Below are 60,948 nucleotides of genomic sequence, written 5' to 3'. Positions count from 1 at the left end.
AGTAAGATTTATCCAAAATCTAAAAATATATTAAAATATAAATATAATTCCTATATGTATGTTGTGTTGTTATCTGAATTTGTTTTAAAAATATAAAGTTGAAAACATAAATTATATAACTAAATATTAATCAAATAATTTTTTTTAATTTTATATAATTGAAAAGAGAATATTAAGCTAAAAATAAAAATTTATTTAATTATATAATTGATTAAAACCCTTAATGAATAAAATATATAACTAATCTAACAATAAAACGAAAATTAATTTATTTAATTAGATAATTGATTAAAATTAATAATAGTAAGATTTATCCAAAATATAAAAATATATTAAAATATAAATATAATTCCTATATGTATGTTGTGTTGTTATCTGAATTTGTTTTAAAAATATAAAGTTGAAAACATAAATTATATAACTAAATATTAATCAAATATTTTTTTTTAATTTTATATAATTGAAAAGAGAATATTAAGCTAAAATAAAAATTTATTTAATTATATAATTGATTAAAACCCTTAATGAATAAAATATAAACTAATCTAACAATAAAAACGAAAATTAATTTATTTAATTAGATAATTGATTAAAATTAATAATAGTAAGATTTATCCAAAATCTAAAAATATATTAAAATATAAATATAATTCATATATGTATGTTGTGTTGTTATCTGAATTTGTTTTAAAAATATAAAGTTGAAAACATAAATTATATAACTAAATATTAATCAAATAATTTTTTTTAATTTTATATAATTGAAAAGAGAATATTAAGCTAAAAATAAAAATTTATTTAATTATATAATTGATTAAACCTTAATGAATAAAATATATAACTAATCTAACAATAAAAACGAAAATTAATTTATTTAATTAGATAATTGATTAAAATTAATAATAGTAAGATTTATCCAAAATCTAAAAATATTTTAAAATATAAATATAATTCCTATATGTATGTTGTGTTGTTATCTGAATTTTTTTTATAAAATATAAAGTTGAAAACAAAAAGTATATAACTAAATATTAAACGAATAAATTTTTTAATTTTATATATTTGAAAAGAGAATATTAAGTGACTTTCAAAATTTATTTCTATATAATAAATATGTGTACAAAGAAATTTCAAAAAAATATAATTAAAGTGTAAGAATTTTCAAATGAAATAAAATAATAATTTATTATCATATTCTTTTAGTTAGTAACGCATATATTAATGAGTAACTATAAAATATTTAGTAATTATGATTTAATATAATAAAACCCAAACATAAAAATGAATTTAATCTTTATGAAATCAGATAACTCACTAAAATTGATATAATAAAAATATTATTAAAATAAAAAAGATAATTCATATACATATTTTGTTATTATCCAAGAATATTTTTAGTAAATATTAAAAAATGATTTCTATATTTTATATATATATATATATATTATCATCTAAAAAGAATATCTTTCAATCATAAATAAAATTAGTTGCAAAAATATATAGTGAAAATATTTCTACTATATATATGAAAGCTTTCAAGAAATTAACGAAATAATGAATATATATATTTTGATACATAAATTTCATATATAAATATTTTGATATTCTATTAAAAATTTAAAGATCATAACCAATAACTTATCATGATATATACTATTATTTGCGAAAGTGATTTTTTGCAATGGAGCTCCCACGTTAAAAGTTAGAGTGGCTAAATACGATGCTACCCTTAATGATTTTATATATAATTTATTATTTCGCAATGGAGCTCCAATGTTAAAAGCTAGAGTGGCTAAATACGATGCTACCCTTAATGATTTTATATATAATTTATTATATAATTAAAAACGAAATTTTGTCAATAATATTATATTTATATGTTATATTAGATTATAAATTAATATTGTCAAAATTATAAAGATAATTCTTATATATATTGTGTTGTTATCTGAAAGTAATATTTTTAAAAAATTTAAATTCAAAAAACGAATTTTAAGTTAATTTGAGGTTAATAATATTATATTTATATGTTATATTAGATTATAAATTAATATTGTCAAAAATAACTATAACTATATATTAAATAAAATATTATCTTTAAATAACTATAAATAATACGTAAAATATTTTCTTTAGATAACAACTTAATATATGTAAGAATTATCTTTTATTAGGCCAAAATAATTTGTATTATTTCAAATTTAAATTTATTATCTTTTATTTTTTAAAATGATGTTTAATTAAATTTTTGATAACATAAATAATAATTTATTATTATAATTGTGAATTAATAAAAGTTTAAAATAAAATTATGCCCGCATGTGCGGGCAAACCACCTAGTTTATACTATATAACTAATAATATATGTATGATTTAATATTTTAACTTTATTTCTGGTTTGAGTACTTTCTCGTTTTCGACTTTAATCAATAGGATTAAAAATGAATATTTTCTATATATTAATTTTAAATAAATAAAGTTTGTGATGTTCTACTATGATTAAATAGTTTTCGCTTTCATGTTAATATTATATCTCGTTTATTTTATTAATATTTGTATTGGTTGAATCATCCAAATTTGGATTGACTAATCTGATCGCTAAATGTTTGGTCACTATATGTTTAGCATCTACCATTTATAGTTGAACTTATTATAAAATAAATATACTACTTTGGTTTAAAAATCGTCTGCATCCTCCAATAAAATACAAAATTGACACTACATTTCAATTTAAAAACTTGGAAGTTTATCTTTTAAATGAAAAATAAGTTTGTTTTCCTCCTGGTTACAAAAAAATTAAAATTTCTCTTTTTCTTTCATTTTCTCTCTAAGATCTTTCACGAATAAGAAATGAGAATGAACATTTTATCTTCTGTCACTGGTTTCTCTCGGTGACTATGCTTTCGATATATTTTGATCAGTTCAATGAGTATAACCGGCTTCTGACTCCAGTGGCTCGCAGTCTCTTTGATGAAGCTGTCCGGCTTTCTGATTCTACGTTGCGTTCTTTTTGATGGTTTCAGCAGCTTCACACCGGAGTTCTTCCATTGATCGATATTTCCCGTTTTTCTTAATCTAATCAACTCTTTTTCTCTAACTTTGATTTCTTCGGTTTTTTTCTTCGTCGGGAGCTGTTTCATCTTCGAACATGAAGATGAAACGGCTCTTATTTTATCCTATTTGTTGGGTTTTTGTATATTTTTCGGTTGCATTTACTTTTGTTGTGCCATAATCCATGAATAAAATATCAGATGTCCAATGAAAAAAAAAGATTTTTGTTCATATGGAAAACTCAGTTACAGTGAAATTAATAGACTGCGCACAGAAAATTAGATTAATAGACATCAGACAGGGATTTGAAAGAAAAACCAGAACTTCAAATCGGAAACTTTTATATTACAAATATGAAGACGAAATGATACTCGTGTATGATGATCAAGTTCTAGCCTGACAACAACCCAACATAAGCAAAATAATAACTCAGTTTAATTTACATAATTGTCAGGATCATTAAAACAATATAAATTAGTCACCGAACGATTATTATTAATCATCGCTTTGCCACCTATTCGAAATTTATATAATTGATTATACATTGGATGTTTTAATTAATCAATGTCATAGCCAATCATTTAATATTTTAATGCTCACTGATTTTTACGGTCGTCGAAAATGCTCACTGATTAGCATCAGAAAATATTTATTAGTACCCCCTCGTAGTATAATGTAATTTAATACACTCCTAGATTGAGATTAGTGGTTATAAACTTATAGACATGACCAAAAGAGCATTTAGACTGTATTCGATTGAGATTAGTGGTTATAGACAGGACAAAAAGGGTATTAAGGTAGTCTTTCACGATGTATAAGTTCATTTCTAAACGTATTAATATAATGAATACATCACACTAAGATTCGAGTTTTAGTAGGTGCAATCTAATCTATTAATTTAGGGATTATCTACTATTTGAAGTTCTCATTTAAATTTTGGACTCTTTTATAGTTGTTGCTAGAATATATCATGCCTCCTATACAATGCAACCTACCAACTTAAATTAAACCAAATCTTAACCAACATATATTAGTTAAACTTAACCAGTAACACTTTTATAATATATTTGGTTAATCTCTTAATATAATTAGATCATATAAAACTGAACCACTCTTAAATCAACGAGTTCCACATCATTCCAGACATAAGAGAAAAAAATATCCGACTCATTTACAACGTAAGCATACAAAGACTGTGTATGCTTATGCTCATTGATCTTCCAAAAACCAAATAATTGTGGCATAGACCAACATAGGCTCATGTTCGTATCACTAACTTTACTTCCATATATTTACTCTTCGCCTACATCATATCACAACATACACAGTTATACAAGAACATGATTTTTTTTTGTTCAAACAACCAAATAATGGTGGCATATGGTCAGTAGATTTTTTAAATATGTTTTTTTATATATTACATTTTACGAGACTATGTGTATAAGTTTTTTTTTTGAAAAATGGCATAACTATGTGTATAAGTTAAAAGGTAAAAGGTGTGACAATGCAAATTATTATACTAAAAATGAAAGAAGATTAAATACAAACTAATAACAAGTACAACACAAATTATAACACTATTAAATTCTATATATATTTAATAAAATATTATATATATGTCTAATATGTATATATATAAATGTTACACAAAATATATATAATATTATACACACATATTATATATACCATATATTATTAATTGAAATTTGACAAATCAATTTCCGCCCTTTAGGGCGGATCCTAATCTAGTTTTAATTATTTTTGGACGATCCATCAGTTTGACAAATATTTACACTTGTCTCGTCACCCGTGATAGATGCATATGTAATAATGATCAACAAAATAAAATAATATCGAGGCGTTATTATCCCTGTACAGATAAGTTAGAAAATGAGGTCTGATGTAAGACAAGTCTTTGCTTTTGCCGATCCTTCTCTTCTTATAATAAAACAGAAGAAAACATATTTTGTAAAGTTACGTAATGAATTTAGATTATCGTTTTGTACATTAGACTAATCATATGTAATTATACATATGACACGTACGGTGAAGACGACAATACTTCACACCGAATCAAAGTTTGCTCTTTAATTTTCTGGTTTTGAAGTGAAATGACATGTGCTAATGTACCAGTCCAGCTGTGGTTACATAAACTTATGATTCCATCCGGTTTACATTTTTTTTTATTTCCCTCGCTGGTTTAAACTTATGAGGATTAGACGTGGCAAAATGGTATAAACTGGAAGAAATGTATATAATATAGTACAAAAAATGTTTTTATATGGTTGATATTAACGAACACTGATATAAATGGAGAACCAAAAGGTTGGGTAAGAAATTAAGAGTTTGTGTCGTCCTTCCCAGACATAAAAGCTCAAATTCACACTTAGAAAAGACCCAAAGAAGCGTTAATTGCCTTTGCTCTTTCGCATTTCTATTTCTTCTTCTTCTTCTTCTTCTTCTTCTTCTTCTTCAAGTCGCGCGTCACCTCCTCACAGTCACAGGTACTTTGATCTGATATATCCTTTTATATTTTAGACTTTTCTTTTGTTTACTTAATTGTCAAACTGCGTTATCGTTTGGATAGGTTAAATCTGACAGAAATTTATTTAACTAGAATGATCTTATGAGAAGAATTGTTTCAATTGAGATCCATTTTCTTCTGAACATTGTCTTCTCTCTATCCAATAAACATTACCAATCTGGTTATTTTGTTACTTGGGGGCCATTATCGTCCAAATAATGATATACCTAGAGCTCCTTCGTACAAAAAGTTTCTGAACTTGATATTTTACTTTAATAATATCAACTAGATTTTAACCCGCACGTTCGTGCGGATATATTTATATTTTTAAATATATTTTATATATTTAAAAATGTTTTAAATATATAATTTCTATTTTAGTTTTATATATTATATTATTATATCATATTATTGTTTATATTTCTTATTCAGTATTATTAATATATAATGGTTTTTAAAAAAATTTACTTTGTTATTGATTTTTATTACTTACTAATATATTTTCGAGTTAGGTAAAATAAAATAAAAATATGAAATACTCAAATATAGAACCCCATTCAAATTATGTTGTTTTCTTTAATTTAAACATTTTGCATATAATACATTTTTAAATTTTATTTATTTATATTATAGAAAATAAATATGACAAAATAATTATATTTACATGTTGTGTTTAAGAAAATATACTTTAACATATCTCATTTTAGTATTTTACGGGATTTATTTATTTTAAATAATATAATCCTATTGTTTTAGTAAACTTTTATACATAGTAGTATCTATCATACTATTTTATTAAATTTATTATATAGGATATTTGTTTTGGATGTTATGATATTAATTTCTGTTTTTTTTTTAAATTAAGACGTCAAAACATTAGGTTACTTTAAATTTTTACTACATATATAGTTAGTTTTTTCAGGTACATTTCAAAAAGTTAATCTTTATTATCCATGATTTTGTCTTTTGTAAAATTTGAATATTATCATTTTGAGTTTGAATATTTATTTTCAAAATAATATATTTTTCGAGACAACTTTGGAAAATTACACAACTATTTGAGTTTGGAATAATACATGAATTTTGAATTTGTTTTGGTACTACATTACTGTATTATTTTATAAAATATTTGAATTTTTGGTGATATTTTTAATTCTTTTATCAACAAATTTTGTTACAATTAAAATAAAATAAAATTTATAATTAAAATTTGATTTTTGTCACTAATATTTTAAATGAATTACTGAAATTTCATATTTTACTAATAACATATTTTTAAATAGTATATGAACTAAAGGTTATTATATACTATTATATTTTTGTATATAAACATTTTTAAGCAATATATTGCTAATAGTTTCAAAATAAATAAAAAGATAATATATGGCTGTAAATATAAAATTTTAACTTATGTTAATACATTTATTTTAATATAAAAGTATTATATAGTTTTCGAAGTTTAATCCATTATAATGATGATCAATAATTTATTTAAGTTAAAAATAAAATAATTTTTTTTGTTAATTACCTATTTAATATATTTTTAATATTTAATTCATATAGCACTTCTATTTATATAATACGGAATATATCATAGAATCTATAAAAAAATAGTATAAAGAGTTTTTTATTTTCTTTTTTATAATAAGTTTTAGTTAAATTTACTTATAATAATATTATATTACTAATTTCGAAATATATTAATGTGTTATTTATAAAAAAAATATTTAAATTTTAAACTAAGATTTTGTTAGATTCTTTCTCAACAGATTTTATTATAATTAAAAAAATCAAATTTATAGTTGGTTTATTGTTAATATATTTATAGTTGGTTTATTGTTAATAATCAAATATGTCATATTGACTAATTCTTTAAGTGGTCCTACTATGACTTGTTAATAGTAGATAAAAATAGAACCCTAAATTAATAGATTAGATATTTAATAAATTTACTTTTAGTTGATTATATGTATATAATCCCTCCGTTTCAATTTAATTTAATTGTTGTGTAGGAAAAAAATTTTATTTCATTTTAGAGTTTCAATGCAAAATTTATTACAAAAACTCTATTTTATTTTTATATTGGTTAAAATATGGATATATGTATAGGTAATTGTATTTTTATTTTGAAAATACACAAAATCATATGTTTTCTTGATCTGTGTGCATAAACCTAGAACAATAAATAAAATAAAATGAAGAGAGTATATGTCAACGGAATTGTTCCTGATCATTTTTGACTGTTTAGCTGTCTAAACAATCTCTAAAACTAGAATATAACTTGGTAGATAAGATTTCTGTTTCACTACGATTCGCTAGCTTTATGTGATTCAACTCCTTAAGGTGCTTTTTTTTTTCTTTGTCCAATATAATATATAACAAAGGGAAATTCTATTAGGTACCTCTTTTTAGTTTATTTTTACAATAATAATCTTTAAATGACAAAAAAGTTTTTATCAAAGACAAAATACACATTTATACCATTTAAGTTAACTAATCTAAACTTAGAATTTAGAGTTAAGAGGTGTGTTTTGGAGATAGAGTTTCAAATTTCAAAAAATAAAAAATATATTTAAATTTTTAAAATAAAAAAGGTTATTTTGATATTTTATTTTTTAGGATTATTTTGTGATAAAAACTTAAAAAATGATATTTGAGAGAATTGCTATAACAAATCTGAAGCCTTTCAATTGTTCATGCCATTACAAGGAGTTTATATATTTCAAGCATTTTTCCTAAGCAGATATGGAGCTAAAACGCCTTTAAAATATATACATCCATTTAAGACCTGATTGGAGAAGGATCTTTAATCTTTCATGTCATTTTCAACATGGATGGGTTCAAATTTACCGAAAACAGAGTTTGAAGTGGTACACACCCACTAGGATTGAAAAGACAAATATGTCGTGGTATTACACAAAATAAGTAAAAATATTCGATTTCATTTTGTTTTATTTTATTTTATTTCTGGCGGTATTCAGTTTATTCAACTAGCTAATAAAGCTTCAGTTCTTTTGAAATTAGTATGGTGCAAATAATATATGTAGGAAATATATAATGAGGAAAAATCCATCTAATAAAAAGTCATTTTAGTTTTGTTTTCTTTTTTGGTCAACTAGTTTTGGTTTATTTCGTTGACTTCAGTTTAGTTTGCGGGTTTGAGAAAATAAAGAACCAATTGATTAACATAAATTGGTTAGAGTACGGTTGTGATTGTTTGGCTAATATAGAATAAAATATTATTTGAAATTTTAACTATTTTAGCATCGGCGAAAATTAGTCAGTAAGATAAAATATTACTTTCTTATATATTGTAGACTATAGTTACTCCTCAATAAATATAACGCTCATTTTTTCACTCTAGCTTTTTATCAGAAATTGAGAATGTAGTATTATTTTCATTACTTTCCTATCCTCTTTCTATTTTTTGGGTATAACTAGTAAACACAAGAGCAATCCAGAACAGATTAAGAACAGAACAGAACAGATTCAAAAAGTAAAATGGTAGAAATAATTAAGGTAGAAAAGAGAAGAAATATATTAAAGTAAATTGGAGTAAAACTTTTCACATATTTAGAATAGAGGAAACAATTATTCTACTTTTATCAGCTTTTCTCCATTTTTAGAGTAAATGGACTGACAACTTTGTTTTCACCTTATTGGCAAGAAAAGGTTAAATTTAGGATAATAAAAAATTAAAATTAGAGTCAAGGTTTACTCTAGCAAGTACATCCAATCGCACTCTACATATAGTAATTGAAAGTAAAATAATAGAACAAACAACATAACAAAATCTCAAAAATTTCAAAAAGTAGCGTAACATGTTTTCCTCCTCAAATACATGTTTTAGATATGCTCTTCCATTTTCTCTCTTTTAACTCTGTTTATATTTGACCGCAAGCACCTATCAGATAAGAAAATCACTATAACAGTCCTAATAATGTCACCGGAGATTAATATATATATGTATGTATCACTAGCAACTTTGTTTGTTCTAGAAAGCATTGCACCGATGATGAGCTGAATGAAGTATGGAGTTTCATGTTACTTGCTTTTGAGAATCTAGACAAGTCGCATGAAGCTCCATACTTCATTCAGTTCATCATCGGCGATGATTTCTAAACCATACTGAAGTTTCATGTGGCTTGCACCCTTATATCTCCAAAATTCCAACATTTAAGCATGTGATGTTTTTGGACGTGTGTTCTAGTCTGGTTTCAACAAATTATAGCTATACTTGTCATCCGAACCACTTTATGGTGGTATATAGAGGCATAGAAGAGTACATCCACGCAACTTTATGCTTCCAGTTATAGCTATACTTTATCATCCCAATCGCTAAATTTTCTCTTTTAACTTCTTTTCATCTCAGCTGACGGTGGTACAATCAGGATACTATGCTAAAAGGTGACGACTTACCCTCCTTGGTTTATTTTTTCACTCAGTTAAATACATATTGACTATCCATATAAATATAACAGTATCTTTTTAAACATTGAGTAACGATTTTAGTACTGTTGACAAAAATATCATAACATATCACGGAAAAGACTTAGGTTCACCCCCTATGGTGAACCTTTAAATTCACCACTCCCCTTAAATCCAATCAAAATGCCATGTAGATAATTAAATAAAAAATATTAAATTATTAAAAAAATAGTTAAAAAGAAAAATAAAGTCAATTTTAATGATGCAAACTAAACCCTAAACCCTAAATCATAAATTCTAAACCCAAATATATACCCTAAACCCAAAATTTATATCCTAAACCCAAACCATATACCCTAAACTCAAATTCTAAACTTTAAACCCAAACCATAAACCTTAAATACAAACCCTATACTCTAAATCGATCATATATCATATACCCTAAACCCAAATCCTATACCCTAAACTCAAAACGTATATCTTAAACCTAAATTCTACACTTTAAACCCTAACCCTAAACTTAAGAATTTGGCTTTAGGATTTACGATTTGGGTTTAGGGAATAAGATTTGGGTTTAGGGTATATGGTTTGGGTTTAGGGTATATAGTTTGGGTTTAGGGTATAGGATTTGGGTTTAGAGTATAGGATATAGAATGGGTTTAGGGTATAGCGTTTGGATTTAGGATTTAGAATTTAAGTTTTGGATATATGGTTTGGGTTTAGGGTATAAGATTTGGGTTTAGGGTATAGGTTTTGCTTTAGAATTTAAATTTAGGGTTTAGTATTTAGTTAACGTTATTAAAATTAACGTTATTTCCTTTTTAAACTATTTTTTTATAATTTAATATTTTTTATTTAATTATTTACATGGTATTTTGATTGGATTTAAAGGGAGTGGTGAATTTAAAGGTTCACCATAGGGGGTGAACCTAAGTCTTGTCCACATATCACTTATGATCTAATTTAAGTATTCCTACAAAATGTATATGTTTTTTGGTCTGCAATATATTTTGGTGTCATGCAGCTTAGATATGTTGGATATAATTTTTGAAAGTACACTGTAATTAATTTCATAACACATAAATAATTTTTAAAAATACTTCAATATTCGATTGCACCAACTTTTAATTATTTTCATTAAAAATATTGATCAAGCAATACCAAACTGTACATTTTAAGAACTTGTCATACAGCTATCAAATACGTCACCCATGAGTTGAATAACAAGTTCATTTTAAAAAAAATAAAAGATAACAACATATATGTGGATTCAAATATCACTAAAATTGGTTATCAAAAAAAATATCACAATTTTCAAAAAAAAAAGATATCACTAAAGTTATGAGTGAATACCAAAATTTAGAAATTTGATATATTATTTAAAAATAAATATATAAAAAGGAAATGGTTTAGATGTATCGAATTTGGATGGACCGACCTACTATCTCTAAAAATTATTAGGAAAACAAATTTATGGCTTCAAAATTTATTCAGAATATGTCGAGTATTAAAAACCGTTCATATCCTATTTATCTACTGCAAAAGTTGATGCAACACACAGGTTGGATCGTAGACTAACTCTAGTTAAAGGTAGGTGGACCCAACAGACCAGAAATCTGTGTAGGCTGCTTTTGTGGTCCGTGTCTTTCGTGGGTCCCGAACACCTTGTCCGTAACCGGACTCTAACCGGAAATCTAGACCCGATCTCCTATAAATTGTTTTTCTTTTCGCCCCATCTAATTTGGCGGCGCCATGTATTTTGCGTTTCACTTTTTTATTTTTCTGCTATTCCAAAAATAAAACTAGGGCTGTGCAAAAAATCCGAACCCGAAAAATCAAATCGAACCCGATCCGAAAAAGTAGCACCGAACCCGAGCCAAAATTGATTAAACATCTGAACGGGTTCAAAATTTTGGTATTTAGAGAACCGAAATCGAACCCGATCCGAACCGAAATATTTTGGGTACCCGAATGTATACGAAATAAATTTATATACTTAAATATATACATTATTTTTATATATAATGTATATTAAAAATATATAAGATACCTTTAAGTTTTCCAAAATACTCGGACAATATTGCAAATAGTCAAAATTAAATGTTTAAATAGCATAAATATCTGAAAACACCAAAATAGTTAAATATCTATTGATTCTTTATCCAAATATTCAAAAAAAACCAATTTATATTTTAAATTAAGTTATTTTGACATATATGTTATGAAAATTTATATGTAATATATTATCTTTCTTATAGATTTTGAAAATTTAAAGTATATAATGAATTTTGAAAATTTAAAAACATTTTAAATGGGTTATCCGAATCCGAACCAAACCCGTAAAGATCCGAACCGAACCCGAACCAAAATTTAGAAATATCCGAATGGGGCTGAAATCTTTGACCCCAAAAACCTAAAACCCGAATGGACTGAACCGAAATCCGAATGGATACCCGAACGCCCAATCTTAAATAAAACTATGCTTTTTGGTGATTTACCACGTCAATATTGTGATTTGTGAGCATATAGCGGTATAGATTATTAAATCCACTTTATTAGAAACAGTTGAGTTACGGTCCTAAAGTTAAAGTTTTTTTTTTTTTTTTTGAAAAAAGGCATCCTAAAGTTAAATTTCAAATGGGATTCAGATTAAAAAGTAGCTCCAATGTGAATCACCAAGTCCAATATGTATCGCGTGTATTTATACAGTACTTAATTCATTTTATATTTTTAAACTTACTTTTAATTGGTTAATGAAAAGTACATTTTTATTTTGAAAAAGGGCTTGACGAAAAAGTACATTCATCACAAAATTCATCAATGGCCATAATAAAGTAATAATATAATTAGCTAGAGACAATAATTCAAGTTACTATATCGTAATCTTAATCTAATATACTGTGGGCCTTTTTCTGTAGGTGACTCGTAACACTAGTAGTGATTTTAGTGATAAATTACCTCTTTTTTTATATCGTGTGATAAACTTTTTTTTTTTGACGAAATGTGATAAACTTTACTTAGGAAAAAACAATTATGATTATGTCATTATCAATTTTTTTCACCTTACATAAATGTAAAAGAAAATTGCATAAAACGATATGAAAAACGAGGACGGACTCACGCGTCTCCTATCCAGAACTCTCTTATGGATTTAATGGTCTGACACGAAAAAGGAAAAAAATAAAGATTTACAAAAGTTTCAGCACTTTCCTTTTTTTTTCTTATTAAACAATATAAACTTTTGTGAAAATACAATTTTGATGTCTTCAGTTGCTGAACCTGCCGGGATGATGAGGAAGAGCTTCCGTCGTCAGAAATCTCAGGTAATATTTATTGTTGTGGTTGTTGTTGTGTTAAGCCAAGTTACAAAATTTTTTTTTATTGTTGTGTCCTTACGGATTACGATGTCTTACAAAATGGTTGGTTATGAACAAAATTGTTGGATGATTTACACAGAGATTATGGGCAAAAGTGGTTATGAGGAAGTGGTTGAACATAAGTGCTAGAGATCTTGAGTATGGTGCTGATACTGAAGACGAATCCGAAAACGAGGACGTTATAGAGGAGAACCAAGACTCTAGCTCTGACGAAGGTTCTTGTTTTTTCTCTCTGTCTCCGGAATAATCATTCATCAGTTCTTCATTTCCGGTTAGCTGAGCCTTTTAAACCGGTTTAACAGATGGTGAAGAATCGAGCACAAGAAGAAGAGGATCGACTCAATCGTGGGTTAGTGAGATCTCGGAGGATCCTATCACCACAGCAGAAGCAGCCGCCGAGTTTACTAGCAATGGTAATGCCCAATTGCGTAGGTTGTTTATGAGATTCATAGTGCTGTGGTTTCTGAGTTTTCAGTTCAATCCCTTTACTGGAATAAAAATAATCTTATTAAGATTTTTTTTTTTAAAATCTTGTTAAAAAATAAAACCGGACTAATTAGTATTGGTGGTCTAGGGACAGTTTTCTGGTCCTTATTCAAATAATCTTTAATACAAAAGATTATTCTTAAATTTCAAAAACTGACTTAACATTGATTCTCTATTTTATTTTTTTCTATTGGTTAAACATGGTTAGATATATAGATAACTGTGTTTTTATTTTAGAAATATACAAAATCATTGTTTTACAAGGAAAAAAAAACTGACTTAACACTAGATAATAGGCTTAAGATCCTAGAATTCCACTGTTATAAAAACTAAACTGAAAAAAATAAGAACCTGTGAATGTTGAAGCTATCTTTTTTTTGCTGAAATCAGATGCTCCGTTGAAGTTAAGGAGAAGGAATTCAGAAACATTGAGAGCACAGTATATTAACAACAAAGAAATAAGGTAAAACATTTGACGTTTCTTTCGATTTTTTATATATTAATTTTTATTATATGTTAGTACTATATAGATTCGGATGCTATTATTGTCTATTCTTTTTTTTTCAAGTTTGTTGGGTGATAAGGAGACCTACCATGTCGGAATTGTAATAACAAAACCTTGTTTGTATGCAGAGTATGTGTTGGTACGTGGAATGTAGGAGGAGTATCACCACCTTCTGATCTTGACATCGATGACTGGATCGACATTAATCATTCTGCTGATATCTACGTTCTTGGGTAAACACAAAACAAAATAGTAGTATAATATTTGACTTTTTCCTCAACGACATAGACAAAACTAACTCTGGCCATGTTTTTATGTTTTGTCTGAAGTTTACAAGAGGTTGTACCTTTGAATGCTGGAAACATACTTGGAGCCGAAGATAACCGACCGGTTGCGAAATGGGAAGAAGTGATCAGAGAAGCACTGAACAGAGTCAGACCAAAAAACGCTACGGTTAAGAGTTACAGTGATCCACCGACTCCAGGGATATTCAAACCTTTTGACGAAACACACGATGTTATAGAGGAAGAAGTAGAATACGAGAGTGACAGCGACGCTGGCGTTGAGATTCACCCTATCAACGAGGAAGAAGAAGAAAGCCTCGGGGAGCTAAAGCATGACGGTGGAGTTGTAGGTGAAGTCAACACTCTCGTTGATCCTAACTCCGGTGTGCCGGTTGTTGAGATTAAAAGACAGTTCTCTTCTCCTAAGAAGCTTGACAGACAAGTCTGTCTACGTGTTGATAGCTTTGACAAGAGGAAGAACGAGGAGGATTCTGCTAAAACCGGTATGAAGACGCTAAACCGGATGTTAAGTGGGAAAGAAAGGATCGGTTTAAGCTGGCCTGAGCCTCCTTTGAGCATGTTAGGACCTTCTTGCGTTCTCGATAGACAGCCGTCCATGAAGACAACAGCGTCCTTACAAACAACAAAGTCTTTCAAGGCTTACAATTCGTTTAAGTATGTTTCCGGAAGCAACGTTGGTGGTGTTCCCCCCGAGGTATTGGCTCTAGCGTCCATGGACCTGACGTCGCTGATGGAGAGGAAACGAAGACCGGCTTATGTGAGGCTAGTGAGTAAACAAATGGTTGGGATTCTTTTAACCATTTGGGTTAAACGAAGCATGCGGAAACACATTCAAAACGTACGAGTCTCTACCGTTGGAGTTGGCATCATGGGTTATATTGGTAACAAGGTATACAAAAGATTATATATTTAATGTTACATTGTTTATATTTGTTTTTATAAGTGATATGTGGTATGCAGGGAGCTGTGTCTGTGAGTATGTCGATATACCAGACGTTCTTCTGTTTCATATGCACTCATTTGACGGCAGGAGAGAGAGAAGTTGATCAGATCAAGAGGAACGCCGATGTTCACGAGATACATAAAAGAACAGTGTTTCACTCTGTCTCAGCTCTTGGACTTCCCAAGCTTATCTATGATCACGAGTCTGTCTTTTTTTTTACTCTCTTCTACAAATTGTTTTTATTTATATTCTTCTAACTTTATTTTGTTTTCACATCTTTGCAGACGAATAATCTGGTTAGGAGATCTTAACTATCGGCTTAATCTATCATATGAAAAAACCAAAGACCTTATATCCAAGAAAGAATGGTCAAAGTTACTTGAATATGATCAGGTAAACGTAACCGTTGATCTTTTATAAAGGTTAAGCTCAACGTTATTTATTTTCTTTTCTTTCATCTGAATGAATATTTATATTGCAGCTGGTAAAAGAATACAAGAAAGGTCGAGCGTTTGACGGATGGTCAGAAGGAACTCTACAATTTGCACCGACCTATAAGTACCAAGCGCATTCGGATGAGTACACCGGGAGCGATGGAAAGGCGACGAGGAGAACACCAGCTTGGTGTGACAGAATACTATCTTACGGCAAAGGAATGAGGCTGGTTCAATACCGGCGTACCGAAAATAAATTCTCAGATCATCGCCCGGTTGTAGCAATACACATGGCTGAAGTCGAGGTGTTTTCCGCGAGAAAACTTCAGCGAGCTTTGACATTTACGGATGCAGAGATTGAAGACGAGGGACTTGTGGCCGTAGTCGTTTAAGAGAATATAAGAAGAAAAGAAGAGATTATGATTTGATGCTTGTTTGATCTTGGATATGAAGTATAGGCGAAATTAAGAGACATTCTCTTTCTACGGGTAGTTTTAATCTTATGTCGTTACCGATGCATCACACTGGAAGACGTTCCTATTCTTATACTTCTATCTTCTCTTGAAATTAGTCATTGACATCCGTGTCTGTTTCGAATAAGAATCGATAGGGGTACCTAAACTGTCGAGTAGAGAGAAGTTGGACCCGTTTAATATACGTAAGTGTTTTCGTTTGGTTCAGGAAACTTATAAAATCATGATACTTTTTTTTTTATCAACAAATCATCTATCTTATTAAAACAGAAGTACACATATAGATTACCCCTTACTTTTCAGTGTTATTTACAATTGTATGCCACTGAGAATTAAATTGAATTTCCTATTTTAATGTTTGTCTTTTTCAGTTATATTAATGTATTTCTTTTTCTTTCCTATTTTAATGCTTGTTTTTTCAATTAGATTAATGTGTTTTTCTTTCCTATTTTAATGTTTGTCCTTTTAGTTAGATTAATGTATTTTATTTTTTATTCTTCAACAATTAATGATATTTTAAAGTTGTCTTTTTTTGTTAATTTAAAATTGTCTAAACTATTTGAAAATATAAAAAATAGTCAAAAGTAAACATATAAAGTAGATAAACAATAATCAAACACTAAAAATATTTAAAATATATATTTATTCTCCATCCAAATATTGAAGTTCAACCTGTTTTTTAATTTTTAATTTAGGTATTTTGGCTTACATTACTCAAATTTATATGTTTTGAGAAATTTAAAGTATATATAAATTTTGAAAATTTTAAAATAATTCAAACGATTTATCAGTATCCAAACCGAACCCGCAAATACCCGAATCAAACTAAAACTAAAATTTATAAATATTTGAATGTTGCTGAAATCTTTAAACTCGCGAATCTCAAACCCAAATAGATTTTCATCAAATCAGTGGGTATCCAAATACACATCCCTAACATAGTCAATGTAAAACGATCAAGTATTACAAATACATCATTTAGTATAAATAAATAAAAAATAAAGCAGAAAATTAATACCCGTGCGGTCGCACAGGTGAAGATCTAGTGATACTTAAAATTCTAACTTGTAACCATTAATGAATTATTATAGTGAATAAGAAGAAAAATAATTTAAAGGAATAAAACAAAAAGAAATATGTTACTTATGTTCCTTTCCAAATTTAACAATAAATAATTGTAATCTATTATTTTTTAAATATAAAAAATTGTTAAGCAATTATAGTTAACAAATATACCTTTGAAATGATGTAAATTATAAGGAATGATAAGGAATTCACTATTTCCACTCATTTTCTAGGTCACCATTAAGTTTATTGACATATTAATAATTTTTTTGTTTAAATGGCTGCTTACTGGTAAGAAGATTTTCTTTTGGCTCTCCCCAGCCGAGTTTTCACATCAAATGGTTTTTACCTATCTCCATGACTTTCTCTTTTTGAACAAACTTCTCTCTATGACTTTTTTTTTTGATCAAATATTTTTTTTTGATCAAATTTTTTTTTTATCAAAAAACTTCTCTCTATGACTAAAACCTTAGTTTTGCAGTCCTTTTGAATTTTTGCAAATAAATTCATCACCATTGATTTTTTTTTTGTTATTTAAAACAAAATTTACAGATTCATCATATAATAACTGATTAGTCTCTTGAGAACCCAAAATTTTTTATCTAATACTCACATTTTAAAACAGAGGTTTCAGTATAATTGGATACTGAATCAATACCCATGATTCTTTACATTAATAACTGCTAGGTAAATATGCTGATCCAAAACCAATTTGACATGGTCCATTTTGGATTAGTTTTGATTGGGTAATTGGTTCCAGTTTTAAATCTTATACCTAAATGAAATAACCATAAGTTGATGACTTATGAAATTTGAATTACCATCTTATGTTATTTTTGTATTCAGCCCAAGAAAACAATGATTGAATTTGATTATTTCACATCATTTTGTTATGTGGTGACTTCACATTGGTTACATTGGTTAAGTTAGATTGATCAATTGAAAAATAAGGTAATACCGACATATATGAATTGGACTATATATGCTGTTCAAAAAAAAATGGATTGGACTATATATATGCATATATTTATTACATGTCATATTCCATGAGTTGAATAGTAAATTACTGATTTCACCTAATGATTAAATTAAGACGACAAATTTTTAATTTTATATACCAAATTTTAGTTATTTTCTGAAAATAAGAATGATAAATAGACTATATATGATTATGTTTATTTAATGTGATTAAAAAGTTGATTTTGGTCGTGATTATTAACATGAAGAGAATAAAGAGCTAGAGTAAAGACATGAAGATGGACAGTAAATCATGGACATGAGATCATGGATAGAAAATCATGGATATAAAGATCATGGACAATAAGATTATGAACATGAATTCAAATGAGAGTCACATGTGTGGTTAAGGAAAAGAGCTGTTGGGAGATGTCACTATCTATTCCCTATCTATTCCTTGCTGCAGAAACTTTCTTGTCCTCTTCTTCCTTGACAACTTCATCATGAATTTTATATTAGTTTCCTAGATATAATTTGTTTATTCATTCTCATTGTCTTATTCTTCTTGCTAGATCTATTTATGTAACTATCATATACACTAAATCAATCTAAGGAAAAATGTTCCTCAAATATTCTTATCTCTCTCTCTTGGATTCTCTCACATATCTCTCTTAGTTCTTCACCAAAATCTCTCAAATAATTCTCATAAACTCTCATTAATTTTCATAATTCAACAATGATGCTGATGGAAAAGAAATAGAGGCCATTCAGTTTTTTATACTGATCTAATGTATAATATGGATTGTAGATGTCGTGATCTTGTTTGAGTTAAGAAAAAAAATATCTTTTGCATGTGGATGATGTTGATCAATACATAGAAATGTAAATGATGTAACTATGATATCTATGGGTTTGGAGTTTGAACTGAGAGGTAATTTCTTTTATATTTGAAATGATGGAATTTGAACAAGAATTGATCGACGATTTAAATGTATGATCTGAAAGGTAGAAGTTTTGATCTTTTTTAGTTTAACATAGATCTAGTATGTATGTGGATGATCTTGATCAATACATAAAATGATGTAGTTATTATATCTTTGAGTTTGAAGTTTGAATATAAATGTACTGGATTATACTTGGGATGCGACTTTAACAAGAATTAATCTTGGGTGATCAAGATATATGCTGTAGAGAAGAAAAGTCTACATGAAAGAGAAGTTACATGAAAGGGAAGTGAAAGAGGAGAAAGAGCCTCCCCGGTTGTGAGGAAACCGAACTGCCGAAAAGGCTGAGCGAAAGTTAACGCGGCGGAGAGACTCTTGCGATCAATACTTGGAACTGTACGTCAACCATTTCAGCGACTCGTGGACTGAAGTGATGATCACTGACTCATAGATTGAAATGATGATCTTGGATTGAGTAACTACAAGAAGTCAACAAAAGCGTGGTTGTCAAAGGTTAACTGTTCACTGTTGCCTTTGTATATTCAGGATTTTTTTTAATTATTAACTTTTGTGTGTTTATTTGGCATATGCAGAATCTATCAGCACAAGCTAACGTGGGTTATGACGCACTCACCATTACTCTTGAGACTTTCGAGAGTCTGACAAGTGCCACTCACCGCTTGTTTCCAGTGGCTTAAGGTATCACATGTTGTTTAAGTAAATGAGATAGATTTAAAGAGAGAGAGATTAACTCTTCCCTTGCCTATGATTGCAGGTGCTTCTTGGGGATTGAGGAAAGAGCACGAGACATATTCTTCTTCATAGTAAATATAGGACATGCTTTAAAGATTTGTGAATACAGTGAGTACAGTGTCCTTTGCGACAGGATTTTTTTTTTGCTTTAACTGGTCTTGTACAGCATTGGTTTAAGACATTCTAAATGACTATTACAGATTTACAGTGTTACAGTTTTTATTGTTATACATTACATGAGGAGTTCTTGTGTAATGATTTTAAGAAGATGTTTAGGTTTAGTGGCTGTTTTCAGCTAATGGGTTCATTAGACTTGAGGTTTAGGGTTGATGCTGGATCTGGAACATTTTGTTGTCGCTTCAAATGGAGACGACTGAAAGGGCGTTGTAGGCTTATATTGTTCCGTGAACCTGTATACCGAGAGACAGGGCAAACGATCTGACAAATTTAGAGATATTAAAGGTGTGTAAAGCTTGATTCTTTGTAATGTTCTTGCATTCTTGTGTCGTTACTCATACTTGGCATATTTTTCTTTCGGTGTGTTTCCTGGCCTAGTATGAAGGACATTTGTAACCAAGCAATGCCATGCATGATATTCAAGCACTTGTCAAGCTAGTGCGAGTTAGTTTATAGGGAACACCGTTATTTGACATAAGAAGTTGTTCACATTTGTAGTCGTGCCTTAACACAATGCGTTCATCTGAGAAACTGAGAAAAAGACGCTTAACCAAGAGCATCGAGCTGTGAAAGGGAGAAGATGGGTAGACAGTTTCTGATAATCATCAGGCAAGACAATATTACTACTCATGTCTGACTCTTGACCTGTTTTGCTTTTTCTTCCTTCTTATGCACATTTTTCTTTGTTTCTTTGAATCTTGGTACTGTCTTAGCTCATGTCATCTTTGGATTTCTTGGCTGTGATATTATCTTAAGAACAAGAATCAGGTGCGTTGTATGAATGGTGACTGTGATGCTCTATTGTATGAGAGATAGGAACTTGAACCATCTCATGATTTTCATTGCAGCATTCATGATCTATGCGAGCCTAATAACTGGGGATCCTCTATTTCTAATTTTCCGTTTTGTGCCCCCAATTTTGGTATTTGTTTGCTTGTGAGATCATTATGCATTGGCGTGTAGCCCTTTAGATCCCACCCTTATAGCTACTGGAGATGGAGATGATAAAGCCTTTCTATCGAAACGGACTGGGCTGCTGAGCTTCTAGGTCACGAAGACTCTGTTTCTTCTCTAGCTTTTAGCTACGACGGACAGTTAGTTGCCTCTGGAGGGTTGGATGGTGGTGTTGTTCAGATCCTCGATGCATCATCAGGGACTTCGAAATGTGTTTTGGACGGTCCTGGTGCTGGCATTGAGGTATACAAACCCTTGCAACAACAAGAACAGCGTCATAAGAGTGTAAGTTTCCTACTTACTAACTCCCTCTCTTTTCACTTTGAATCTTCTCAATTTGTGTTATGACTTTGTTATTTATTCTTACAGTGATTTGGGAATGCAGAGTTGTCTGGCCATTTAGTTCCAGAGCTTGGTGTGCTCAAGAATTGCAGTACCTGTCTTCCTGAGTTGGTTTGTATGAGCTAATGCTTATAACTTTGATGTTCTTTTTTGCCAAAAATTATAACTTTGATGTTACAATGCAGAGATCTATCTAATAACCAACTCTCTGGTTCAGTTCCTGACAATGGCTCTTTCTCACTTTTCACACCCATCAGGTTATATGTTTTCTCTGTGACCAAAAAAAAAGGTTATCTGTTTATATCTGTTACTGGTTATCAGTTATCGTGTTGAACGCATTGGCAATTGAAATTCAGTTTTGCTAATAACTTAGAACTCCGTGGACCTGTTACATTTTGGTAGGAACGTAGCCTAAAAATCATCTGTACTTAATTTTTTTAAACAATTTATCTAAGTAATATTAATGAATTAAAACATCAACAATAAGCATAACAGATGCACAGTAAGAACAACTCCATTGATAGAGTTTTACTATATAGCTCTTAATTAATACTCACATTGTTCCTAACTAGATGATGTTCTAGGAAAGAAATTTTGTTTCAAATTAGATGAAATTTTGAGATTTTCAAAGTTAAAACAAATAAAATACTACTGATTAATTATGACTCTTTGTGTTCACTCTTTGAGTAGCTTTACTTTTTTTTCTTTCTAATCAAGTGTTTTGAATATAAATAATATTTCTCTTAAGCTGTGTGTTTTTATACTAATTAAAACATCATCTAATTAGAAACAGATAGAGTATATCAAAATTGGATATTATTAATTAGATTTACAAGAATTTTAGTATACTCTTAACTAAATATATTTAATATATATACATACACAAATATATAATTTTAAAATTTCATGGTAAAATATTACCATTGAAGTTGTCTAATAATATACTTCCATTATAACAAAATTATTTTGGAGGTAGTTATTCGCATTGTTCTTTAAAGCTAATTGTATAATGTATATGTCACGAATCACGATTTTTTTTGTGAGAAAAGAAAGTACTTTTTTCTTGAATTATAGTTTTTCCTAAATATGGCAATGTTCCAAAATAATAGTGTAGAATCATAAAACATTGTTAAATAAAATAGAGTGGAACAAAAAAATCAATTGCGTGCATATATCTCTAACTAAATCAACTTTAAGGTTGTTAAATATCAACTTGGTGTACGGGTTATTCTATTAGCTGTGAAACCATAGTGTGGATGGCTGGATGCTCCCCATCCCATTTCGCTTCATTAACAAATATAAGTCATAACATTAGTGAGAATATTACATGTTTTAGATTGTTTATGTTCCAAATAGTTAGATGCTTTTAATTCTAGATGCAATTATCGCCATCTTCTTAATTTATCCATCTAATCTATTAAAATTGAAGTACAATTGAAAATTAACTCTTACTTCTCTATTTTAATTACATCTTTTGCCATCGACATTAAGGGCCTAATTATTTACTTATAATTAGGCTTTCACGGTTTCAGCAATGGGGCTTTACCAGCGCAACTTGAAAAGCACTATAAATAATTAATGGAGTTTTATTTTACTGATGGTCTGCACGTAATATATTTGTAAATTTACAAAATATTCCTAAAAAGTACTAGAACCATCACCTACTTACTAACTTAACTTAACAAGACCCTAACTTTTAGCTACCACATTAACAACAAATATATCATCTACATTAGTAAAACTGAAATATATTTGAGTCTGGAAACATAGATAATCATTTTTAAAATGAGTTTTGTTTGAAAACATGAATATCAAATTTAAAAAAAAAACATTAAGAAACAATTGATAGCAGTCTATTAAGAAAACAATTAATGGGCTTATATGTTATTAAAAAAAATTGAAAGTTCATTATATTATGAAAACTACCCATTTGGCCGAGCTTTTAAATATAAGAAAATGAACTAATATAACTACCTAAAATTTTCTTTTGTCTAAAATAATCATAAAACAAAATTTAAAATTTATATATATATATATATATATATATATATATATATATATCAAATCAAAATAATAATTTAAAATTGATTTTATATCAAAATAAAATTAAAATATACATATATATAAGAAAAATAAAAATAGCCGAGTTTCATATACCAATTTAAATTTTGGTTTTTGTATTTCACATTAAATTTTTTAAATATAATATATATGAAATTATATGATTATTTATATGATAGTACATATAAAATACGATTAATTATATGATGACATATATGATATATAATAATGACCAGAGGTGAGCGTTCAGATACCCATTCGGGTTCCGTTTGGATCTTTTTGAGTTTCGAGTTTTGGGTTTCTAGGTTCAAAGATTTCAGTCACATTCAGATATCTCTAAATTTTGGTTCGGGTTCGATTCAGATCTTTACGGGTTCAGTTTTGGTTCGAATAACCCATTTAAATTATTTTAAATTTATTAAGATTCATTATATACTTTAATTTTCTCAAAATTTACAAATAAAATAATATATTACATATAAATTTAAATAACATATGTTAGAATACCTAAACTTAACATATAAATTGGTTTGATTTAAATATTTGGATAGAAAATCAATAATTATTTTAAATATTTTTGATGTTTTGAGTATACTTTAACTATTTTAGATATTTACTTTTAACTATTTGTATATATTTTCAAGTATTTAAACCAACTTAAAAGTATCATATATATTATGGATGTTTTTATATACATTAAATCTAAAAATAATTAATATATATATAAGTATACAAATCTATTTTGAATACATTCAAGGTACCCAAAACTCTTTGGTTTGGATCAGATTCGGTTATCTAAATACCAAAATTTTAAATAATTCAGATATTTAATCAATTTCAGTTTAAGTTTAATACTATTTTTTGCGTCGGGTTCGGTTCGATTCTTTGGATTCGGATTTTTTGTTCCTCTCTAATATTGACGTGAAAAAAATAGCAATATTTTGAAAAAATACACCCGCACGGACGTGCGGGTCAAAGTCTAGTATAATATTATTACTCAAAGAGTAAAACTAACTAACATACATAAAAAAAAACTAACTAACATAAATAAAAGCAAGATTAGAACACACACTTTAAAGAAAATAACACAAATTTGTAAATGTTAAATATGTGTGCAAATGTTAATATAATTTTTTAAACACTTGTAAATGTTAATATACATATCAGTTAAAACTGAAGAAGTACAAGATATATGTATTTATTTATTTTTAAGTTTGAATAGAGTAATTATTTATTTTTAATATTTTAATTAAATTTTAAATGATAGAATTGTGTTGAATGAAATAGTTATAAGTTTTTTTAAAATTATCTCACTTCAACCATTAAATATTATAAATAACAAAAGAAATATTAAAAAGGTATATAAAATTACTGGAAGATTGATTGGGTTTAGAGATAGATATTCATATATATCCCGGCCCTTGGCATACATCTACCACACTTGTTGTTGACTTCTTTAAATTAATACTCGATAAATTAATATACACTAAAATTTCTATAAATTAATATAATTTTATAATTCTAAATTGATTTTTTGGTTCAATTAATATATTTATAAATTAATAATCTCTATAAATTAATAAAAATTATAGTTTTAATGTAATCTCAACATTATTAATTTATAGAGGTTTCACTGTATATCGTTCCTAATACATATTGAACTCTTTCTATCAGCTAAAAATTATTTATGTTAGTTAATGGTTTTTACTACTCTTTTTGGTAAAAGTTATTAATGTTTACTTTAGCTTAGTCGTTTTTACTACTCCATTTTCATCAAAAACTAATCGTCCCCAGTTATCTATCCTTTTAATTAATCTCAATTAACATTGTAACCACAAAAAAAAAAGCGAACCAAGACTCAACATCCTAACAAATCTTCATTTAAAAAGAACTAGATTTCGATCAGCACAACCGTGCGGGTGTTGTTTTTCATTTTATTTACATAAATATTTATATTGATGGTAAAAAAATTAAATGTTCAAAATTAAAACAATAGGATTACATTTAATAAATAATCAAATATAGATTTGTTAACCAATCCGGTTTTTGTAAGAGCGGATGGTTATATTAAGAGTGATATATTATTAAACCATATTATTAGTAATAAATAGATGATAAATAATTTCTAATGAATGTCCATTTTTAAAAAAATCACACGTTGAAGTTGTAACTTCTGTTTTAATATATAATATTAATAAATCATTGTTAATTGTGATGTTGATTACAATCTTTGGTTTTTACACCTAACAGTTTATCAACGTTATATCTTTGGTATAACTTTTAAATTGCAACAATAGCATTATATATCAACATTACAATGATTCCACCAAAATAAATTTATTTTAACAACTAGTGCATAATTAATTAAGGATATAAGAGTATAAAGGGAAACCTTAATTATCATAAGGCATCTAGTCTTTTCTTTCAAGATTCAATGTCGATGGGAAGGAACATAAGTTTAGTGCTTCTTGTATATTTGGATATTTATAATATCTGAGTTGTTTTTTCTGCGTTCTTTGGCTTCTTTTGTAGTTTTTTTTCTGAACAACTGAAAAAATTCAACTAATAAAGAAATATTTTTAAGGGTCCAATCCAAAAAGGATCATATAAAGGCAGTTTTTGGCCGGAGAGTCTGCAGGCTCGTTAAAGTTACGTGAAACAAAAATAAAATCAAAAAAACATCAGAAGAGATAATTGAATCGACAAACGATACACCATAGAACTCTATCAATCGGAAATTAGAGTTGATGGCTGTGATCAGCCCATGGGAGTCTGAGCAGAACCAGATACATTTGTAGTGATGAGCAGAGGCATGCAAGAGGCTTCTCTTACCGCTAACGCCTCTACCATGAGATGAGACGAGAAAGCAGTTTGGATAGAGGAGCCTCTGGAGATTTCTGTTGAATCGGAGGTAGAGAAGATCCAGGCAAGACCGGCAATCTTATGATCTTTGTTCCAGGCCGCATCGGTGTGGCAGATTATGGCGTCAGTCGTTGGCGACAGAGGCATGCAAGGCATCTTTTTGGTGCAATTTGGTTTGGGTATGATCGATTGAGCACTCTCCCACTCCTTGCAAGAAGTTATCGCTCTGTTAACTATTTGTTGTTGTGTCAGGGTCTTGGAATCGAAGATCAGTTGATTTCAGCTCAGTCAAAAACTCCAGCAGATCCATGAGAAGATGTTGGAAATAATATCCACTAGCGGTAGATTGATTCGACGGGTGGAGCTCTGGAGCTCGTCATAGAAGGAAATATTCTGACTTGAATCGAAGCTGGCTGTCATCCAAGGAGAGAGGTCCCAATTTTTTTTTGCAAATGGGCAGAGAAACAAGACATGGAGAAAAGATTCTGGAATCCTACAGTGCAAAAGATCCCGCTCACACATGACACACCCATCAAATATGCATAACATATGTATTAACTTTCAGATTTAATTACGATATCATTGTGTCAAGTGTATAATAATTTATTCTGGCGTCTAACAAGCACTCTTATCGATTCTAGCATAAAAGGTTCTGATATGTTTTAGGGTCACTAATTTGCGGATCTAAAACGAGATTTGTTTCTACTAGGTTTTCTATGATTTGAAATTACTTTGGATCGTGTTCAAAGAAATAATTGTTTGAACGTGTAATAATATTTGACCAAAAAAAAGTCTAATAATTAGTTGGAAAGTATTCAAAATTCGGGTCATGCAGTGTGATAGCCACTCCATTAGCACTAAGTGTGTTTTTTCCAGGACCGACCGTATCAGCTGATAGGGTTTAACAGAAAAGAAAAAAAAACTACTTAATCTTATCCCATATTGTGTTAATGCATATATTAAAGTTAGCTGAAGAAATCCACTATCGCAGATCGCATTGTACATATAAGCTCATAGTTAAACTGAAAAACTGAAAGAATGCATTGGGATAAGTTATATACAAATAAATTCATAAATTCAGGAACGGAGAATCAAAAGAAGCTTTTTGCTTCTACAAGACAAGAAATACAATCCATGTGTCAATCACAGATACGATCTTGAGAGCCAATGAGCGCAAAGATGCGAGGCAAAAGAGCATCAGATCGAACAATACTTTCTTGGTTTTGCATGTTGATGCATTTTTATTTGACAAAGATTCTTTATGTTGATGCATTTTTTTATGTTGATGCATTTTTATTTGACAAAGATTCTTTATTTTGCTTCCTTCTTGCTTACTTAACCTGCTCTGTCAATCCATCACCTCCTTAAAGAGAGACATGTCCCGTCTTTATCATTCTTTTAAGAATAATTCTAACCATAATGGCAAATTTAATTTTGAAATCAGAATTTTTTTACGTTCTATTTATTTTTATTTTTAATTTTGAACACCTTTTAAACTTAGAATAATATTTGTATTAATATATTATATAATTTATTAATATATATTTGAAATTAATTAATTATCATTTACAAATAAAAAGAATACTGAAAACTTTAGAAGGGAAATGATTACTTAAATTTATGTTATATCCTAAATTTTAGCATATTTAATTTAGTTAAAACTTAATATTAATATAATACTTATATTACATTATTAAAACAAAATTGATCTATTTTTACATACAAATAATAAATATTTAACCTATATTATAAAGATCTATAATACTTGAATATTAACTATCGTGAAAATAAAATATAAATAGTGTGATATATTTATTATTATAAGATTTACCCTAATTAATAGCACTAATTTACCTATATGTTTTGCACAAGCTTCTAACTATATTATTATTACTAAATTTAAATGTATTATCTAAATGTTTGGTGTGATAAATAATGTTACAAATTTGGAGTAATACTATTTTCAAAACACCAAATTTAATGAAATAAATTACTTTTGGAGTTTCATTAGAATTAAGTTACAATAAATTTGGTATTTTTGGGTCTATTGAAGTTGGCCGTAGAAATAAATTGTTTCAGTTCCTAAAAATCCGAGATTGGATATTCTATTTTGAGAGAATTGAAATAATTATATAGTGTTGTAAACATTATTTTGACCAGGAGATACTTTAACAAGATCACGGCTTTTTTTGAAAGACTATTATATTACTCAAAATTGAAGTGGTTTAAGTAACCAGATTAGAATAAAATAACCAATAAAATAAAATTTATTATTGAAAGATCTTGCCATCTTAATTAAGGAGTTTGAAATCTGATTTTGCGCTCGTGGAATATGAGTAATCTTGAAGTTTAGAAGCATATATACTGTCTCTATCTTCTCAAATTCTGTTGTAAAGCTTGGCCAAGCATTGAGTTTCCTTAATCACGGAGATCAAATCCATGCAGTGTGTTTTGAAGCTCTGACATGGAAAGTGCTGAAGTATACTTTCCATCGTCCATTTCACGGCTTCCACTTCTGAATATAGAACATGCTCTCGTTAAATATAATTCTGTGTCCCCAAATTTGAATCATTCCTAAGTTGTCCATCCAAACCCATCCACACTACTGAACTATGTTGTAAATGTCTACAACCCAACATCCAGATATAGATCACGGCAAATTTAGAACTTTGCTTTGCACACCATTTTATGTGGTAATGGCAAAATTTATATCATTTTGTAGCCTCATTTTTGTGTTAATGGCAAATTTATATTTTAATACTAAAATTGACTGAAAAATATGTTAATTTGGTACATCACCCCCAAAGTAACTATTATATACTCAATTATGTGATCTTTGGATACATCACCACCACCAAAGATCACATAGATTGACTAAAGAGGATATAATCTTATATTAGTTAAATAAAACAAAAGATTTAGTGGAATGTATTGAATCTGAAATTTGAAGTGATTTGATTTTTAATAGTTTGTAGATGATTGCAAGAGAATTAGAGAATTTGATGTGATTTTTATTTAAACGCTCCAGAATCTCATCTAAAACAGTGAAATTTTGATTTTGATTTTTATAATTAAGGAAATTTCCTCTAATACTCAAGAAACACTTAAATACTCTAAAATCTTTAACTTAAATTTTGTTCAATAACAATAAATTTCAGGGTATTTTATAAAATGACAAATTCAATTTTTTTTGTAACACAAATTTCATTAGATAAAGTCTAAGGCGTTATTACAACCGGAGGCATGCTCAACGATAAAATGAACAACAATAAAAGTAGAACCATAAAACATGGGATAGAAGTGTTACAATGAGAGACTTGCTCAAAGTAAAGAGATCCGCAGATAATCTTCACTTGAATCCTTGAAACCACAGGTCAAAAGAGCTTCAAATAGTCTGAAACGACGTTGAAATACCCCAGTAAAAGGGTTTTAGAAGAGGAGTGAGAAGCCGATTGAGGCTAAAGGACCCATCAAACGAATGAGATCAGCTATAATAAAATCGATTATATTGACCCAGAAGACTAGGTGAATCTCAAGTGATCCAAAGAACAACATGATCAGTAAGCAAGATGATGAGGCAATTGAAATTATTTTCTTCTCCGAAACCATTGTTGAATTTATCACTAAACAGAACAGAATGGTTGGCATAATTGGAGGGAATTGCGAGCCATGGTATCGAGACCATAGACTCCTGCACTGGGACCATAATTCCAGTATAGATGTGATGGATGAAAAATGGATGGACCTACGTTAAGTACAACATCACATTTTTTGGCTAGGTTAACCATGTATACTGAATCGAGACGACGGAAAGGTGAGATAATAATCTTGACTATTATCCATGACGGGACGCGAACTGAGATCCAACTGAGAAGAAGACCTCCAATATTACCGTATTGGGATCCATAATTCTCGTCGAGATCTGAGCTAGACCGCAAGTCCATTACAAGCTCACATCAAGATATCTGTCGGGATTCAGCTCAGAGACGACAGTGGTACTGCATAGTCTGGTTGATGAGGGTGCGATGGTGCAACAGTGGGGCCTTGGTTCTGGCATTTCCTCTGAAGAAGACACAAAGTGTTGCAGTGAAGAAGGGTCTCCTTGTTCAGGTTTGACATGAACTGAAAGAGAAATGAAGAACCGAGGATGCTGAGGGTTAATGGCGGTGGATAGTCGAGTAGATTCGGTGAGCTTGAATTCAGACTGAGCAGATCCGACGGTGAAAAAGGGAGCAGCGGCTTTGACAGAACAGACCGTCTCCGTCGTGAACGGTGAATACATGTTTATCTTTCCTGAGAAGCTTGCAGCAGTATTTGAGACTAGAAAACAAAGAACGGTGGTGACTGAAGAAATCAGCGAGTACAGCCACAGAATGAAGAGCCACACAGAGGGAGTCTCTATCAGACTGCAGCTTCGTCGAGATACCAGGGAGCCACGCCGCCAAGACAAACGAAACAGAGACAGCAGAAAAAAAAGAAGATAAAACACAAGATTAAGGAAGATTAAACGGAGATGTGAAGAGAAATCCTGACGCCGGCGAGCACGAGCTCTTCCGGCACCGAAGAAGAGTAGAGAACAAGTAGCCTCGATAATCATGTTTGGAAGAAAGCGGCTAGAGCGAACTCTATTCTCTTTTTAATGAAATGACAAATTTAATACCACTAAATTTTAGAGTGTTTATTTAAATTTATGTTTGAATAACATACAAATCACTCAAATTCTTTGTTGAATACATCTTCCTTAAGTTGCTAAAGCCATTTAGTCTATAGAAGACGATTCCACATTCAATGGAATAAAGATAAAATAGAGGATCCAACCTCCTTTTCAACATAATATGCATAAAAAGCATAAGGGCATACAACATTGGTCGAAAAATAATTGAGCTTAACAAAAGCTCCATCATTCAAATGATTCTGGTATACTTTGTAAAGATAAACTAAACATCTAATGCATATGGGTATTATCTTTCGAACGTTAATTGCAGACTTTTGAGAAATTTCTTCCTGGAAAAGACTTTTCTCATATTCCAAGAAGAAAAAGTGAGTTGAAAACCGCGTACTGCTGAAGAAGAAAAAGATTCAGGAGTTTGTCACGTAGACGAAGGGAAAAGCAAGATGGCCAAAAAATATTTTGATAATGGGAAAATAGTTAACATAATCAATAAATAAATACAATTAACAAAAAGCTACTATTGGAACCTAACGTGGCCCGGTCATTGGTTCTCCACCACGGTAAGATGCACATGATACCTTCTTTTAATATTGACTAATTGTGCTCAATCGTTAATTAACATTTGGTCGTGCTATTATCAAACAGCCAGTTCCCGATCTACAAATATGTACGGGCTCTGTGTTCATTTTTGGTATTCCAATAAAATTAAAGTTGATATTCCAGCTTAGAATTAATATATATACGAAACAAAATAGAAGATGCAATTTTACTATTATTAGGTAACTGATTTGTGAATCGCAAAAGAGTTTCTCAAAAGAAAATAACATAAGTGTATTTCATTAGAAAGATCCAATTTCTAGTAGTCAGCCAATAAATTTATATTGACGACTAAAGTCTGCATGCATATAATTAAAATTTAAAATTCATCCAAATTAATTAGTTTTTTATACGCATTGATCTTAATATATGGTCTTAATATACACATTAATTGATGAAAAATATACGCATTAACTAGTCTGTATGATTTATATGCATTTGGCACTGGGCCGGATCCATCCGAACGTGTTATGCCTAGCGTAATTCCAAACATGGCAAATAACTGAGAGTGTATGTGAATAGAGTCATCTAGAACACTCAAGTTATTTTTTGGTGAAAAGTGTGGCTAAGGTAAGAAATTTATTCGTTATTTATTTTTATTTGATCTAAAAAATTCGAATATCTTTAAAGTTTTGAAACAAAACAAATACTAAAAATAATATCCGTTAAACTGAAACAAATCATATATACTAAAATTTTGAGAAACATATATCTACTCCACTCTATAAAAAATATAAATATATGTGTATCTTGATTAAATTTAAAATATTAACTGTATATTTTTTTATAATTATTATTCTAACATATAACTTAGTAATTTCTATTCACATTATTACTTATAAATTATTAAGTCAGAATTTTTAATGACTATTATATTTTTTTCTTAAGTTTTCTCTTATTATTATTGTTAACTAAGTTTAAAATTAACAAAAGATGTACTTGCACTATTTTAATTTATATTTTATATATCATGTAAAAGAAATAATTTAAAGAACAAATTTCTATCAAAATTTCTAGATTATTTGTATTAAGTAAAACATATTTAATATATGTAAGTATTTGCAAATATCTATATATTTTTGGATACCTGAATTTTTGGATATCTGTATTTTTACGAAAAAAAATCGAATATATCTATAAACATATGAAATAAATCACAAATACTGAATATTCTGGTAGTATTTGTTGACTGCCCACCCTTAGCTATAACGCCATTTGGGAACTTAAATTTTGTTACTTAAATTGCATATTTATTTTTCTTTCCATCTAACAAGCTTTGGATTTCTCTTTTCTGTCTTCTCAGTTTACTTTATTCAACATACTTAAAAGTTACCTATTGAAATAGCAATACATTTGGATATAGTATAATACCTAATATAAATTGTAAAATAGAGTTGGATTTTGTTACAACTAGTGCATGTCAGGTCATAAGTCACATCATACGTAGGATTAATAAATCAAACATAATCAAGGATTTAATTTTATACAAGAAATGTCTAGTACATTAACACAAACCTAAAAAATAACAAACAATGCTTTAGTGGCTTTCGTATGTAAAGCTATATACTTTGTATGAAAGCTGAATGAATACTTAACATATAACGTATAAAAGCACATACATATATTAAGTATATAAGAGAAAAGGAGGCTTTAGAAGCAGAGAAGGGAGTGGGAGAATCTAATAATGAAGATTATATATAAAAAGAAGAAGGTGGCATGAGTTTGGGCATAACTTCACAGTTTTCTCCCAAGAAAAAGAGAAACCAAACAGTAAGTGGGGAACCTCGAAGCTAGTTCAAACTAGTGGGAGGTTGATCCACGTTCAAACTTCAAATCCAAATTTAAACACAAATCCAAACGTTAGATCATTAGATAATGGCTCGTGGAAAGATTCAGCTGAAGAGGATCGAGAACCCTGTTCACAGACAAGTGACGTTTTGCAAGAGGAGAACCGGTCTTCTCAAGAAGGCAAAGGAGCTCTCTGTTCTCTGCGACGCTGAGATCGGCGTTATGATTTTCTCTTCCCAGGGCAAGCTATTCGAGCTCGCTACAAAAGGGTACTGTCATATATATTTCTCATAGCATGCATACTTATACTTGAACTTATAAGTGATGAAAGAGTGCCTAATATGTATGGGAATGTGATTAAAAATTAGAACAATGGAAGGAATGATTGATAAGTACATGAAGTGTACTAATGGTGGTCGTGGTTCTTCTTCTGCTACTTTTACTGCTCAAGAACAACTTCAACCTCCAAATCTTGTACGTCTATTTTCTCAATCTTTTTTCATTTCAGTATCCAATTATTTTCTTTGGCTTCTTAGATTGACTGTTGAATGTGTCATTTAATGATACTTTGGTTAATTAAAACTAGTTGATGATATTTGGACATATTATGTAAATTGCTTTTTGCTTTTTCCGTAAAATATTTATTATGTAAATGGTTACACGTGTTGATATGCAAATTGAATACTCGTAAGTTAGGTAAGGCACCTGATTCCGATTCTACATGAAATTACAACAGTTTACATTCAATGCACCTAGACCTCCCTTTTAAGTTAGTGGAACGTTGCACATAAGTGTAAATAGTAAAAAAAACACAGGTCAAGTTAGTTACTTAGACTTACTGTTAAAGTAAAAGATGCTTGAGACAACAACACCCATATTACGATTTTAAATATTGTACCTTTAGTCATTTCATCACTTTTGTATATCGAACAAAGTTAGGATTATTAGTTTATAAATCAGCAACTTTTTAATAAAGTTGTCCTAGGCACTTTAAAAAGGTTACCCTAGTACTATAAACTATATTGTCACCGGTCTGAACTAGTATTAATTATTTAGCTGATGCTTATATGTATTTTATGTACGGGCATTTTAGTGTCACCAAATGGAACTCAACAGCTACATAAAAGTCCCATTCGGTTTACAATATTATTTACAAATATTATGCACGTTTGAAACGGAAGTTGATTTTCTAGGATCCAAAAGGTCAGGTCAATGAGCTTAAGCAAGAGATTGATATGCTTCAGAAAGGAATAAGGTACACACACACTAGCTATTTCCTTACTAAGTTGTTTATAAGGGGCTATGAATACATACACAAGCAAATATAATAAAATGGATTTTCAGGTATATGTTTGGAGGAGGAGACGGGACGATGAATCTTCCAGAACTTCTTTTGCTTGAGAAGCATCTTGAGTATTGGATTTCCCATATTCGCTCTGCTAAGGTATACATGCATTCATATATATATATATATTCATGCATAGGTTTGGAAAGTCAAAGTAAAATACTGATGACTATAAAAGTTTATGTGATTTTATCTCTAAATATCAAAACTTATATGTAAAATTTGTAGATGGAGATTATGCTTCAAGAAATTCAGTCCTTAAGGAACTCGGTAAGCACATAAATATCTTTGATCGCTGATCAAAAAAAAAATCATTGTATATTTAGCTTTATTGTACAACGGTTTTACTTATTGGTATTTTTTTTTGGTAAAATGTTAAATATACTTATTGGTACTTATTAACATTATTGTATAACGGTTTTGTTTTTGGTATTATGAAGGAAGGGGTCCTCAAAAATGCTAATAAGTACCTCCTCGAAAAGGTAAAACCAAATGACTATAACATTCTTAACAGACAATATCTCATGAAATCTTATCTTTTGGTAAACTTTGGCGCAAACATTTTATGAAATTGATATATAGCGGAAGTATATCTAAATGTACTTAGTAACACTGTTCCGACGACATTTATACTGTTTTACCCTAATGATTTGTTTTGTTGTTGTGTTGGTGAATTGATCCAGATAGAGGAGAACAACAATAGCGTATTAGATGCTAACTTCACAACTGTGGAGACTAACTATTCTTATCCGCTAACAATGGCAAGTGAAATATTTCAGTTCTAGATCATATATACGGTATTTGAAGACTAGTCCTATGATATCAAATGATCTTGGTAAGTATAATCAGTGTTGTTAAATCACACATAATTATAATAAAGCATGTGGAACATGCTACGCTCTTGAAAATTTCTGTGTGTTTTGTTTTCTCCTATTTCTACTTTTGTTGGTGTGAGCACTACAATGACTACAAAAAGAAATACAATGACTACAAGTATGGTGTGTACTTAATGACTTTCTAATTTCTGTGTATGATTGAATTTGTGGACTATCGTTGTGTTGAAGATACCTAGCTTCTTTTGTTTCACTGTTTCGGTGCCTTTTTGTTTCACTGTTTCGGTGCCTTTTTGTTTCAATGTATTCTCTCCGTTTTAAAAAGTGCATGTAGAAAAAAAAATTGTTTTAAAAAGATGTATTTTTTATATTTTCAATATATTTTTTGTCTATTAATAATGAAAAATTATGGTTTTCCAAAACATTAATTGCATTTTATAAATCTTATTGGTTTTAAAATATATGAAATATAAAATTACAAAAAACTATGCATTAATAACTAAGTTTTAATGTATTTTCTTAATAAGTATAAAAATTCTAAAATATGTATTATTTTGAAACAGAAGAAGTATTATTTACATTGTTATCCATGAAGAAAAATGTAACCTCGGAAAATGATAAAGGAAAAAAGAAATTAGAAAATTATTTACTCCCTCTGTTTTTTAAGATGCATGTTTTAGAATTTTCACACTTATTAAGAAAACATATTAAAACTTAGTTATTAATGCATAGTTTTTTGTAATTTTATATTTTCTATATTTTTAAACCAATAGAATTTCAAGAAATGCAATTAATATTTTTGAAACACACAATTTTTTATTATTAGTTGACAAAATATGCTTTAAAAATAGAAAATATATCTTTTTGAAACAATTTTTTTTCTAGAACATACTCCCTCCGTTCCTAAAGATAGATGTTCTAGAGAAAAAATTGTTTCAAAAAAATAGATGTTTTATACTCCCTCTGTTTTTTAAAGATACATATTCTAGACTTTTCACATATATTAAGAAATCACATTAAAAATGCATTGATTTTGTGAATAACAATTTCCATAATCTTTAACCAATAAAATCCAATAAACACAATTAATTTTCTTGAAGTTAACAGATTTTCATTAAATAATACATTGAAAAAGTAAAAAATATATCTTTTTAAAACAAATTTTTTTCCTAGAACATGGATCTTTAAAAACAGAGGGAGTATTTTCAATACAATTTTTGTCAACTAATAATGAAAATTTGTGAAGTTCAAAAATATTGATTGTAATTTGTTAAATCTTATTGGTTTAAAAGTATAGGAAATATAAAATTACAGAAAACGATGCATTTATACCTAAATTTTACTCCCTCTGTTTCATAATAAGTGTCACTCTGAGCTCATTTTCTTGTTACAAAAAGAGTGTCACTTTACAATTCCAATGTAAATTATACTAACTTTCAGCTGAAATTAATTGCAAACTGTATTGATTTTATAAATAATTTTATTTATCTAAAATACTATTGGTCAAAGAGGTATAATTAATTACAACTTACATATATTTCAACAACTTTCTTAATCTGTGTGAAAAATGTCACAACGACACTCTTTAAGAAACGGAGAGAGTAATATGTTTTATTAAAAGCGTAAAAATTCTAAATATTTATCTTTTTGAAACCGATGGAGTATATCTTTCTGAAAGGGAGAGAATAACATTTTTGAAAGGTTATACTGTCATGAAATCTGAAACAAATCAAGTCTAGCATACGATTGGACTAGCATTTATAGCAAAGAAGAGGGACTATACACAATCAAGAAGCCAAAACACAAAGTCAACCCGAAAGTAAATAAACGCTAAAACCTACAACCACCATTAATTACACCATTTGAAATAGAAGAGACTTATTTGATGTTTTTTCTGCTCTTCTTCGACATAAGTGGTCTTCACGATTGTCTGACCTTGAAAGCGTAAACGTCGTTTAGAATATCGACGATAGTAAATGTAACCTTCCACTTTTTGTTTTCCCCTTTTATTTATTTATTTATTTTTGTTTTCAATTAATTAAAATGCTTCTTCATAAGTACTTATTTCTTTTCATTTTAATTATCGTTTTAAATTTGGACATATAAATTAAAAAACTCTTAATTTTTTTATATTTACTTGATAAAATATCATTACCAATACACTTAATAACATTCCAACCAATAAAAAATAAATTATAATATAAAATCAATAAATTTTGCATTGAAATTACAAAAAACACTTATTTTAAACGGAAATTTTTCTCTAGAACGACAACTAAATCGAAACGAATGAAGTATATACTCTATATATATTCATTTATTTTTAATTTTTACACATATTAACAAAACATAATCTTTCAATTTCAAAATGTTACATGTTTTATAATATTTGACATACATTAATTTTTTAAAAAATTTCATTATAAATATATTATTTTGTGATTAACTATTTCTAATAATTGTTAACCAATCACAATACAATAATCACAATCAGTTTCTTCAAAGTTTACCATCTACAATTATTACTTAATAAAATTGCATTCAAACTATAAAAACAATTTTCTTCAAACCAGACTTTTTTTTGAAACATAGGGAGTAATATTAAATGCATATCTTTTATGATTATCTATTTTCTACAACTTGAAATCAATAATAATTTAGTAAATAAATTAATATTTTAAAAGTTTACAATTAATCATTATAAGCTGATAAATATATATTGAAAATAAAAATATATCTCTTAAAATATTATTCGTCTAAAATATTTATCTTTATGAAACAGAAGAGACTACTATATATATATATACTTGTATTAAGACGAAACAATACATTTTACTATTTTAGATTATTACATGTATTGTTTCTTCTTACATGCATTGCTTAAGAGTGGATATTTGGATACCCGCTTGGGGTCAGATCGGATATTTTAGATTTTTGGATATTTCGGTATATGATATAGAACCCACAAGGGTATTTTTAGTTCGCATTCGTTTATTTCAAGTCGGGTTCAAATATTTAGATTTTGAAAAAAATCATTTTTAGTTTTTTTTATTTAAAAATTTTAGTTTTTGATTAACTGGTTTTTAAATTTTTAATAGATTGAATGATTAATAGATTTGGAAATAAATTTCAAAAATAAATAGACATTAATTTGGTTATTCTTTTTAGAATTTAGATGTAAGTTTTTTTAATACATGAAGCAGAAAGCCTGGCATGTATATTTAGCGAGTATCAAATCATTTTATCTATAGTTATATGTATATTATATGATCTTAAAATATGTGTAATATTAATATAAATATTTTAAATAAAATGAGAGATATAAACTAAAAATATAAGGATAAATATACATATGTTTAGTTATCTTCGATTATCCATTCAGATTCGGATATATCTGTTCGGATTTGGATATCCAATCTCCTTTAAATTAATATCCGTTCGGATAGCTATTTCAAATTTTGGTTCGGGTTATTTGAATCGGGTTCAGATATGGGTTCGTGTATCAATAAAATGCCCACTCCTAGCATTGACGGAGTAAATGAAGAGGCATATGGGTCAACTGACCCTTATCAATTTCAAATTTTTATTCAATATAAGCATGTAACTAGAATACACTTTGATTAATTAGCTCAGTTTGAATGGTTTGATCCACTTGATAATTATGAATCTTCCAATATTTTTATATGTTTTGGCCCCAAGTAGATTTTGTTTCTACCGCCGCCACTGCATACATGTATCACTTTTGATCGATTCAAATGCGTCTTATTGTGTTAGTTAAATATATATACAGATAATAAAATGATTCTATAGAGATGCATGAAGAAACAGATACATATATACCATAACTCACATATTGTGATTATAGTTCGTGAGTGGCTGTTATCACTGTGTGGTAGATGACAGATAGATACACTCATTTACTGCTCTTCACCAAACCCCTTCCCCCACCCCCCTATAAACCTCTCAAATTCTATTCCCCTCACCCCAGAATCAACCCGAAAATTTTAACTTTCAAGCTCAAACAACTTCACAATATGGCTTTCCACTTCCGGCGACTTTGCTTGTCCTCAGCTCTTCTGGCGTTGGTTCTCCAACTCCTGCATGGCGTATCCAGCCAACTTGTTGTGGTCGAGGACCCTGTTTCTGCTCCACCGCCACCATTAGTTGTGGTTAAGGACCCGGTTGTTGCTCCTCCGCCTACATTGTTTGAACAAGACGGCAGTGTGCCGGCACTGTTTATCTTTGGTGACTCTCTCATAGACAATGGGAACAATAATAACATCCCTTCTTTTGCTAAAGCTAACTACTTCCCTTATGGCATCGATTTCAATGGCGGTCCGACCGGTAGGTTCTGCAATGGCTTGACCATGGTCGATGGTATTGGTACGTTATTTCCTGCATATCTGCATGTTTGCAAGCAAATATATTAAGTATTATTTTCCGCCTAGAGTTTGATGGCAGATCGAGTAAGTAGTTTGATGCATGCATCCACTTATAATATTTCATATAGCGCAACTATTGGGGCTGCCACTGGTTCCGGCGTACTCGGATGCAACCGGAGATCAAGTGCTTCGTGGTGTCAACTACGCTTCCGCAGCAGCTGGAATTCTTCCTGACACCGGAGGAAACTTTGTAAGTTGCATGTAACTTTTTTACTTTATGATGAAAGAGCTAGAAAATAAATATGTTAGTTATCCAAATTATATAGTACTTTTATTCTTTACTCTATAGAAGTGTTTCATAGAAAGGCTTTTGTTTATACATTTTCGAACAAATACACATAGTATATGCTTGCATGATTTTCAAATATATTTATAAATTTCTAGTATGAACTTCTAAAAAACGTTGAACAAAAAAAAAGATTTGAAACTAATATATTACCCCGCCCCAAATGATTCGTTTGTGTTTTTGAAGGAATTATTAACATCTCCTGCACACCTTGTATACATATTTTTTTAAAAGTACTTGTATACACAAAATGGTCATTTAGTGAAATGATTAAAAGTAATGATTTTATTTATATATTTCATCAAAAGAATATGAAATGCAAATTTCAAAATCACTTCAAAGCGCTAACTTGAGCATTTTTTGATAAAATAATAAACCTTGAAAACCTTTAATGAATTTATTATCTGATGGTCAGATGGGGCGAATACCGTTCGACCAGCAGATTCATAACTTTGAGACAACGTTAGATCAGGTGGCTAGTAATTACGGTGGTGCAGTGACCATTGCAGACTCGGTGGCTAGAAGCTTGTTCTTCATTGGAATGGGAAGCAACGACTATCTCAACAATTACTTGATGCCCAACTTCCCTACCCGCAACCAATACAACGCTCAACAATTCGGTGACCTCTTGGTTCAGCAATACACCAATCAACTCACCGTAATACATGAAAAAACAATTAATAGTACTAACTAAACAAGAAGCTAAAATGTAATCATAAACGTGTTCTTGTTTTTGTTGGTAATGCAGAGATTGTATAATCTAGGTGGTAGGAAATTTATAGTGTCCGGACTTGGCAGAATGGGATGCATTCCGAGCATTCTAGCTCAAGGAACCGACGGTAAATGCTCGGAAGAAGTTAACCAACTTGTTCTTCCTTTCAACACAAACGTCAAGACAATGATCACTAATCTCAACCAGAATCTCCCTGATGCTAAATTCATTTACCTCGATACTGCTAATATGGTCCAAGACATCACCACTAACCAAGCCGTCTATGGTAATTAACAAATGTTAGACCAACTTTTAATCTCAATGGCTATTATAGTATCTTGTGTTGGTTTTGTAGGGTTTACCACTTTGGACAAGGGATGTTGTGGGATAGGACGGAACAGAGGACAGATCACTTGTCTTCCCTTTGAAACGCCTTGCCCTAACAGAGATCAGTATCTGTTTTGGGACGCTTTTCATCCCACGGAGAAAGTTAATCTCATTATGGCTAAGAAAGCGTTTGCTGGTGACCGCACTGTTGCGTTTCCTATCAATATTCAGGAACTGGCTAGTCTCAATTAGAGACCACCATCTTCTTATTCAAGTCTTTGTAGTTTGTTCCTTTTTTTTTTGACGCCAGTCTTTGTAGTTTGTTCTTGTAACGTTTTTGAGTTTCTTTGATATAAAAAAACTTAGTTAAATCGTTTTGCCTCTTTCAGTGCATTAACTGTGAAACCGTGGCCTGTTACGTTTTTAAGGTTGGTGAATACACATTTGATGTAAACTCAAAAGCGAAAAGGAATAGCTAAATCTCATTATTCAGAAGTTTTATTACAATCCAAAACCAAAAGCTTTGAATTCTACACAGCCATTTCGACTCTTAACTGCAGTAAAAAAATCTATAGACTTCACAGAAAGAAAGAAAAAGAAAGCAAAATACTAAAAATCTGCAAGTGCAGGCCACCGGTTTTAGCAGGGAAAAGTCTATAAATCTTATATTATGAGAAAATTTTGTGAAATAAATATGCATTGAATTTATAAACTTATACTTTACGTTTTAATTTTTACTTTGTAAAAAGAGAAATAAATAAGAGATTTGCACACTAAATTTGCATATTTCAACATTAATTTAGTTACATTCAATTCGAATACCCAGGCTATCCAACTCGTATATTTCGGATAGTAATTGTAGGTCTCTGAAAGAGCCATCAACATACCCTAGCTAGTAACTAAACCGAGATGGATAGTTCTACAAAATGAATACACTGGTTGGGTTGTGAATCTGTGATGAGGACATGGGTTGTAACACACATGTTTGCTTGACTCAACTGAGAATATAGACCTTCTGGTGTCTGTACAACATTATAGTGTGGTCAATCTTGTTGGCCTAAGAAACAAAAATTGACTATATACATTGCATCAATCCCTGGCTTCACGCACAAAAAGGGGCAAGAACAAAAACGCTTATGAGTTTCTGTGGCTTGAGGAATCCTCAAAACATGTGCTATTGTTGTTTAAATTTCTTCTTCTTCTTGTTCATATCTCTCTCTCTCTTTTAGTTGCTGCTGCTACCTTGCTAATGCTTGGTTCTTATTTTACCCATACTTTTCGACACGGGCTTTGCGGACAGCATGTTGGATCTGCTTCTCATGCTCTTTGAGCATCTCTTCAATATTTCCACCAGGAGGCATCAACGGTCCTGAGTAAACGATTCTGTTTTTCATCGGCGCGTTTCCCTGACACGCCACATAACAACTCAAACAGTTACATACCAAAAAGGCCTTTTAGGCACACATAATAATTACAAAGGAAAAATTGAGGCTTCTTACGGCTGAGTAATCTCTGTTGGAACCTCCTCTACAAGAATCACCAGACAAGTTTCCTGTTTGTACGATCCTAGACTTCAGCTCTGCATTAGTTTGCCTTCTGATGCTTCCTCCTCTGTTCCATTCTGTATCAGCAACACTCGGGTGAACCACTGAAGAAGCCTGAGCGTGGCCATTCTGCTGAGACCCCCCTCTTCTAGGTGGTTCAATCCTAAACCCGGTTCCACCTTCCTCGTCTGTTTTAAACTTATGACTTATGCACGTGACCTTGGACTGCCCTGCGGCCGTTAGCTCAGGTGTCTGAGCAGTTTTAACATCTCTTGGTTGTCCACTAGTCACAGTCTCTCCCCTTCTTCTCTTTTTATCCTCTGCCCTTAGTCTGAAACCAAACGTTTACTAAGAAAACCCTCTTAAGAGCGAAGGAATAGTGAAGTGAAGATCCCTTACTTTCTTGCTTCTTCATTGCGAAGCTTAGCGTCAAGTTCCTTGCTTGGTTGGTATCTAGGTAAGTTTGATGGATCAGCAGGGAGTGGCTCCGTGGTGAAGAACTGCAGAGAAGAAGGTTAGTAAATGATCATGAGAAAGTTTTAAGTTAGTATCAATATATATTACTTCGCTCCTCAAGGCAGAAGCAGCTGAGCCACGTCTCTCAGGTTCTATTGCAAGTAGCTTATTGATGAGGGTCAGAGCTGATGCAGGGAAGTGACTGAAGGTTTCAGCTAGAACAGCCTTGTAAGGGTGGCTCGGTTTAAAGCTTGTTGCAAGTGGTAGAGTTGCTCTCTTCCAGTAATCTTCCAAAGGTGAACCACACAGCTTGAAAATCTTGTGCATCTGCTCCACCTAAGAAGTGATATAAGAGATTATTATTATTCTCACCAGCCGTGGGATACAAGAAACTACAAAAAGGTACTTGAAGAGTTTTCATTACTTCTGTGCGTCCTGGCATAATAGGCTTTCCAGCGAAGAGCTCAGTGAGAATGCAGCCTGCACTCCACAGGTCTATGGCTGGTCCATACTCAGTGGCACCGAGCAAGAGCTCAGGTGCTCTGTACCATAACGTTACAACGCGACTTGTCAGCTGCAAGTCTCCATCACCCTTGTAAAAATTAGCTAAACCGAAATCACCAATCTTCAAAACACCTTCGTTGTTAATCAAGAGGTTCGATCCCTTGATGTCACGGTGGAGGATACCTCGTCTGTGGCAATGTTCCAGACCACGGAACAGCTGTTGCATGTAGCACTTGATCTGAAAAAACAATGTAAAGACTCTCTCTCATCTCATCTCACTTCCCATAGGGAAAACAAATGAATGTAAACACCTACCTGAGTTTCAGAGAATTTGATTCCAGGAGTTGCGGCTAGACCCGCGAGGTCATGTTCCATGTACTCAAAGACAAGGTAGAGACTACCCGAGAGTCTAGAGGTGACTAGACCTTCAAGCTTCATAACGTTAGGGTGATCAAGCTTGCGGAGGATGAGAATCTCCCTTGCCATAAACTTAACACTCTCTGGATCCATATTCACAAACCGAACTTTCTTCATAGCCACAACCTTCCCCGTTTCAAGGTCTCTTGCTTTGTACACGCTGCTGTAAGTCCCCTGTCCAATCTAATAACAATACAAAGAACACATAAGTTGCCATTTAAAAAAAAAAGTGGTAAATGATTCCCTGGAGAGAGAATATGAAAGCCCCGGTGGCCACGTTTGTGGAAATCTGGTGCGAATTCGAACTAAGGCCTTGACCACCCGACCACAGACGCGTGATTTAAGTTGCCATTTTAAGTCAACAAATAGAGATTCAAAAGAGCAACTAACTTTGTCTAACTTCTCATATGAGTCTGCGTAGCGAGGAACCCATCCCTTGATGGCTTCTCCGGCAACAGAAGCCAGCCAAGATGGCCATTCAGCGGTTTCGGTTTTGTTTCCGGTCAAACGCCCTGAATGCTGCACCACCTGCATAGCCGTGACTCTTCTGGAGTGGTTCCTACTCATAGCTCCAACGATAACCACCGGCTTGTTACTGTTTCGATCAGATGAGGTACTGGAGGGACGACGCGCCACTGGATGACCATTGGCCACGACGGTGATGGAAGATACAGAGCTGGGACGTGTGGAAGAACCTTCCTTTTTGGATAAAGAAGAGGACGAAGATGGAGGATGGGAGATGAGATGAAGGGTGGACTTGCTGGAGTTTAAGAGCTCGTTGTTGGCTACGGCGGCGGTTGGAGTACGGGCGGTGGCGCAGATACATCCCATTACAAAAAAAAAACTAAAAGACCATTCAATAAGGTTCTAACTAATGCAAGAAGCTTGAGTTTATCTACTTCTCTACTACTCCGGAGATATGGTCGGCGATCAAAAAACTCTTATTTTCTTCTTTGTGATAGAAATGTGGAACGTGCGTACCACTCAATGTCTTTTTCGTCAACTCAACAGTATTTTTTTAATCTTCTGGTCGTAACTGGGTCTCATTGGTTTCGGTCAATGGGCCCATTTCCATTTGCAAAGCCCGACAATCATTTGTCCCCGGGGTCAATTTTCAGAGAATTTTGATTTTATATATTCTTACTTAACCTACACTAAATTACTTTTCCATGGTCATTGACAGATATAAATAGTTTTAAAATAAAAATTATAATAACTGATATAATCTTTCACTTTCATTTATTTTCAAAATTTAAATAATTTTTAAATTATATAGAAATAATATAAAATATTCTATCATTATGTAATTTATATATAAAAATAAATAGAAACAATTATATATATTATCATGTTTTTATCTAAGTTATATATGTACTTCTAGATATAATAATTTAGAACAATCCATTTATTTATTTATTTTTTATGTTGGGTATTGCACCTATATTTTCAATTAAACCGTATTTTTTTCATTATAATTAGATTAAGACCACATTATTTTAATTTCCTCTTACTATATTCATCTTTGCATATTTGTAAATCAATTTTATAAAAATAGTTATAATTGGATATATTTTATTTAAAAAATTGAAATAAAGTGTTGAAGGGTTTTAAGTTGCATAGCATATATAACCATTAGTATCCTGAAATTTCATGCACATGTATTAATATTAATTTATACATATTGAATTACCAAAATTCATTTAAATTTAAGTATAATTTTATTTTAATTTAGTTAAGTTAAATATTTTTAATTTTGTCCATTTCATTTAGTTGCTTGTTATCTTATATTTGTAAGTATATATTTATAAAATTACATGTAATTTGATATATGTTTGTTTGGACTAAATTTAAAAGAGAAAATTTTGATGTTCTGATCTATATGATAATCATACATCATATATATATATATATATATATTTTATTTATTACTCTAACAATCACGTTATTAAATACGTTAATTAATAAGAGCATACAGTTTTTGTAGTATGAGTCTTTTATAACATGTTGCTGCTTCTCTGTTATCAACTCTATTTATCAAAAACCTAAAATGTGTTGATGAAATAGAATTAAACTAGTAACTAAATAAGAAATTGGAGTTATTCTTGGTAATTTTTAACTTTAATTTATGTTAAGATATACAAAAACGATAATTTAGTAACACAAGAAATAGAGACATAATTCAATAACAAGAATTCGTGAATATATTTAAAAAACTTAACAAAAATAACTGCAAAAGCTAATAAATGTATATACAGAGTTGCAAGAGAGTTAAGTGTATTGTGTAGTTGGATGTTGCAAGAGAGTTGCTGATATAAAAGAAGAAGAGAGTTAATGATTTGTCTATATATTGAAGGTGGAGAAGTAGAACATTATTACAAACAAACAGTTCTCAGCCAATAAATTTCAACAGTTCTCTGCCAATAAATTTTGTCACCACTTCACATTGTATAACATTATTATTGTAAATAAACATTTCTCAGCCAAAGAATTATGTCGGTGAAAATTAAATAAATATATACTGTAGAGTTGCACGTTTGAAGTTGCAAGTTGAAAGAGAGTTCTATATATGGAAGGTGGAGAAGTAGAAGAGTAATATTATTACAAACAAACGTTTCTCAGGCAATGAATTCTTTCCATGTATTACCTCAAATAAAAGTCGATTGGAAAAAACTTCACATTCAGACTGTATCAACTCAAACAAACAGTCCAATCTCTTCCTCTTCATCCTCCTTTTCCGGTGAAACAACCACTGATTCCGGTGGAGAAGAGGAATGTCACAACCAAATAATTTATGAGCCAATGATCTCGGTAGGTGGATTTTGTGAGGGAGAAATCAATGGAAAACCATTTCACATCTTCAATTTCTTCTTACAAACAGACTCTCCAACCTCCTCCAGTGAAGCAACCATCGATTCCGGTGACCAAGACTTCCCTCCTTTTCAACCTCTTTTCATCTGCCCTTCTTTTCGTAAAACTAGAGAATGGTATGCTCTAACGCCGGAGAATCCTGATGGCAGTGACTTTCTACCGGTGGATGTTTTCCCTTATCCTTACTTCTTTAACAAGAGAAGCGGTGATCAACAATTTCGGTTTTTGATTGGCTCCAGCGTCTATCATCATACTTGTAAGCTCCCTCTGGTCCCTCTCTTTTGGTGCAACAATCAAGAGTGTATGCCAATATATAAGGAATTTCGTTGCGGTCTATGCCAAAGCTCAAAGCTCAGCACAGATTATTATTTATGTGTTACATGTTATCGAAAATTCCACAAAGAATGCATAGAGTCTCCACTTGAGATCAAACACCCTTCTTACCCTTTCCTTTCTCTCAAACTTTACCATCCTTCTGACAACAGTGTCGGCAAGTGGCCTTGCTTCTGTTGTCAAGAAGTCATCTTTCAAAAGCTTTATTATTGCCCTACCAACAAATTAATGATGCATCCAGTTTGTGCGATGAAGCCAATACCCATCGTTATTGACCACCCAAAAAGACATCTTCACCCTCTCACTTTTTTCCCTAAACAAAATTCTTTAGCGTGCGATGTTTGTGGCCTTGTCAAAGAGCATTTCCCCACGTATGTTTGTGCTCGGTGTGTCTTCGTAGTGCATAAAGATTGTATCTACCACCCGTATGTCATAAGAATATCTCGTCACCACCACCGTGTCTCCTTTACCTCCTCTCCTCCATCCAAAAAATTGTCTTGCGGTGTGTGTCGTCGAAAGGTTGACAGCAGCTATGGAGCATACGCTTGCAACAAGTGTGATGACTATTTTGTTCATACAAAATGCGCATTGCGAAAAGACTTGTGGGATGGGAAAGAGCTAGAGGGAATACCTGAAGAACCTGAGATAGTTGTTGAGCCATTGGAGAGGATAAGTGATGGGGTAATACTCCATTTTTCTCATGATCATCGTCTGAAACTCGAGATCAGTGGAGCTTACGATGAAGAAAAGTTTTGTCAAGGGTGCAGCCTTCCAATCTACGAGGGTAGCTACTATTTGTGTATGGATCAATGCGACTTCATCCTCCACGAAGCGTGTGCCAATGAGCCTTGCAAAAAACAACATGCGATATATGCCCACTCGCTTACACTGAACGTTGGCAATATAAGATTTTGGGGTGACTTAGGTTACTTCTATTGCATGGCTTGTGGACGTTTAAGTACTGGTTTCGCCTATGAGGATCCCAAGGATCGTAATGGTTTCAAATTAGACTTACGGTGTGCTACGGTTTCTGAACCATTTCAGTATAAAGGCCATGAACATCCCCTGTTCTTAGCTTTAATGCCCGAAGAAGAAGAGTCAGCAATATGTCAAATCTGCCAAGAAGAGGGTGAAGAAATAGATAATCATGATATTCGAAAACTACTAACTTGCATCGAATGCAATTATATCATATGTTTTAGATGTGCTACTTTACCATACAAGGCAAGGTATAAGTATGATAACCATTTCCTCATATTTCGGAAAAAAGAAGAGGGGAATGATCATCATGGCTGGTGTGATATATGCGAAAGCAGAATAGTATATTCAAGAAAAGGAGGGTTCTATTCGTGCGATGACTATTGCTCCACCACTGTCCATGTTGATTGTCTGCTTGGGAAACACCCGTACGTGAAACCTGGTCAGATGTTGTACATGCGGAGGGATCTTGTTATTCTTCACAACAAGACCATGTCTCGCCCAATTTGCCATGGTACAGAGCACCGTTGTCAAGATAAAGTAGTTTTCAAAAAGAAAAACATGACATTTTGTTCTTTACGTTGTACTTAATTAGAGATATATATAATATCATCCTCAGTCGTTTTTGCCAACTTATTCGTCTCAATGTCCACTACATAATCCTTTTTGTTCTTTATGCTTTCTAATCCTTTTTCGTTCTTTGGGGGTTAAAACGCTTTGTAATATTCCTCAAGAAGTGTAGTTTTTTATATAATATTTCTTTTCGTCGTTGATATACACTTTATATATCTTGGAGATGTTTACGTCACAAGGAATATATATATGGAAAGCTTCGAGAAACGTATCCTTGAATGGACATCGAAATTTTATGCCACAGAGAATGAAATACTATACATGCTGCAGTCTGAACTTCCTCCTGAGTACTTGAAGCATGCCGAGCTGCCTCGAATGCTCTCGTATAACCTTAAAGTGGTTCCTTCTCCTTGTGATAGACATAACATAATGGTGATTATTTGCAGGGAAGGTTGCATGAAGAAAATGAAAGATGCATGTTTTATTCATACGTATGTGCTTATAGGCAAATCATAGTCTGGTCAATGCGCTTGGCAAATTTGACATTTCTGGATTTTTAGATTTTTACTTTTTACATTTTATCCGGATACTAAATACCGCTCCTACATTATCAATTCAGATATTGTTACAGATCATACCAATTCGAATCCGTTTGGACTATGAGTTCAATTATCAGTACATAGGCCTAAAGACTATCTGACTGACTGCCCCGATTCATGGATCAGCTACACAAGCCTTCGTTGGATCACCTCTTATCGCAGAAGCATTAGCGATGAGATCGGCTCTCTGCATGGCGCAAACTTGAGGGATTTCCTCCCTTAGGGTTTTCTCCGACAATACAACGCTCATAGGAGCAATCACCAGTAAGCGTCAGTCCAAAGAAATCATCGGTGTCGTCCACGACGTTCGAGTGATCTCCTCTGATTTCGCTTCAATTTCTTTCTCGTACTTTTCTAGATCGGAAAACACCATCGCTAACGGACTAGCCAAAGCATCTCTCCTTCTTTTGCCTCTTCTGTAATCGACTTTGGTGAGCTTGTTTTGGGCCTAATTTTTCGTTTTTATTTAATTAAGTATCATCCGTGACAAAAAAAAAAGGCCTAAAGACTATTTCCAATGAATCACTCCATATTTTCTTCAAAAGAGAATAACTTTATAAAAAAGTTGAATTGTACTATAATACTAATCTATTTTAGAAGTGAAAGTTAAAATGATGAATAAAAAAATTATAACTCTATAAATAGAATGAATTCATATTTTATTTTATTATAGAGTTAAAAAAAAGGGTGATGTTGAAATGCCACAATAATCACAATGGACTTTAAAGCATTGTAGGCCAATATGGGCCTTTTGATGAAAGGCCTGTCACATCCAGTCTGAAATATTGACTCAGTAAGCCAACAAGCAAGCTTTCAATATGGAGTTCTTCTCCTCTCTCCGACTGCGTTTCTCGCAGCGGCTTCCTCCAGTTTCCTTATCCCCCCTCTCAGACCTCCCTCTCTTCTCCCACTCCACTGAACTCTCAATATTCTTCTGTGGATATATACCCTCAGGATCTTTAAGGGTGTACGTGGTATGTTTAGCACACCAAGTGTTCGATGCTATGCCTCAATGAACTTTTTTTTTTTTTTGCCTCAATGAACTTATTGTACCCTAATCCTTATCATTTGATTTCAAGAGGGTTATAAGATTCTTCGAATCTGTTTATTCTAGTTGTTCGGACCGATCGTGAATCATACGCTACGTACCATGTTATTACATACTCATACAACAAGTATGTGTTGTCTTTATATTTGATGTTATTACATAACTGATACAGTTTATGTCTCAAATGCTGGTTGAGAGTCTTTTCAAATCACTAGGACATTACGTCAGCCACGGTCGTTTACGTGAAGCCTTCAAAGCATTTTCTCTCCTTCGTCTTCAGTCTTGTTCAGGCGGCGACCTCTTGCAGTCCGCAGCTTCCCTTTTATCCGCATGCGTCGAAGTTCGTTCGCTTTCTTCGGGGCTGCAGATTCATGCTCATTGTGTTTCCTCTGGTGTTGAATATGACCCTGCTTTAGTCCCAAAGCTTGTTACTTTTTACTCGGCCTTTAACTTCCACAGCGAAGCTCTATCAATCAATGAGAACTCTGGCGTTTTGCATCCCTTGCCTTGGAATGTACTCATCTGTTCCTATTCCAAGAACGAGCTTTACGGGGAGGCTATTGCTGCTTACAAGAGAATGGTGAGCAAGGGAATCAGACCCGATGCTTTCACTTATCCCTCTGTTCTCAAGGCATGTGGTGAGACGCTAGATTTTGCATCTGGGAGGGTTGTTCATGGATCCATTGAGGTTAGCTCTCACAAGGGTAGCGTGTATGTCTGCAATGCGTTGATCTCTATGTACAAAAGGTTTGGAAACGTGGGTGTTGCTAGGAGGTTGTTCGATATGATGTCTGAAAAGGATGCTGTCTCGTGGAATGCAGTGATAAGCTGTTACGCAACGGAAGGCATGTGGAGTGAAGCGTTTGAGCTTTTTGATCAGATGTGGGTTTCAGGTGTGGAAGTCAGTGTCATAACTTGGAATATTGTGTCTGGAGGTTGTTTGCAAACGGGAAACTATGCAGGAGCTTTGGGTTTGGTCTCTAGGATGAGAAGTTTCCCCACGGGGTTAGATCACGTGGCTGTGATTATTGGTTTGAAGGCTTGCTCGCTCTTAGGAGCAAGACGGCTGGGGAAAGAGATACACTGCCTTGCGATTCGCTGTTCTTACGATGGGATTGACAACGTTCGAAACACGTTGATCACAATGTACTCGAAATGCGACGACCTTATGCACGCCTTGACAGTGTTTCAACAGAGTGAGGACAAGAGTTTGAGTACTTGGAACTCTATCATTTCCGGTTATGCGCAAGTGAACAGATCAGAAGAAGCTTCTCACCTTCTCAGGGAGATGATGCTTGATGGCCTACAGCCAAACTCCATTACGCTTGCAAGCATTCTCCCTCTCTGTGCTAGGGTTGCAAACCTGCAACACGGGAGAGAGTTCCACTGCTACATCCTGAGGCGCAAGTGCTTCAAGGACTATACAATGCTGTGGAACTCCCTTGTCGATGTTTATGCAAAATCAGGAGAAATTGTAGCCGCAAAGCGAGTATCTGATTCGATGAAGGAAAGAGACGGAGTAACATACACTTCCTTGATAGATGGATATGGAAATCAAGGTGAAGGGAGAGTTGCATTGGCCCTGTTCAACGAGATGATCATATCCGGTATTAAACCTGACCATATAACCATGGTTGCAGTTCTGTCGGCTTGCAGTCATTCCAAGTTAGTCCATGAAGGTCAAAGACTGTTTACAAAGATGCAGTATGACTATGGAATACGTCCTTGTCTTCAACACTTTTCTTGTATGGTTGATCTCTACGGCAGAGCAGGTCTCCTGGGGGAAGCAAGAGATGTAATTCAAAGAATGCCATATGAGCCGTCAAGTGCCATGTGGGCTACTCTACTGAACGCTTGCCACATCCACGGGAACACAGAGATTGGTGAATGGGCGGCAGAAAAGCTCCTGGAGATGAAGCCTGAGAATCCGGGATACTATGTGTTGATTGCAAATATGTACGCAGCTGCTGGTTCTTGGAGGAAGCTTGCTGAAGTGAGGACTTTCATGAGGGACTTGGGTGTGAAAAAGGCTCCTGGGAGTGCTTGGATTGACACAGGTTCCGGATTTTCGCTGTTCTCGGTGGGGGACGCATCAAGCCCTCGAGCATTTGAGACATATCCTCTGTTAGATGGCCTGAATCAGCTGATGAGAGACGCTGGTGGTTACTCCATCAGTGAGGTGCAGAGTTTAGATGAAGAACTTCTTCAAGAAGTAGGATGAAAATGATGGAGGATAAATCATGGACGTTAATGGTGGCGTTGAAGCTGGAGACAGCTTCAGACACTAATGTCAGAGCCGTTTAGGACACAATCTCCTTGGCCGTCTCCAGCTGCTTTTGCAAACGGACTACAAGATTCGAACAGTTGCCACCGTGAACGAGTGACGGTTGTTGGTTTGAAGACTTTGTTTCCGAGGAAGGAGGAAGATCATGGAGCCAGACAAGAGACGCAGACCCCAAAGAAGAGATGAGAGAAGTAGCGAAGCTCATTGTCGTTTTGGGTGGCTCATTTGGGTTTTGATTTGTGTTTTTCTTTTCTCTCAACACTCATACTTTGTCAAGCATATAACGTAAATGACGTAATGACCAGAACTCTACGAGAACACTAGTTTTACATGTTGATACCTTTTTTATTAAAGCTAAATCGATCGTCAACATTGCTCAGTCTTCTAATTTATTTCAATTATTTTCGTTCACAGTAACATTTAAATTTGTGCATGACACAAGTACTACGTACGTACCAACTTTTTTTTTTTTTTTTTTGTACGTACCAACTTAATGGTATATAAAAGAAAATAGTAAACGAAGATCAAGCAAGATTTTCGTTCAAAGTTTTTATTTAGTAAGAAGTTATCAAGCAAGCCGCATGGTAATTCCATCAGAAACGATCAGCAAGTTGTGGAAATTTCCGGAGCAGCCAGGCAACTCCTTTGACAGCAGCCTAACACACAAAATGCAAAAAGATGTTGAATCTACATTAGCTTTGCAATTCCAAATGCATCAATGCAATTCGAAATGAATAGTAGAAGCTCATATTACAATAACACTTTCTCCTGGTTTAATTGCAGGCTCGACGCAGTCCCTTACATATCTGCAAAAACAACCGCACAAGACAAGATTACATTAGTACTGTCATTTGGCTGTGATGCAGTAGCAAAGTTATGTACTAGAAAAGAGTGCTTACACAATTTGTTTCTTGCCATCAATAACCTCTAACCGGTAAAAGCTGCAACTTTTGCTAAATGGAAATTTTTTTCCGTTCCATTCTGTCAAAAAAAATCCATCTTATGATTGTTAGAATATTATGATCTTATAAAATCACATTCGGTCACCACTAAGCCGTAAATATATTAAAATTTTGTTAAGGAATGAAATTTTTTTTACTATTACCTTAAAACAAAACTTCAAAGAGCCACAAACTAAACATAAATAATTGGACTTAAATCTAAAAATAAGGATAACAGTCTACCCTTGCACGTTTTTGACATTTCTGGATCCTAAATATGAGATTAATCGTTTGTCGCCTAAGGTCCAACGATAACATATTTGATGTGTTAGTCTTAATTATATTCTTACTACAACTGAATTTAAAAACATTATGAACTTTTCCACGGTCAAGATTTGGATTGTGGAAGCTCACCTAAATGCCATGAAACTCCAACAGCTGAGGAGTCCTCTTTCGAAATGTCATCTATCACAAACTGCATGTCCGTACTTGTCGCATCAATGAACTTTCCGAAAAACTCTAGAATTGCCTGTCATGGTTTTGATCAAGAACTTTTTTTTTCTGATAATGGTTTGATCAATTAACATTATCTTTAAGTGACGTTTTTTTTAAATAGTAAAAAGAATATATATACTCACCGTTCGGCCAACGAAGGGAGATGAGAAAATGAGATCTTCGTAGACGCAGTCCTTAGCAATGAGGTCTCTAGCCGAGGATAAATTATTGCCGTTAATAGCGGTGTAGAAGCTGGAGACGATCTCAAAAGCAGGGGTTTTGGGAACAACGTTGTTGGCTCGCGACGACGGCAATGCAGCTTTGGTAACAGGAACATAGGATGTGGACAATTGTCGCCGTGAAAGTATGGCGCTTCTTGGTGTAACCACTTTGGTTCCGAGGAGAGAGGAAGACCTCAAAGAAGAAATGAGAGAAGTGGTGACGTTCATCGTTGTTTGCTTGATGTCTTTGTTTTGGTGGTCATTCTCATATATATAAAGAACTTAGTAGAATTCAATTCAGTATTCACTCATGTCATCTCTCTACATCTAAAAATCAACGTAAGGCGGCTTAAATCATGGAGAATTGTGGAATTTTCTTATAACAAATTTGAATTGTATTCGTCACATTGGTAAAAAAATAGTTGTACGTGATTTATTAAGTAACTAGATTTTGACCCGCGCTTGGAAGCGCGGAATATTTTACGATGGAAAATTTCACTAATAATATAACAAATATTTTGGTAATTTTAAAGAGTGTATTTAGAATATTTTTGCATTTAAATCAGTGTTTTTTAATTCAACCCGATTGTGATTATACCGGTTAATCCGGAGATCTGACAATTCAATTTAAGGTTTTAAAATATTCATATAAAAAAATCATTAAAATCCGAGACTAACCGATTGAACTGTTGGATGACCGATATGTAATCTAATTTGATTTAAATTATAATAGTTTCATAATTTGTAATCTTATAATCCAAATTTTAAAGTTTATTATTTTGCAATTTATGAAATTATGACGTTTCTACAAAATTTTAAAGAGAAAATGATAGATATAAAATAACTAAGATTAATTATTGTATTGTTTGGAAACATTGATAGTAATATAAAAAATATATTGTTTGAAACATTGATAGTAGTATAAAAAAATAAGTATATTGTTTGGAGACATGGATAATAGTATAAAGAAATGAACATTAATGATTTAATCTAGGTTTAACTATAAAGTATAAAAGTGTATTTAATTTAAAAACTTACAAAATAAATATTAAGTCTAACAGAATGTTTCTGTTTAATCAGATAGATTTTTCTACTAATTGTTCTTTTTCTTTACATATCTATGGAGAATTGTTGAATTTTCTTTAGTTAATTTTGAATAATATAAATAGTAAAAAGTTTATAAAAAGTTATAGAGAATTGTTGAATTTTCTTATAACAATTTTGAATTTGATTCGTTACGTGGAAGTTTTAGTAATCAATACTATTTTTAATAGAAAATTTTAACTATTAAAAATGCTAGGTTTAGGATTTAGTGTTTAGAGTTTGAGATTTTGAATTTAAAATATAACTGAAATCACATTGAAGTAATCAGAAAAAAATCATATAGACTAAAAGAAAGAACAAAAAAAAAGAAAATATATGAAACTTTTCATTTATTTATATATTTTAACTCTAAATTTAATTTTAACCAAGTGGATAAATTTTTACTTCCAATCCATAAAAAGAAAAAGAAGAAGCTGAAATAATATAGAGAAATTATTTTTGGTCCAAAAATTAACTGAATGGAAGTAAAACACTTTTACTCTATTAATAGATTTTACTTTAATTCAACTAAACAATCACATCCTTCATCTATTAAATATTTATTTTATTTTAAATTATTTATTTATATGAATTGTTTGTTATTTTTGTATTTTAATTTTATCAAATTAGTAAATGTTATTTTGTGATTTTTAATTATTTTGTGATAATTTATTTTCTTATGTTATGTAAGTGCAGCAAATACCAGGAGGAACCAAATCAAGTGGAAGCAGTGTGGTATAATTATTTTGTGATGTAGAACCGTACTAACGACCTGAACTGAATCAAGTGGAGAGTGTCAGTCACCGTGGAAGCAGTGACGTCTCTCGGATTCCGACACCTACCGTCCCTCCCAGTGACGTCGAGCTCCAACCACCCCTCAAAGACAGAGCTCCAGCGAAATCTCCGGCTAGATCTAGCAGAAGTAAACGGCCCCTTCACCTTTGAGAGAGAGAGAGAGATGCTATCCCTTCTTCTCTTCCGCTTGTCTCCCCTACATGTTCAAAGACGCACATAAGGTGTTCGATGAAAGTACTAACTCAAATGTTCACAACAATTCTTCCCGTACTTGGGGATGTTAAAGGCACTGAGACTAGGAAAGGAGGTCTCGATAAGCAGCTTACGGAAGATTTGATCAAGCTTTGAGGTCTATTTTTGTTACAGACTTACAGTTGCTGCCTGTTCTACCTGTTTGTGCAGCACTGAGGGGCTATAGAGAAGGGACAAAAGGAGATTAATTGTTATGCTTTAAAGAATCTCTTCTTCCCAAATGTGTCATTGGTCACTTCCCTGATGGTGATGTGGAAAGCAAACACCCCAGATTCTGTTACAAATGGGTAGGGTTTTGACTGTTTGCAGTGATCCTCAAAGGCTTTGAAGCTGGGGAAGGAGATTCATGTGCACATTCCGAAAATGGATCCCTTCTGTTTCTGCAAGGATCATGAAGATATGTATTGACAAGGTGGAGATATCCGAAGTAATAATCACTCTTTCAATGATCAGTATTCAATGGTCATTGAACTTCTTAATCGCTTTGGTCGTGATGAAGGGGCGCAAAGTAAGTTGCATTTATAGCATGGAATGTATATTTTTCTTAAGAGTAACTAGTGGTTCGTTAAGGAAAGAAAGTCTTGTTAGAATAAAAAAAAGACATCTTATATTTTTCAGGAATTCATACATCATAATACCAAACAAGTCCATGTTACTGAACGATAATTCATATTTAATTTCATAAGCATATACGGGATAACAAACGATTGGAAAAATATATAAAAAATAGGTCACACCTCACAATCTCTAACCATAGCTTATAAAATAGAAGCTGTGTGTCTACTAGTACAAATAGTTTTTAAAATATTTGTGAAGATGTCCTTATCTGGGACCCATCAACCTCATCTGTTAAAGTAACTTATTTTAGAAGAAAGCAAGTGCCCTTCCCTCCAAAAAAACTCAGATGAACTTTATTCTTTGCTATACCGTTAGAATCAACAACCCTTTTGCTAGACCCTGGAAACTAAACCCTAATATGCAAGCATTCTAGGCCATTGACTTAAGCTGGTATTAACTCTCCATGATTTTGGGATTAGGGGTCCCATAGAGAGTAGTCAGTCTGGTATGTATCCCAAACATTCATCCCCACATCATTGTCAAACCCCATTGAGTCATATGATGAATGCATCAACATGGTAGGAGATCCCAAAGTCGACTCGTTGATCGCTTGAATTTCTCTGGGAGAGAGACTGACCATCGTTGGACTTACGTTGGAGGAGCTTGAGGTATCCACTTGCATGGCTGGCTCTACTGGCTCGGTTCTGAGGCTGAGCGCTGCCTCATGAGCTGCTATGCGAACGCTGTCTGCACTAGAGTCTGCAGGACGTGGCAAGCTGCTGACGAGGTCAGGGAAGTTGAGACGAGCCTCTCGTCCTCTGAAATGGAATGCTGCAACGTCATAGGCAGTTGCAGCCATTTCAGGAGTCTCGAAACTGCCTAGCCAGATACGGTTCTTGGTCCCCGGTTCACGGATTTCAGACACCCATTTGCCCCATTTTCTCTTCCGGACTCCTCTGTAGGCAGATGGTATACCAGCTTGGCCATCTTTTCGCGATTTGTTACTTGAGTTACTAAGACCAGACATGAGCAAACACAAGCAGAACCAAGGTTTTTCTCTAAATGTTTGCTGTTTAGTGTTTTGTCTGCTTGGATTCTGATGTTGGAATGTTAACAATGGTCGCAGTTATTTATAAGTGTGGATTAGTGTCTTAAACAGCCGATGAACATGTACACGTTTTAAAATATCTCTAAGCTTCAAAAGTGTAGCTTCCAGGAAATTTCAGAGGTGGTTTGTCCGTTTAACAAGTGTTATGTCTCCAATGGAGAACACTAGATTCACTTAAATTGTATTACTGTGATTATAATAATAAGAATCTAGAGGAAGGAGGCATAATCTGGATTTTTTTTTTCAATTGAAAACAAGAAATGGAAGTAGTAGAGAGAGTTGATGAATTTGAATGTTACTGCTGTAAGACGCGGTTTTGTTGCATTACCTGTGGACCCTTTTGTGATCCATTCCATAACTTTGTCATGCTAAAGGTAGGTGGAGAAAGTGGATTTATCCTCGAACAAATGTCAGAGATCATTGGATCATATACTCTTTCGGAGTCAACTCAAATAGAATAAAAAAATAATTGGCAAATCTTTTTTCTGTGTAAAAAAATGGAAGAGTCAATTGTAGTCCTTTTTCTCTATTTATAAGTTGTAACAGAGTAAATTTTTGTCAAATCTAATCCTAATCCAAAGTCTTTATAAATCTCTCTTTTCCTACCCTAAGTATTTTTTATAAATAAAGTTACATAAGAAAATGTTTGATTACGAAAGCATTTTCAATTCACCTTTATATGTATTATATATCTATAATAGATAAAATTACTCTAATTCTATTCTATTTCTTCATATAAAATAGAAATTACTATATTTTTCTATTTATAAAAAAAGAAATAATATTGTAGGCCGTTCCTCACTACCTCCTCCTCACTACCTCCATACATGCTTCACACAGAAACAACTGCTTTGCATACACAGAAACAAGGAGTTTCTCCTCCCACCTGATTCTATATTTAAAGATTGCAATTTAAAAAAAAAATACAATTAAGCAAATTTATCTTGTTTATAATGGTTTTCTATTTTTTTTTTAAAATAGCAAAATACATTGGAAATAATCTGAGTTTAGAAAGTTAAAATCAAAAGTAGACAAAAGTATCATTAGACCACTGACATCAATTTTCTCTTATACACCTGATTTGATAAAATACACTCTTTTTATTAATAATAAAAAGATTTATGAGAAAAACACAAATATTAAAACATTAAAAATATTATGAAAAATATAAACTAAAAGTAGTTCAATTAATCATAAAAACAATGGAAAATGTTATTGATTGAATAACTTTCAATAAAATTAAAACGCATATTTAAAAAAAAATATTAATTTTAAAATATAAAAATTAAAATATTCTATATTATACAAGGAAGAAGTATAATTTTAAACGATTCATACTTTTAAATAACAATGAAATGTAATGCGAAAAACATATGATAAATTTTAAAAGTAAATACATACAAACTTAGTGGTATTGTAAGTTATAAGTTTGACTACATCAACGATTTTTTTTATTAGTTAGAAAATAAATTTTAGATATTTTAAAATTATAAGACAACAACTAATATATGAGTATTTCGATTTGAAAACTTTAATGTTAAAAGCTACTAGTATTAGTGAATCAATACATATTCAAGACATAAAAAAGTGAATCTAGTGGATACTTCTTCTTTCCCTTTTGTTGTTTGTACTTTGGGTTTCATCAGTGTAAGCACTGAAAAATGGGTTTAACGCGTTGAAGAAAACAATGAATCAAGTCCCCAAAACTCATTTCCTAGTAAAAGATACAATGATGTATGCATACAACAATGCGTTGCTTAATTATATAGAACACCATATTATACAGAAGATTAGTGTTTAAATATTTATTTAGGTACTAAATTAATAAAATTATAAAGAAATGTGTGGTTTTCAACAATGAAAGATGTTCATTGGGTCTCATATAGTATAAATGATGAACATCGAGAGAAAGAGAGATGAGTGTGGGAGTGAATGTGGAAGTAGTGGTAAATTGCAGCTGGATACCTATTTCTGCGACTTAAAAATACAAATGGTGGTGAGTTGCATGCAGCTGGATTCTTATTTTTGGATGTAAGTAACTAGTCATAGTTATTAGTTTAATCAGAAAACATAAGGAGGCCAAACATTACGACTTTTCAGCTTCCTTGATCATTTGTAATTTCGGCGTGAGAATCGTTTGAATCCTTTGTTAAACAATTAAACAATTTGGTTGTATTTCTATTATTTTATATATTATTATTGTGTTTTTACGTTTTAATTAAATAAAGCAGTTGTGAAAAAATACAAC

At 31.5% G+C, this 60,948-nt stretch overlaps 8 protein-coding genes, 1 long non-coding RNA gene and 1 pseudogene across 13 annotated transcripts; 6 read left to right on the top strand and 4 right to left on the bottom strand.

Annotated features, from left to right (window-relative positions):
- The first annotated feature begins 5,393 nt into the window (after window positions 1-5,393).
- Window positions 5,394-16,627, top strand: LOC108817975 (type IV inositol polyphosphate 5-phosphatase 3-like). 3 transcript variants are annotated; one of them, XM_056990275.1, is made up of 11 exons: window positions 5,396-5,555; window positions 9,948-9,982; window positions 13,274-13,326; window positions 13,460-13,595; window positions 13,683-13,793; window positions 14,257-14,329; window positions 14,500-14,604; window positions 14,701-15,565; window positions 15,637-15,821; window positions 15,904-16,012; window positions 16,101-16,627. In XM_056990275.1, the coding sequence occupies exons 2-11, from the start codon at window positions 9,973-9,975 to the stop codon at window positions 16,443-16,445; spliced, it is 1,992 nt and encodes a 663-aa protein (XP_056846255.1). In that variant the 5' UTR covers window positions 5,396-5,555; window positions 9,948-9,972; the 3' UTR covers window positions 16,446-16,627. The 3 variants fall into 3 exon arrangements, with proteins under 3 accessions (XP_056846256.1, XP_056846255.1, XP_018446316.1); XM_056990276.1 differs by lacking the exon at window positions 9,948-9,982 and having other exon boundaries at window positions 5,394-5,555; XM_018590814.2 differs by lacking the exons at window positions 5,396-5,555; window positions 9,948-9,982 and adding an exon at window positions 13,077-13,160.
- A 2,482-nt stretch (window positions 16,628-19,109) lies between these two features.
- On the top strand, window positions 19,110-21,655 carry LOC108816552 (uncharacterized). Of its 3 annotated transcripts, XR_008936390.1 has the most exons (6): window positions 19,110-20,005; window positions 20,086-20,191; window positions 20,268-20,353; window positions 20,557-20,707; window positions 20,801-21,190; window positions 21,271-21,655. It is a non-coding gene; the product is annotated as an uncharacterized LOC108816552 (long non-coding RNA). The 3 variants fall into 3 exon arrangements; XR_008936391.1 differs by having other exon boundaries at window positions 19,115-20,005; window positions 20,801-21,655; XR_001943881.2 differs by lacking the exons at window positions 20,557-20,707; window positions 20,801-21,190; window positions 21,271-21,655 and having other exon boundaries at window positions 19,131-20,005; window positions 20,268-20,518.
- Window positions 21,656-33,595: 11,940 nt separating this feature from the next.
- LOC108816182 (agamous-like MADS-box protein AGL12) lies at window positions 33,596-36,129 on the top strand. The gene is made up of 7 exons (XM_018588754.2): window positions 33,596-33,967; window positions 34,067-34,172; window positions 34,892-34,953; window positions 35,043-35,142; window positions 35,272-35,313; window positions 35,484-35,525; window positions 35,727-36,129. The coding sequence occupies exons 1-7, from the start codon at window positions 33,786-33,788 to the stop codon at window positions 35,826-35,828; spliced, it is 636 nt and encodes a 211-aa protein (XP_018444256.2). The 5' UTR covers window positions 33,596-33,785; the 3' UTR covers window positions 35,829-36,129.
- A 3,385-nt stretch (window positions 36,130-39,514) lies between these two features.
- On the top strand, window positions 39,515-41,948 carry LOC108816455 (GDSL esterase/lipase At1g71691-like). Its single transcript, XM_018589027.2, has 5 exons — window positions 39,515-40,259; window positions 40,387-40,508; window positions 41,020-41,262; window positions 41,353-41,602; window positions 41,672-41,948. Exons 1-5 carry the CDS (start codon window positions 39,773-39,775, stop codon window positions 41,893-41,895), a joined length of 1,326 nt encoding a protein of 441 aa, XP_018444529.2. The 5' UTR covers window positions 39,515-39,772; the 3' UTR covers window positions 41,896-41,948.
- A 692-nt stretch (window positions 41,949-42,640) lies between these two features.
- On the bottom strand, window positions 42,641-45,580 carry LOC130497709 (probable serine/threonine-protein kinase At1g09600). The gene is made up of 7 exons (XM_056990731.1): window positions 44,955-45,580; window positions 44,463-44,747; window positions 44,068-44,385; window positions 43,752-43,979; window positions 43,587-43,687; window positions 43,143-43,518; window positions 42,641-43,049 (listed from the first exon to the last, which is right to left on the bottom strand). The coding sequence occupies exons 1-7, from the start codon at window positions 45,393-45,395 to the stop codon at window positions 42,909-42,911; spliced, it is 1,890 nt and encodes a 629-aa protein (XP_056846711.1). The 5' UTR covers window positions 45,396-45,580; the 3' UTR covers window positions 42,641-42,908.
- Window positions 45,581-47,193: 1,613 nt separating this feature from the next.
- LOC108817285 (uncharacterized) lies at window positions 47,194-49,514 on the top strand. The gene has a single exon (XM_018589937.2). It carries the CDS (start codon window positions 47,364-47,366, stop codon window positions 49,332-49,334), a length of 1,971 nt encoding a protein of 656 aa, XP_018445439.2. The 5' UTR covers window positions 47,194-47,363; the 3' UTR covers window positions 49,335-49,514.
- A 1,189-nt stretch (window positions 49,515-50,703) lies between these two features.
- LOC108817139 (pentatricopeptide repeat-containing protein At1g71490-like) lies at window positions 50,704-53,610 on the top strand. The gene has a single exon (XM_018589750.2). It carries the CDS (start codon window positions 51,139-51,141, stop codon window positions 53,182-53,184), a length of 2,046 nt encoding a protein of 681 aa, XP_018445252.1. The 5' UTR covers window positions 50,704-51,138; the 3' UTR covers window positions 53,185-53,610.
- Window positions 53,189-53,452, bottom strand: LOC130498013 (uncharacterized; annotated as a pseudogene).
- A 121-nt stretch (window positions 53,611-53,731) lies between the features above and the next one.
- On the bottom strand, window positions 53,732-55,132 carry LOC108816469 (uncharacterized). Its single transcript, XM_018589047.2, has 5 exons — window positions 54,827-55,132; window positions 54,603-54,717; window positions 54,147-54,228; window positions 54,002-54,053; window positions 53,732-53,903 (listed from the first exon to the last, which is right to left on the bottom strand). The coding sequence occupies exons 1-5, from the start codon at window positions 55,130-55,132 to the stop codon at window positions 53,841-53,843; spliced, it is 618 nt and encodes a 205-aa protein (XP_018444549.1). The 3' UTR covers window positions 53,732-53,840.
- A 2,283-nt stretch (window positions 55,133-57,415) lies between these two features.
- LOC108816473 (ethylene-responsive transcription factor ERF021-like) lies at window positions 57,416-58,676 on the bottom strand. Its single transcript, XM_018589050.2, has one exon. The coding sequence runs from the start codon at window positions 58,617-58,619 to the stop codon at window positions 58,068-58,070; it is 552 nt and encodes a 183-aa protein (XP_018444552.1). The 5' UTR covers window positions 58,620-58,676; the 3' UTR covers window positions 57,416-58,067.
- Between the last annotated feature and the right edge of the window lie 2,272 nt (window positions 58,677-60,948).

Source organism: Raphanus sativus, chromosome 7, assembly GCF_000801105.2.
Source record: "Raphanus sativus cultivar WK10039 chromosome 7, ASM80110v3, whole genome shotgun sequence".
Lineage (NCBI taxonomy): Eukaryota > Viridiplantae > Streptophyta > Magnoliopsida > Brassicales > Brassicaceae > Raphanus > Raphanus sativus.
This window is presented reverse-complemented; position numbering and strand designations above follow the sequence as displayed.

Excerpts from the sequence above, each read along its gene's own strand:
- LOC108817975 (XM_056990275.1), top strand. Across the intron at positions 13,596-13,682 it reads AGACTCTAGCTCTGACGAAG|ATGGTGAAGAATCGAGCACA; the intron begins GTTCTTGTTTTT and ends CCGGTTTAACAG. Across the intron at positions 15,566-15,636 it reads TGGGTTATATTGGTAACAAG|GGAGCTGTGTCTGTGAGTAT; the intron begins GTATACAAAAGA and ends TGTGGTATGCAG.
- LOC108816182 (XM_018588754.2), top strand. The coding sequence starts at position 33,786 with ATGGCTCGTGGAAAGATTCAGCTGAAGAGGATCGAGAACCCTGTTCAC. Across the intron at positions 34,173-34,891 it reads AACTTCAACCTCCAAATCTT|GATCCAAAAGGTCAGGTCAA; the intron begins GTACGTCTATTT and ends TTGATTTTCTAG. Across the intron at positions 34,954-35,042 it reads ATGCTTCAGAAAGGAATAAG|GTATATGTTTGGAGGAGGAG; the intron begins GTACACACACAC and ends ATGGATTTTCAG.
- LOC108816455 (XM_018589027.2), top strand. The coding sequence starts at position 39,773 with ATGACAGATAGATACACTCATTTACTGCTCTTCACCAAACCCCTTCCC. Across the intron at positions 40,509-41,019 it reads CTGACACCGGAGGAAACTTT|ATGGGGCGAATACCGTTCGA; the intron begins GTAAGTTGCATG and ends TCTGATGGTCAG. Across the intron at positions 41,603-41,671 it reads CACTAACCAAGCCGTCTATG|GGTTTACCACTTTGGACAAG; the intron begins GTAATTAACAAA and ends TTGGTTTTGTAG.
- LOC130497709 (XM_056990731.1), bottom strand. The coding sequence starts at position 45,395 with ATGGGATGTATCTGCGCCACCGCCCGTACTCCAACCGCCGCCGTAGCC. Across the intron at positions 44,386-44,462 it reads TCAAATTCTCTGAAACTCAG|ATCAAGTGCTACATGCAACA; the intron begins GTAGGTGTTTAC and ends TTGTTTTTTCAG. Across the intron at positions 43,050-43,142 it reads CCAACAGAGATTACTCAGCC|GGAAACGCGCCGATGAAAAA; the intron begins GTAAGAAGCCTC and ends GTGGCGTGTCAG.
- LOC108817285 (XM_018589937.2), top strand. The coding sequence starts at position 47,364 with ATGATCTCGGTAGGTGGATTTTGTGAGGGAGAAATCAATGGAAAACCA.
- LOC108817139 (XM_018589750.2), top strand. The coding sequence starts at position 51,139 with ATGTCTCAAATGCTGGTTGAGAGTCTTTTCAAATCACTAGGACATTAC.
- LOC108816469 (XM_018589047.2), bottom strand. The coding sequence starts at position 55,132 with ATGAACGTCACCACTTCTCTCATTTCTTCTTTGAGGTCTTCCTCTCTC. Across the intron at positions 54,054-54,146 it reads GATGGCAAGAAACAAATTGT|ATATGTAAGGGACTGCGTCG; the intron begins GTAAGCACTCTT and ends TTGTTTTTGCAG. Across the intron at positions 53,904-54,001 it reads AACCAGGAGAAAGTGTTATT|GCTGCTGTCAAAGGAGTTGC; the intron begins GTAATATGAGCT and ends TTTGTGTGTTAG.
- LOC108816473 (XM_018589050.2), bottom strand. The coding sequence starts at position 58,619 with ATGTCTGGTCTTAGTAACTCAAGTAACAAATCGCGAAAAGATGGCCAA.